This window comes from Eucalyptus grandis, chromosome 11, assembly GCF_016545825.1.
Source record: "Eucalyptus grandis isolate ANBG69807.140 chromosome 11, ASM1654582v1, whole genome shotgun sequence".
Taxonomy (NCBI): Eukaryota; Viridiplantae; Streptophyta; class Magnoliopsida; order Myrtales; family Myrtaceae; genus Eucalyptus; species Eucalyptus grandis.
In genome coordinates, this window is record NC_052622.1 from 37,941,954 (window position 1) to 38,014,042 (window position 72,089).

Sequence of the window (72,089 nt, forward strand, 5' to 3'; positions counted from 1 at the left end):
TCCTTGACATGATTGCCGACACCACAAGGGCTCGTGCTGCTGCTCCATCACCCCTCCAGACGCCGCATCGCTGCTCCACTTGACAACCCGCGACCTGCACCCGGAATCCTCTGCCCGCGACGCCAATCGCTGGTGGTACGAGCTACTGCGCGCCCGACGCCCGCAGCGCACCTCATCGCTCCACTCGCCGTCCGCCGACGCTCGCCGCGCCACCGCCTACCTTCATCGGAGTCCCGACGCCGACCTGAAGCTCCGCTGAGTCGCAACCCGCTTCGCTCACGCCACAACCCTGCGCCCGACGTTGCTGCTCCTCTGCACCTCCGCTTGACGCCGCGCCACCACCTAAACACCTGCAAGCTGCAGCACCCGTCGCTGCACCCTACTCGTCGCCGCACCTCCGCTCGCCCGTTGCTTGCTGTACCTCCGTGATCGAGAAGCCCAAAGCCGCTGCTATCCCGCTTCTGTCCGTGCGTTGTTGCTTCTTCCCTGCAGGTGCACCAGCGACGACGAGCCGTGCGAAGCGCCTGAGCTGCCCCCACAAAGCCCGCGACGAGCTTGACCAGAAGCTACTGTTCCGTTGCAACCGCCACAGCCCGATCCCGACGCGAACCACTGTTCGTGAATCTTTGGCGCGATCCAAATAAGGTAGTTTTCTTTAACCAAATTTCTTCTCAATATTATTATATAAACTGAAATGTTTGATGTTAATCGAGGCTTTAGGCATTACCTAATAAGATATTATTGGTAAAAATCACGATAATTACTAATTTGGTCCGTAAGATTTCGGACCATTTTTTTTAATTATGTTGATTTTGATGATATCTTGACTTTAAAATAATTATAATTATTAAGTTGATCCGAGAGTCTTCAGATTAATTTTTTAATTATTTTGATTTTTTTTTATTGTTGTGATGTTTATGGATAAAATAATCGTTAATTTAATCCGTGAGACAACGGATTATTTTTCAATTATTTTAATCCTTCATTTGATAAATATCTTGAGTTGTTGAATATAATGTTTATATTTGATAAATGCTTGTTTTGGAAAACATAAAAATATAAATATTGCATTAGAGCATTTAGGTTTAGTAAATTAGGACTGTATTTTTAGGGTTAGTAAATTAGAATTGCATTTATAGGATTATAATTTTTAGATTATACTTTTAGATGGGTGATTTTTGTTAGGGCTAATTTTAAATAATGTTGGCATGTCTTGATTTTTATATAGATTTTAAGATAAGATATAGTTTAAGTTAAATTGATTCCTAAAATAAATTAGAATATCATTCACTTTAGTTTGTCTAATTAGTTTTTTTAATTCCGAATTTCAATAAAAAGAATCCAAAAATATTAGGTACATATTAATTAATTTGCATAATAGGTTTAATTAGAATTTATTTATCAGTAAAATATTATCATATCTATAACTTAGGTACTTAGGTCCATACACATTTCATATTAAAGCAACACGCCTAGATATTTTTAGATTAAGTCAATTTTCATTTAGTAAAACAAAATAGGAACAAAAAATGCTATGCATGCCATATGAGTTATAGTTTAATTGTTTTTTTTTATAAAAAGGAAAATGCTAAAAGATAATTAGTGCACCATTAAGTTACTTTTTTTTTTTTTAATAAAAATTATTAAGTCATTTAAAAAAAATTAAAAAAAAAAAACTAAAGATCATTTCCTTGGTTAGTTAATATGTTAATTCATAATCAATCTCATTTCATATCATCATTATTTAGCGTAGGTTGTATATATGCATTAAAAATGAATCATCATAAAAAAAAAAATTATAAAAGAGCATGCATGTAGAAATATCATGTCATTCATCCCATATCACATAGCACATGCATATTTAGGATTATATAAATTAGATTGCATACATATAGTGATAAGTTTAAGTCATACCATATAAATTGCATCTCGCATGTCATTAAAATAAATCCATGCATATTAAATTTAGATTAAGATTGCATATAATTAACATTTAAAAAAAAAAATTAGGTGTCTTGTCATTTAGAAATCATGTTTAAGACATGCATTTTTATTAACATTTTTTTATTTGAATGTTATTTTATTAATTGTGCACTCGCATGACCACCATTTGCATGTTAGTAGCTTAAATTTAAATTAATTAACATTGCTTGCAAAATATTTTTAAAATTAAAATAAAAGGTACCAAAATGGCGTTAGACTAATCTAGCGTAACCATGTCCCTGAACCTACTGAATTTCTGGTTCGCAATAGTAAAGTATTCTCCCATATTTTACTTGGATTTCTAACCAGCCCTAATTGGTTAGTGGCGGCTCCAAATTGAGTACAATTGCATGTTTGAATAAATTAATTTTTTAACATCAAGTCGTGATTAGTAGGACTTGGGAGGGTCCGTGCCAAGTCTTCGGACTTAGTAATCCATTAGTCTTCTTCAGGTAATTCACCTTCAAAAGAATTCGGGAAGGTCGCGACAGCTTGGCGATTCCACTGGGGATAGAGTTAAAACTCATAGTGGACATAGAACTGTTTCTTTTTTAAAAATATTTTGTTTGGCAGCATTGAAACAAGGTACGCTCCTAACATAAAGTGTTAAATGTTTTTGCAGATGGGAGGTATAAGGGGAGTAGTCTTTGCTAACCCTTGTTTTGCAGGTTGGAGTTAAGGATGAATGGTTGAATTTAAACTATAGAAGTGTTGTTTGCAATTAAACTGTTGTGCATGTTTTATTGTTTTTAGCACTACACTATTGCACACACAACCCGCTGCCGGACACAGGCTGCGATAAGATTTTTAGGATGGTGTTGAGAAGGATACTCCCTCTAAAGCGAGATTGCTATATAGAGGTTGACATTCTCTTCCCCGAAAGTTCTTCATGGTGTCGAATGTGTTTGTCCATATCCGCGAGACTGCGTGATTATTAGGCATTCCATTCGACTGAGCCGGGGTTAGGAGGACCTAACACGTTAATGCGAGACTGCAACGGTCAGATCATTCTTTTAGCTCCATTTTGTTAAGCCATTTAGATAGAAATTGAGCCTCACATTTCATGCGTGTGTCTATGTGATTGTCATCCATTACCAGTGAAAGTAAGTTGTTTAAATTCTCACTACTGCAATTTACTTACTTGCAATTTCATTGGTCCGTGACATTAGGTTTCGTCGTTGGTCTTATTTTATATGCAATGGGGAAAACCGACGTGCAATTCATTTCCACTCCAAAAAAAGAGCTCAAGAGGTGGTTGGACCAATTAGATCAAGATGGTCAGAGATATGTGAAAGCCAGGATCGCCCGACTTCTCCCGTTGTTAGAGATCAACATCCATTATGGTGTTATACAGGCATTGCCTCACTTCGGTGTCCACAAACTTTCACCTTTGTGTTTGGTGAGTTCGAATTGACTCCAACACTTGAAGAATATAGTGTTGCCATTGCAATGCCCCTGGAAAAGGAACTTGTTAGGCTGCCTATCGGTATAGATTCTATCTCTGAATTATCTCAATTTTTAAAAATTGAAGCCGAAAGCGTAAGGAAAGTTGTCAAAACCAATTGTTTTGCATGTCCATTTTCATTCTTAGAAAAGTGTTTTACAAATCAACCGATGATTTCAAAAGTCAGGATTTTCATGTTAATATTTTTTGGGCTAATCGTTTTTCTTTATCGAAGAAATGCCATTAATCCTGCAATTTCATGAGTGGTTAATCGGGTTTGCGACGAGTTGAATTATATGAATATGATTTTAGCTGAAACATTTTTGTCATTAACCCATTTCAAACAAAATGAGGAAAGGACAATGCGTGTCCTCCCTGAACTTTTGCAAATATGGTTTTTCTCCCAAATAAGAGGGTTTGGGCATCTTATAAAACAATTCAGGATAGACGATTCTCGGCATCCCATACAAAAATTTGCGGTTCTAGAACGTTTTTCCCCACATAGATAGTATGCCCGTTGGATTAATTTTTTGAAAAACCCTAATCCTAAGGCATTCTTATGACATACTAAATGGCTCCACATTGAGGAGGCTCGTTTTTCTCATAAACATGATGGACCAATCCCGTTGCTGGGCATTTCCGGTACTACTTCCTATTATCCACTTAGAGTGGCCCATCAGTACAAAGCTCTTCAAGAAATTCCCCCACCTCTCAAGACAAATTTGTTCCAAGTTCGTTTCATTCGAAAGGATTACGACTACTTCAACAAGATCTAGATGATCATTACTACGTGGAACGAATGTTATCCAGAGAAGATTTTGGTGCCCATGAGACTGAAGAGCGAGGAGGAGATTCACCATGCATCGGCGTTCTACATCCAACAACACCGGATTCATGCCGCCTTGCATCCAGTAGTCCCTGATGTGACCGAGAAGCCCACCCAACGAGCACAAATTGAGCATCTTAAGTGAAAAGTGGAAATGCTCGAAGCTGAAAATGAAAAGCTTCGCAAGGCGTTGGGTTCCCGAAAGCATATAAAATGAGATATTTTGTTTTCTTAGTTCAATGTCTAGGGACTTTTATTTCAATTCAGTGTTTTCAGTTTTTAGTTTGATGTTTAGGGACTTGAATTTCAATTCTTCATTCAATGTTAGGAAGTATGGTTCAATATTTAAAATAAATTTTGAATGAAATCAGGCGATTAGATCATTGTCATGGACCAATCTCATTTGTTAAAATACTTACTGTATTTTTTTCCTAAGGTAACAACACGGCTAATCCAAGATCACCAATCCGTACTCGTTCCAGAGTAACAATGGCTGATAACACCGAACAAACACATGTTGTTGAACAAACTCGCATCGCTGCCCTCGAATCGGAAATGAAGTAAGTCCTAAATGTTCTTGAGTAGCTCTCTAAGCAAATCGATTCTCTTCAGGCAAACACTGCCCCACCAACTCCGCAAGTTGAAGTGGTGTTACCACAGCATGCTCCTATAGCCAATTCAAGAGATAAAGACAAGAATACGTTCACAATTGGGACATCAACCTCTAATGATGTTTCCAGGGAGAAAATTACTGACGTGCCTCAAATTGTTGTTGATGAGGAGGTACAAGTGATACACTCGGCTATACCGAAGACGGAACAAGAAAAACGCATTGCAAAAATCGAGGAGAAACTCAAGCAGCTGCAGGGTTCGTTTATCCAAAGCCCAACTGATTTGTCCCACTATGCAAAGGTCAAGATGCCGAAGAAGTTCAAAATGCCAGACTTTGAAAAGTATGATGGCACCTCTTGCCCGAAGATCCATTGGCAGACGTATGTGGTCAGGATGACCCAATATGTTGATAACATCCCCTTGATGATTCAACAATTTCAAGCAAGCCTGACAGGACCGGCACTACAATGGTACATTATGAAGAAAATTAATCTGTTGGAGACTTGCGAGGATTTGACTGATCCCTTCTTCAAGCAATATAAGTATAATATTGATGTCACCCCATCTCGAGAGGATTTACTTCGCACTGAGAAAAATAGGACGGAATCTTTCAAGGCATATGTCACGAGATGGAGGACCGTAGCTGCTCAGATTACTCCGGGCCGATTTAAAAGAGTTGATGGATTTGTTCATGAAGACACTCCTGCCTGAATATCGAAATCGGATGTTAGGATCGACTGCCGAGTCATTCAATCAGCTAATCCCTGTTGGTGAGTGAATTGAAGTATCATTACGTGATGGATGGACGTCTGATCAAACCAACTCGTATAGGAGAGTCTCAGTCAAGAAGGATAAGGAACCTGTAGCGGAAGTTAATGCAGCTTATGTTCAACCTCCTCGCCCCGTCTCAAAGACTCAACAGGGAGGAGCACGACCATTCTTCAGCCAGTAGAAGAACTCTTCCAGGCGTCAATTTACACCTCTTCCTAAGCCATTATCCAAGATCTTGCCAACCCTTCAGAAGAAATGATTACTTGCTAAGGAACCTAAGCGACCTAATCTCGAGCGTTTCCCCAACTATGATCTTTCCAAGACATGTGCTTACCATATGGGGGAGGTGGGTCATTCTGTTGACGATTGTTATACGCTGCGACACAAAATCCAAAATCTGTTGGATGCTAAGGTAGTCTCATTCCGTGATGCACAGCCAAACATCCAGAATAGAAGAGCCTACCATGTCTCAAAAGGTGCAAATAGTCAAGGCAATGTCCAAGAAGGGAATGATTGTCTATGCAGATCCTGCCGACACCGTTTTGACCATCACTCCAATCATTATTGATCTGGAAGAGGAGGTTTCTGATTTTGAAGATGAGTTTACTGGTTTAAACATTGGAGCTAACGATCCCCTAGCTCTTGACGTGCCACCATTGGAAGATGCGTCGGATGAAGACGGATTAATCATCAACGATGTGCCGCCATCAGATGATGAAGAATTAATTCTTGATGTTATGCAACTCTATGCTTACGAGAATAATAAGGCAGTACCATGGTGTTATGATGCAGAGATAGATGTGGTCACTCGATCGGGACGCACTTACGCTCAGGCCAACTCACAACCTGTCAAGCCAGTCACTGATGAGGAGGCTAAAGAATTCTTAGCTGTAATTAAGGCAAGTGAATATAGCGTAGTGGACCAACTTCGTAAAATGCTAGCACAAGTCTGCATATTAGAGTTGCTTTTGACATCGGAGAAACATCAAAAGGCCTTGATGAAAGTCCTTAACGAAATACATGTCCCAAAGTCCATTGAACCTGAGAAGTTGGGGGAATTCGTGGGGGCCATTTTGTTAAACGACCAGATTACTTTCTCAGATTATGAAATCCCAGATGAAGGAAGAGGATACGGCAAAGCCCTTTATATCTCAGCCAAGTGTCGAAATACCTTGGTGTCCCATGTACTCATTGATAATGGATCAGCTTTAAACATATGCCCTCTTGCTACTCTAAAACGTTTTGGGTATGAATTGGGGAAAATTCGTGCGGCTAAAACTTCTGTTCGAGCATTTGACGGAACCAAAAAAGAAGTAGTTGGGGAAGTTGATTTAGACTTGCAAATAGGGTAAGTGTTATTTAATGCAGTTTTCAAGTGCTAGACATACCCACAGCCTTCAACTTTTTGTTAGGTCATCCATGGCTTCATGCAACAGGGGTAGTTTCTTCAAGTCTTCACCAGAAAGTGAAGTTTGTGACGAAAGGGAAGCTTATTACAGTTCAAGGAGAGGATGAGTTCAAGATTTATCACGAGAAAGCTACCCCTTATATTGAACCAGATTGTAAAGAAGAATCCAGTTTTCAAGCATTTGAGTTGGTTTCAACCATTCATGTCTCTCAAGGCACTACCTTACCCACTCCAAAGTTATCAAAGTCGACAATCATGGTAGGCAAGATTATGGTCGGGAGTGGCTTTGTTACGGGTAATGGTTTAGGACGACATGGTTAGGGCACTCGCCAACCAATTGAGGCTGGGCGGAATTCATATACTACTAGATTGGGCTATCGTGGTAGAGGTGGACGATCTTGTAGAGGAAAAGGACAAGGACGAATTGGCTTCATTATACCCCATATTAGGACCACATTCCCTGGGCCTGCGAAGATGATGCATGAGGAAGAAGGGGCGATCAATACCTATGTTCAGTACTCCAAGCCTCCAGGTGCTGACATTGATGTTATTCCTATCAAACGAGGAGAGGCAGACAAGCCAGTTGCAAACACCATTTGATCCGCTGGAAAAGATGACGCACTTAGAGGAATGGTTGAATTGTTCGAAGAGAATTTAGTGTTTGCCATCGACAAAGTTCGAGAGGACAATCATATAGCATGCAAAGGTGTGGGAATGGTCCAATCCAATGCAACAAATGCTAATAATGGTAATCCCGAAGACTCGATCAAGGATTCCATTGAGGTGCAACTAGCTGGGAACAACATGAAAAAGCCAAGCCTCTCACGTCCGAGCAGACCATCACTATTAATTTATGTGACACTGAAGAAGCCAGAGAGGTGAAAATTGGGGCAAGTCTCCCCAAAGATGAGGCCGAGCACCTAACTCAGCTACTGAAGGAATATCAGGATATCTTTGCATGGACATATGCTGATATGCCTGGTTTAGACCCATCAATTGTGGAGCATTGCCTACCTACTAATCCGGACGTGCCACCTAAGAAGAAAAGGTTGCGGAGAACTAAGCCCGAGCTCTCAAAGAAGATAGAGGAGGAAGTGATGAAGCTATTGAAGGTGGGATTCATTGTAGTCTCACAATACCCTGAATGGGTGGCTAACATTGTTCCGGTAATAAAGAAAGACGGTCGGGTTCGAGTTTGTGTTGATTATCGAGATATGAATAGGCTAGTCCGAAAGATGATTTTTCGTTACCACACATAGACGTCCTTGTAGATAGCACCGCTGGTTTTGAACTATTTTAATTTATGGATGGTTTTTCCGGATACAATCAGATAAGGATGAAGAAGGAAGACAAGGAAAATACTGCCTTTATCACCCCATGGGGAACCTTTCATTATAAGGTTATGCCATTCGGACTAAAAAATGCCGGGGCAACTCACCAACGAGCCATGATAGCACTGTTTCATGACATGATGCATCAAGAAATTAAGGTCTTTGTTGATGATATGATTGCAAAAACTCAAACTGGAAAAAGTCACGTCGAGACCTTAAAGAAGCTGTTTGATCGCTCCGTGAGTTCAAGTTTCAACTAAATCCCGCTAAGTGTGTATTCGAAGCAACATCCGGTGAATTACTCGGATTCATTGTGAGTAGTAAAGGGATTAAAATCGACCCAGCTAAAGCTAAGGCCATTTGTGAGCTACGACCTCCGTCAACGATGAAAGAAGTCCGGAGCCTTTTGGGGAGGTTGAATTACATTGCTTGATTCATTTCCCAACTTTCTGAAACCGCCAAGCCGTTCTTCAAGCTCCTAAAGAAGAATGCACGAGTCAACCGGGATGATGAATGTCTAGAAGCGTTCAACAAGTTGAAGTGTTGATGAATCCACCAATGCTTGTCCCGCCATCACCGGGGCATCCTTTAATTCTCTACCTCACCATTCATAATGAGTCACTAGGTGCAATGTTGGCTCAAGAAAGTCCCATTGACAGAAAAGAACAAGCCATTTATTACTTGAGCAAGAAGTTCACTGTATTAGAGCTGAAGTATCCTGATGTCGAAAAGACTTGTGCGGCTTTGGTGTGGGTAGCGCATAGATTGCGACAATACACACTGCATTACCAGACTTTCCTCGTGATTGAGAACGACCCCATCAAGTACTTACTTAATCGACTAGCTTTGGTGGGTAAGTTGGCCAAATGACAAATTCTAATTTTCGAATTTGATGTGCAATTCATGCCATAAAAGTCGGTTAAGGGACGAGTGATCGCTGACCTATTGGCCGATGTCGCGACCTCTTTTTTTTCGACGCCCGCAATCGGGTACGAGCGCCTAAAGAGGCTAATGGCTCGGCTGAATTTATTAAGCCCGAACTCTCCCAAGTTCACCAATTCACGACTTAATGGTCTGAGTTTTTAACCTGTAAATTAAATTTTAAATTGGAGTCACCACTAATCGATTTGGGGTGGGTTGATTAGGAACCCAAGTGAAGTATCGGGAGAAATACTCACTCCTGCGCAACTAGAGAAATTAGGATCGGGGACTTGATTACACTAGTTAATCAATAATGCCATTTCGGTACCTAATCTTGTTTAAACCCTGAGGTTTTTGGATGTTCGAGGGATTTTCCATGCATTTTTGGAGGAAAAACATTTTTGAGTATTTTCTCATTTTTGGACATAAAAGGGATTTTTTGGTATTTTTTGGAAAAGTACAAGTCTTTTTGGCTTTTTCTGAATTTTTGGCTTTTTCATGAATTTTTGGCTTTTTTTGGATTTTTGGCATTTTTGGAAAATATGAAATATTTTTTATTTTTTTTATTTTTCGGAAAATAAAATATATTTTTTAATATTTTTTAATATTTTTGGAAAATAAATTATTTTTTTGATTTTTCTCGCTTTTTTAGAAAATAAAACATTTTTCAACAATTTTTTAATATTTTTCGATTTTACGGAAATTAAAACATTTTTGATTTTTTTAATATTAAAATAATATAAAACCGGCCGGGTCGGATTCGCGGGTTGGGTCCGACCAGGTCGGCGACCCGCACGCAGGCCCGACTCAGATTTTTCTCCCTTTTTTCTTTTTTTTTAAGCCCATGAACTAACCAAGGCCTATTTATGCACAAAAACAACCCACACAACCGGGCCCGGAAGACTGAATGGGGAAAAACCCTACCCGGATGGGGGTTTCTCGGACCGGTTCGACCCGGCAGGCGCCTCTCTCCCTTCTTTTGTCTTCGCGGCGCCGATGAAGGATGACCGGAACGTCACAGGGCGGTGACACGGCGACGGTGGCGACACGGCAAGCGACGGTGGCGTCGCGGCAGGCGACGACACGGTGACAGTGTGAGGTGCGACGGCGGCCGAACACCACAGGGGTCTCGGCGAATCGTCGGGGTCGGGGGTGGAGAGCGTCACAGCGACGATGCAGCAGGGTCGTTGCTAGTTTAGGGACAACGTCGGGGGAGGACTGCAGCACGGCTCGGCAGCAGTCCGGTGCAGCGACGGCAACGGAACCCCTACCTTCCGGAACCCATTCACTCAGATCTAAACGGCGTCGAGGCACAGCTCGGGGTGGCGGTGGTGGCTTGGAGTGCCTCCTTTCTCCTCGTATCCGGCCCTCGCTCCTCCTCAGATCTGGGCTTCCTCTTCGCTCATACTCTCTCCCCTCCGGCCAGATCCGGCCAGATCCGAGCCTCCACCGGCCGGATCTGACCGCCTCGGACTCGCTCGCCGGCAACCTCCCCCGATGTCTCTCAGTGGGAGGTCAGCCGAACTAGCGACCCGAGTTCTCTCTCACTTGCCTTCCTCTCGCTCACTCTTCAACCTCCTCCGAAGTCTCTCAGGAGGAAGCTTCCAAGCTCGCGATTTTCTGGCGTGTCCCCTCGACAACGGAAACGGGGGCCTATTTATAGGCGAGGGAGCAGCCGATCGACGGAGCTTCGACCGCCGGTCCCTGTGCGCCAAGCGGCCTCCACCGACCGAACCGACGTCCCATCCGACGCCAGCTGCCCCTCCCACGTTCTTATCCGATGCCAGCCGCCCCCTACTCCACGTGCGCCATTGTTGCTCCTCCCCTCCGCTCCGGCGTCGTGCCCTCTGCGCGTGCGCTGCAACTGCGCGAGGAAGAAGAAGAAGTGGGGGGGCTAGGCTGAGACGAAATGGGCCGAGGGCCCATACAAAGGCTGCTCTCTTTTTTTGTTTTTCTTTTGCTTTGCTTTGCTGTTTTTATTTCGAAAAAAAGACAAGATAAATAAAATAAAAACTTAATTAATAAGATAAAATAAACTTAATTAAAATTTGAGGCGTCAACAGCCGAGAATTCAGGAGTCCCTAATGACGATGATAGTTTCCTTGATGACCGTGTCTTGAATGTAAATGAAGACTTGTGGAAGATGTTCTTTGATGGAGCTGTAAACTTGTGCGGTTCAGTGCTGGGGCGGTTACGATATCCCTAGATGGACAACACCTTCCGGTGGTTGCAAAATTGATATTCCCATGCACTAACAATGTGGCTGAGTATGAAGCTTGCATCCTCGGGCTTCAGGCCGCAATTGAGATAGGTGTGGCCAAGTTAAAAGTGTTCGGAGACTCCATACTAATCATAATGTAGACCGTAGGTGAATGGAAGACCAAGGAGGCTAAGTTGCTCCCTTACCACAAGTATTTAGAGGATCTGGTGGAAAAGTTCGAGGAAGTTTCGTTTGAGTACTTGCCGAGGTCTCATAACCAATTTGCAAACGCACTTGCGACGTTGTCTTCTATGCTGCAAGTCACTAATGGGTTAGAGGTTGAGCCTCTGAAAATAGAGGTATTGCCGAAGCCAACTTATTGCATGGTAGTGATAGAGGAACTGGATGGAAAACCATGGTACCATGACATCATGACCTATATTCAAAAGCAAGAGTTCCCAGAAGGTAGCAATCCAGTTGACTGAAAGCATCTCAAATTCTTTATTAGTGGGGATACATTATACAAACGGTCCTTCGACTCCGTCCTACTTAGATGTGTCAATGCTAAGAAAACCACTCAATTGATGGAAGAAATACATGAAGGAGTGTGTGGTTCTCACATGAGTAGCCACATGTTAGCAAAGAAGATTATGAGACTAGGTTACTTCTGGCTGACCTTGGAGACTGATTGCATTTAACATGTCCGAAGTTGTCACCGTTGTCAGATTTATGGAGACAAGATAAATGTTCCTCCAAATGAGCTGCATCAACTGTCAAAATCATGGCATTTTTCGATGTGGGGCATCAATGTAATCGGCCCGATTAATCCGAAAGCCTCGAATGGTCATCATTTCATCCTTGTCGCTATCGATTATTTCACAAAATGGATAGAGGCAGCATCCTATGCAGTTGTCACCGCAAAGAATGTTGTGAAATTTTTGCGACGGGATATTATTGCCCGTTATGGCATGCCTGAAGCCATCATCACAGATAACAAGACAAACCTAAACAACAAACTTGTTAATGATTTGTTCAAGGAGTTCAAAATTCGTCATTTGAATTCATCGCCCTATCGCCCTCAAATGAATGGTGTGGTTGAAGCAGCAAATAAGAACATCAAGAAAATTCTAGCAAAGACAGTTAATAATTATCGTGACTGGCATGAGAGGCTTCCTTACGCTATGATGGCATATAGGACTTCAGTTTGTACCTCTATTGGGGCAACTCCTTTTTCTCTGGTGTATGGCATGGAAGCAATCCTGCCAGTTGAAGTAGAAATCCCTTCTCTAAGAGTTTTGTCTCAGTCTAAGTCGACGGAAGCTGAATGGGCACAACAGAGGTATGACCAACTCAATTTGATTGATGAAAAGTGATTGAAGGCCATATGTCATGGTCAATGTTATCAACAGCGGGTGGCCAAGTCCTTTAATCGAAATGTTCGCCCAAGGCGTTTCAAGGTCCATGATTTGGTGCTACGCAAGATGCTACCAATTAACCTTGATCCTCATGGCAAGTTCACTCCAAATTACAGCAGGCCATACATCGTGAAGAAAGTACTTCCTGGAGGTGCTCTAATCTTGGCAGAAATGGATGGGCGTGAATTCACTAATCCTGTAAATTCTGATGCTGTAAAGAAATACTATCCATGAATAAAAGGGCTCGTAAAAACCTTTTCCTCATTCAAAGTTGGTCGAATCTCTAGTATATAATATTGCATGTTTTATTTTTGCAAGGGAAAAGAATGGATATGAGCAACGGTGTCTTTTATCTTTGTAAGGAACCTCTATGAGCTTCCATACAAAGAGGGGCTAGACATGGACACTTAATAACTTTGACTTTATGATCCCAGGTGCAAGAATAGAGCACGGCATTTTTTTGTCATTATAGAATGCTTTCACATGATGTTATGCAATTTGTCAATTCCACTTGAAATTTATCAAAATGGACAATTCAGTGAAAGATGTTGAGTTACTTGAACATGCTAAATAAGGTGTGAAAGGCAAGCCTAATCCCATACACAGTCCCCTATCTATACATTGTGAGGTGAGTATGGAAATATTTTGTGTTTCAAGATGAAGAGTTTTCTTGCAAGAAGTACGACAACTAAAATGACGAGGGGCAGTTCATTTCTCTACTGGTGAACCTTTGTTTAACCCTTCTTTGAGCCAAAATACTCGAAGAATTTCTTTCATACTACCCCTGTCAAGAACCACCCCACATCGGGGCAAATTGAGGTAAGTCGACATTGAAGGAAAGTGAAATGAATTGAAATTTTCTTGCTCTCACTTACATCAATCTTCAAGTCATGCTATTACATTGAATTCATGTAGTAATTTAAGTACCTTAGGATGACGAAGAGCGTTTTTTTCACTATCCTACACACTTATATCCTTTGCATAGCTCACTTGAGCCTGTAATTTCATTTCTTTAAACCCAATTGGTGATCATCCCCCACACTGGGGCAAGGCAAGAGATAGATGAAGACCCTTGAAGGTTCGAGTGTCATTTAAAGTATACTTGACACACGCATTGTGCGCAAGAACTGAAATCAAAATAGAACTTAGGGGCATGAAAAAGCAGTGTGCCTGATAAAAGCAAGGCCAATGCCTGTGAAATGAAGAGAGAAATGACTGAAGAATTGGGGGGCATAAAAATAAAAATAAAAAGCGGTGTGCCTGATCGATGCCCATCATCAAAGAAAATGATTTTAAAAGAAAAAATGTTGAGAAAAGATCTCCAGTTGAATAATCATTGGCATCAGTGATAAACTCTTGAGCCAATAAAGAAATCTGTCAAGAAGACAATTCGTGGCGAAGAAAACTGGTGACAATGTCAAGATGATCACCAACTTTGACCCTTATACACATCTTTGAGCTTAACGATCATTTTGTTTCTCAACCTATAAGCCCAGCCTATGTTACGTCCCTTACAAAGTCTCTTCAGATTATGGCACTTGAATTAACATAGGAATTCACATGTTTTGAGCATTACTCGAAGAAGTGTGAGCAAGATTATTTCTTTCTCATTTTGCAGGGTTCTTGACTTGTAAACTCGGAGATGATTACAAAATTGTTTTTTCAATTGCTTTGACTCAAAAAATCCCTTTGTTAAGCCATTGACCAAGCCCATATTACAGTACCTGTTAAAGACCTCTCAGATTGGTAAGGTCGTACTGATTGCAAGAAAATTCGAACTCTTGTCGACAAGATGATGATAAGATTGAGTGATATTGTCACGCCCCGAGCCCCGAGACCCGTGAACAACCCGCCATGGTCATGAAAATGCGACATTCCCAGGTAGTGTCGCCGACCCCCATTTACTTTTTAATGCGCAAGCGGAACATACTAAGAAACCCCTTACAAAAGCATATGGGATAGGACAGCAGGAACATCAACTCAAAATCAAACAACATACTTTCATATATCGTCAACAATCCAAGGCTTACATACATCAACCGGATCCAGGGCCTATGCACCAAAAATGGGTCAGAGTCTATGTGCATCAAAAGAGGGTTAGCCTACACAACAAGGATCAGCCCACCAAAAAGAAGAACGGTTCAGAACTACTAATTGGACTCATTCGACGATCCCACATCCTCCACGTCGACGGTGCAGGTCCGGAGATGATGGGTTGTCCACCCTACCATCGGGAAGGTCAGCCACACCCTCTCCTAGAAGAACATCCATCACAACCAGGGGAATGTCAAAACTGTCAAGCGGACTAATCCTAAAACCGTTGGCCCCAAAACGGAACCAAGCCCTATACCTATGGGGCGCCCTAACATCTTCAGTCTCCTGGATCCACACGGTAGCCCTGATCAGCTCATAGACCCAATGGCTCCCAGGATCAGGGGCGCTGCGCACCTACTCAATGATCTGCACTGGGAGGCCATTCTTCTCTGGGGGTCCCACCATCTACGGTCCTGTAATGTTTTTCCCCAAACCGGGATGAGACTTTGTCTCAGCAAGTTCACCCCTCCTAAACCCCTATTAGAAAGTAAATACGCCCCGAAGTAGCTTAGCCACAACATCAAGAAGACTTACCTCGGCTTAGCCCTTATCTGCAGGTTAGCACAATTTATATAATTCAACCACGTACAATTATGATAACCAACCAACCATAGCACAATCACATCATCAAAACAATTCAACCACTTGGATCGTCTCAGCGATTAATCGACTCGGCCGATTACATGTCATTCTAGCAAATCAATCATTGCTCTCAATCCTGGCCCTATTAGAAAGGTTTAACAAACAGTGGCAATCACGGCCCCACTCGGCACGACCTTTAATTAGGTGGTCCATCACGGCCTCACTAGGCACGACCTCTAATAGGTGGTCAATCACGGCCTCACTAGGCACGACCTCTCATAAGTGGTTCATCATAGCCCTATTAGGCACGACCTCTCATAGGTGGTCCATCACGGTCTCGCTAGGCACGACCTCTCATAGGTGGTTCATCACAGCCCTATTAGGCACGACCTCTCATAGGTGGTCCATCACGGTCTCGCTAGGCACGACCTCTCATAGGTGGTCCATCACGGTCTCGCTAGGCACGACCTCTCATAGGTGGTTCACCACGGCCCTATTAGGCACGACCTCTCATAGGTGGTCCATCACGGCCTCACTGGGCACGACCTTTCCTAGGTGGTTCATCACGGCCTCACTGGGCACGACCTTTCCTAGGTGGTTCATCACGGCTAATCTCCCATCAATTTCCACACTTAGGGTTTTCTAAAGAATCCTCATAAATCGCAATCACACTCAATTCATCACGACCAATCATCAATTTCAAATTCTACTAGCACAGCAACGATCGGCACGAAATTCTGAGCAACTAGGGTCAAAATAAATTTTTCGAGTTTTTTTTTTTATAAATAATATTTTAATGAATTTCGGAATAAGATATATTATTAAATAATCCAACAATTTCGAAGCATTTATTTAAATCATAAATAAACTCCTTTAAGTCACATCAATGTTTATTTTAAAATAAACATACTTAACCATTAAACTAAACACACTTTACCTTAATTAATCACCTTAATATAATCCACAACTAATTAAGCCAATCTATCCACCTAATCTCAATCAACTTAAGCTAAACATACTTAGGGCATCATTATCTCGCTAATCGCGAATTAGTGAGGTAAACTCACCGGAATCACTTTCCGACGAGTCTCCGGCGAAGAGCACGACGACGCCGACGACAAACCTACACGGATCAAGACCAAATGAGCACTAGAAGGGGACCAAAACGAGCTCGGAAGGAACTAGATCTTGCTGGTTTTTCCAACACTAACCGAGCTTGAGAGATGGTGGAACGGCGGTTGAACGGTCGGGGAAAAGGCGGAGAATGACCGGCGGAGGAAGCTAGGGTTTGGGGCGGTAGCTTATGGCGACGGACGGCGGCGACGGAGCTTTGGCGACGACGAGCAGCAGGCGGCTTGGAGCTGTGACAGTCGGGACTTGCGGCGGAGACGGAGGCAAGGCGGCTCGGCGTGAAACGGAACGGCGAGCGGTCGCGCACGGGCGAGCGGCGACGGCGAACTCCGGCGGCGAGTGACGAACGGCGACAACGTGCGGGCGACGGGGCGGACGAAGCTTGGCGGTTTCCGCTGGTCTCTCCTTCGGTTTTCCCTCCCAATCTCTCTCCTCTCAAGCTTGAAGATGATGGAGACAAAGGGGGAAGTGACATCCCCACTTTTGGTGAGCCAATTGGCTTGTGACACTTGTCAAGCTCTCCTTGAATTTGGCCTCCACCATGACATCACCTGCTGATGTCATTCTCCACTAATTCAAATCCTCCATAACATCTTCCAATAGGTTCAATTTCCTTTTCCGCCGAGGTCCAAGTCCTTGTACATTCCATTACTTCAATTTCCATCAATTCTCTTCTAATTGAGTCCAAATTAAAGTCCACAAAAATTATCCCATGATCCTAATAAGATGTGTGACATGACCGAACTTCCGACTTCTAAATTCAATCCCAATTTTTACGGTTGAATTCAATCCGGTGCGATTTCAGCGCGCCTAATCCACCGAGTAGCTTTTGGGGAATTTTCTTGCATCCGACCCGAGGGTGATCAGTCCCCAAGTCTGACGCGGCAAAATTCCTTAATTACTTCAATCAATAGACTAGTCCCCTTGTGAGTGGCCAACTCTGAGAGGCGAATTACATGCACAGATGAATTGCCCGTCTCAATTGACTGAAAATAAAAATTGAGAAAATCAGGATGTCACAGATATATTCCCGCATCAATGGTCGGGACAAATAACCCCTTCTAAATGAGAGCAAGTGAAAAAGCCTTTTTCACACAAAAAGTGTCTCGTTTAGCATGTTCAAGAGATTCACAGCTTAGTGAAAATTGTCTTGATAATTTTTCCAGGTGGAAGTTTGAAAAAAGCCATCATGTATGGACCTTCATTGAATTTAAAAAAATCATTGAATTTTTCCTCAAAGACCAAAAATTGTCTTTAAAACCCTAAGTTTGTTTAGTCATCTTGGTGCTTGATGGGAATTCCAAGTACCCATTTATAAAATGTTTTCAAATGTCTAGTTTGAGTTCCAGATATTTGAACTTTTAAACGCTTGATGTGACTTTCAAGTGTTTGTCTTTTCAAACATCTGATGTGACTTCCAGATGTTTAGTAAAATATTTTCAAATGTTTAATGTGAACTCCAGATATTTAAACCATTAAATGCTTGATGTAACTTCCAAGTGTTTGTCCTTCCAAACGTTTGATGTGATTTTCAGATGTTTAGTAAATATTTTCAAATGTCTAGCATGAATTCAAGATATTTGAATATTTAAATGCTTGATATGACTTCCAAGTATTTGTCTTTTCAAACATCTGATGTGATTTCCAAGTGCTTGGGATCTGATGAGAGTTCTAGATCTCTAAAGACTTTGAGCCTTTCAATTATCTGAAAAGATTTCCAGATGTCGGTCAGGTCTCATAGGAATCATTTCACACCTAATAATACTTTTCCGAATATCCAGGTAAGTATGATAGGTACGTGTTCTTCTTTGCATTTGCATTTCATTGGCGTGGACACATTGAGATCTACGTTCTTGACCAAATCATTGCATTTACATGGCATTCTTTATCGCATGACCTTGCTTTTATTTGAGTTCATTTCTTAAAAAAAGAAGAAAAGAAGTCATTACAATTAACATTTGCATATGCATTTCATATTCATTTTGCATTCATTCCGCATGGTCTAAATTTAGGTGTCATTTATCTTTGAAGGAAACCTCTAAGAGCTTCCCTTCAAAGACGGGCAGCTGTTGACACCTAATATTTTAGAAAATAATAATTAAAATAAAACATTTGGGTTTGTGGAGGGAGATTTCAAAAAAAAAATTGAATAATGAAGCGTTTTTCTTATTGAACACATATCTTCATTTCAAAATTTAAAAAAATTCAATTGCGTGTTTTTGGAGCCTTTTTACTGTTGGATGGTTGAGCGAATATATGTAAATCTTCAACAACTTTGAGCGCTTTCACTATAAAATGCGAGGCTTCAGAACCGAGCAAGGGGGGCTTCTCTTTGTCTTCGTTGAAGGAGAAAAGAATACACGAGTGAGAAGGAAAAAGAAAAGTGAGGAGAGTTTCTCTTGGTAAAAAAGAAAGGAAAAAGTCTTCGAGAGGAGAAAAGTGAGAGGACAGCAAATGGGGTTGCGAGAGAAGAGTCAGAGAGAAAGTGACTTGAGAGAGAGATGTGAGAGCAAGGAGAAAAAAAAAAAAAGAAGGGCTATAGTCCGTCTTCTCTGAAGCCGCCGGTGCCCGCTGTTGCCCACCACGCCTGCGCCACCCGCGCCGCCACGATTGCACCACCGCGCCCCAGCCAGCGCTGCACCCACCGTCTACCTCGCTCGCAGCTTCGCTGGTATCCATCCACGCTTCCCTGTCCTTGCCGCACCTCGCCAGCCCTGCGCCTAAGCACCAGCAACGCCTCAGCTTCGTTTCCGCCCGACCCACGAGCGTTGACGCCGTACCTGCTCACCGCGCCAACACCGCCTGCAGCCAAAGCCCGTGACGCCTCACCCCCTGTTGCTCACTACTGCCTTGCTGTGCCGCCGTCCGTCAACGCACACCGCACCTCTACTTCGCCTGACGAAGTTGCTGTTGTGCTGATTTGAGTTCCTCCCAAGCAACTCCCCTATTTTGTTGTCTCTGCTATCCATGTACTCTCTGTTGTTGAGTTTCCTTGCCACGATTGCCGACACCACAAGGGCTCCTGCTGCTGCTCCATCACCCCTCCAGATGCCGCATCGCTGCTCCACTTGACGACCCGTGACCCGCACCTGGAATCCTCTGCCCGCGACGCCAATCGCCGGTGGTACGAGCTACTGCGCACTCGACGCCCGCAGCGCACCTCACCGCTCCACTCGATGTTCGCCGACGCTCGCCGTGCCACCGCCTACCTTCACCAAAGTCCCGACGCCAACCTGAAGCTCCGCTGAGTCGCAAACCGCTTCGCTCACGCCACAACCCTGTGCCCAACGTTGCTGCTCCTTTGCACCTCCGCTTGACGCCACGCCACCGTCTAGACACCTGCAAGTTGCAGCACTCATCGCTGTGCCCTACTCGTCACCGCACCTCCGCTCGCCCGTTGCTTGCTATACTTCCATGATCGAGAAGCCCAAAGCCGCTGTTATCCCGCTTTTGTCCGTGTGTTGTTGCTTCTTCCCTGCAGGTGCACCAGCGACGACGAGCCGTGTGACGCGCTTGAGCTGCCCCCACAAAGCCCTCGACGAGCTTGACCAGAAGCTACTGTTCCGTTGCAACCGCCACAGCCCGATCCCAACGCGAACCACCGTTCGTGAATCTTTGTCGCCGATCCAAATAAGGTAGTTTTCTTTAACCAAATTTCTTCTCAATATTATTATATAAACTGACATGTTTGATGTTAATCGAGGCTTTAGGCATTACCTAATAAGATATTATTGGTAAAAATCACTATAATTACTAATTTGGTCCGTAAGATTTCGGACCATTTTTTTTAATTATGTTGATTTTGATGATATCTTGGCTTTAAAATCATTATAGTTATTAAGTTGATCCGAGAGACTTCGGATTAATTTTTTAATTATTTTGATTTTTTTATTGTTGTGATGTTTTTAGATAAAATAATCGTTAATTTAATCCGTGAGACAACGGATTATTTTTCAATTATTTTAATCCTTCATTTGATAAATATCTTGAGTTGTTAGATATAATGTTTATATTTGATAAATGCTTGTTTTGGAAAACATAAAAATCTAAATATTACATTAGAGCAAGGTTTAGTAAATTAGGACCGTATTTTTAGGGTTAGTAAATTAGAATTGCATTTATAGGATTAAAATTTTTAGATTATACTTTTAGATGGGTGATTTTTGTTAGGGCTAATTTTTAATAATGTTGGCATGTCTTGATTTTTTATATAGCTTTTAAGATAAGATATAGTTTAAGTTAAATTGATTCCTAAAATAAATTAGAATATCATTCACTTTAGTTAGTATAATTAGTTTTTTTAAATTCCAAATTTCAATAAAAAGAATCCAAAAATATTAGGTACATATTAATTAATTTTCATAAGAGGTTTAATTAGAATTTGTTTATTAGTAAAATTTTATCATATCTAGAACTTAGGTACTTAGGTCCATACACATTTCATATTAAAGCAACACGCCTAGATATTTTTAGATTAAGTCAATTTTCATTTAGTAAAACAAAGAGGAACAAAAAATGTTATGCATGCCATATGAGTTATAGTTTAATTTTTTTTTTTTTATAAAAAGGAAAATTCTAAAAGATAATTAGTGCACCATTAAGTTACTTTCTTTTTAATAAAAATTATTTGGTCATTTAAAAAAAATTAAAAATTAAAAAAAAAACTAAAGATCATTTCCTTGATTAGTTAATAGGTTAATTCATAATCAATCTCATTTCATATCATCATTATTTAGCGTATGTTATATATATACATTAAAAATGAATCATCATAAATAAATAAATAAAATCATAAAAGAACATGCATGTAGAAATACCATGTCATTCATCCCATATCACATATCACATGCATATTTAGGATTATATAAATTAGATTGCATACATATAGTGATAAGTTTAAGTCTTACCATATGAATTGCATCTCGCATGTCATTAAAATAAATCCATGCATATTAAATTTAGATTAATATTGCATATAATTAACATTTTTTTAAAAAGAAAAAAGAAAAATTAGGTGTCTTGTCATTTAGAAATCATGTTTTGGACATACATTTTTGTTAACATTTTTTTTATTTGAATGTTATTTTATTAATTGTGCACCTGCATGACCACCATTTGCATGTTTTTTTTTTTTTTTGGTAAGGTAAATGGTATTATAGCTTAGAACAAATATACAAAAAACTCGACCGGCTCCTAATCTTGCACTCTCGATACAATGTAGGGAGAGTGGAAGGGAGCACAATCAAGAAACTAGAAAAGAACAACACGGACTAAACAGAGCAAGGACCGAAGGTCTAGGAGAGACAACAAAGAGCTAAGATTAGCAAAGACCCTCCGCTGCCAGAAGAGAAGCCAACGCTCGGATGCAAGAGGCGGGGTGTTGAAGGACACCGATCTAAGCTTGTTCGTCGATCGCTAAAGATAGCCGGGTGAAAGCCCCAACTCCGCTGGAGACGTCTATTCCTCGAGATATCGGGGATATTAGAAAAACTTGCAGCTTTGTCCTTCACACTTTTGATAAGGTGATTTTTATTAAAGTAAGGACGACCGACTCTCCACGAAAGATAATGGCATTCCTTTTCTTCCAAATGATATAGCACATAGCAGCAAAAGAATGCCGTGCTATAATGTGAAAAAAATCTTTGCCTTTGAGGAACCGTATAGCCCAAAGGAGGTTATCCTTCCAAGGCCTAGGACGCCAGGGAAGATTGCGGCGAGTGGCCCAAAAATAAGCGACAGAAGCTGTTAGATGGCAATCAAAAAATAAGTGGTCAGTGGAATCAGGGACTTCATTACAAAAAGCACAGGTGGTGTAGTCAATTCTACCATATGATAGAAGGAGTTGTTGCGTGGGTAGACGATTTTTAGCAATCAACCAGAGAATGAATTGGAACCAGGAGTAATGTCGCTCGCCCAAATGAGAGAAGCCCAAGGAGCGGGGTTCTCTTCCTTCTGAGGCGGTCCCATGCGGACCCAATGGTGAAGCGACCCGAAGGGTGCCATCTCCAGGAAAAGCAATCCGGAGAGGAGTTAGGCACCGGAGAAGAGAGACCCAGCTCAATAGAATGAGGCGCGTGGAACAACCTAGGGGCGAAAGAAGATCCGCCACCACTACATTTCCTGAAAGCTCGGATCTCCGGATGATTGGTTCCGGTAATAGGATGTGGAGAGGCCCTTTTGGATGCCAGTGGTCATACCACAGGGAAACTGAGAGGCCATTCCCAATTTTCCAAAGGAAGGATAGGCGAGACTCGCTTCTTAATTGCAAAATCTTCTTCCAAGCCCAAGAACAAACTGTGGGAGTGGTGGCAATCCAAAAGTTTTGCCACTTTAAGAAGTTGGAATGAATCCAACGACACCACAGAGATACCTTGTCCGTGAAAAGGATCCAGATATACTTCATCATGGCTGCTTTGTTACAGTCTCTTAATTTTCGGATGCCGAGACCTCCTTCATTTTTTGGCAGACAAATGTCTTCCCAAGAGACCTTTGCCCCTCCCTTACCAAGATCAGCACCTTTCCATAAGAATTGGCGCAACACTTGTTCAATGTCATTTAGGACCGAGATTGGTAAGGTGAAAACACTCGACCAGAAAGCCTGAATTGAATGTAGGACTGATCTGATTAGTTCAAGTCTTCCAGCATAGGAGAGAAGGCGATGGGCCCAGGACTTGGCTTTAGAAGTAATCCGCTCAATCAAGGCAATACAATCAGTCTTCCGAAGCCTGGAGGAAATAATAGGTACTCCAAGGTAACGCACCGGGAGTGAACCTTCCTGAAAACCAAAAGCTAGCAATATGTAGTTGTGGATAGACAGAGAGCCTCCTGAAATGAAGACTTCGCTCTTGTTCTTGTTTGGAAGTAATCCACTCCAAGAGGAGAATAAGTCGAGTCCTTTCTTCAGTAATGTGATCGAACCCCAATCTGCCTAGCTAAACAGGAAAACATCATCTGTGAAGAATAAGTGAGAAATCCTAACTGGTTTGCATCGCCAGAAATACTTGAAATTTGCATGGGATGTGTGAGCACTCAATATTCCCGAAAATACCTCCATTACTAGGGTAAAGAGGTAAGGGGACATGGGGTCGCCTTGGCGAAGGCCCCTCTCGCTTGAGAAGAATCCGTGCAGCTCACCATTAATCGAGATTGAGTACTTGGGGGTCCGAACGCACACCATAATCAGCTTGATCATAAACTGAGGGAATCCAAAGGCTAAGAGTGTCAGCTGAAGGAAGTCCCAGTCGACAGTGTCGTAGGCCTTTTGGAAATCCACCTTAACAGCACATTTGGGGAGATAGGGTTGCAGGTGGAAGCCAGCAAAAGTTCTTGGGCAATCATAATATTATCTCTAATCCTCCTACCTTTTACAAAGGCATTCTACGCCGGATCTACCACATCTCCCAATACCGAGGCTAGGCGATTTGATAAGATTTTCGTGATAACCTTATAGATGGTATTGCAGCATGCAATTGGTCTGTAGTCCGTGACCGCACACGCATTTGGCACTTTTGGAACTAAGGTGAGAATAGTATTATTGACCTCCTTAAGGAGTCGCCTGGAGGAAAAAAATTCCTTGACCGCGTCGAGGACAGATGGGCCAACTATGTCCCAATTACTCTTGAAGAATTCCACTGTGAACCCATCAGGACCTGGGGCTTCACCTCTCGGGAGAGAGAAAAGTGTATCACGAATTTCCATATCAAGAACCGGCCTAGAAAGAGTACTGACCTGGTCCATAGTCAAAGGCCTCCGGATGTAATCTGTAACCTCCTGTAAGGAGGGCTTAGACAGCTGAGTGAGGAGCAAGTAAGTTAGTGAAGAAGGAAACAAAGACCCGCAGAACCATAAGAGGTTCGGTGATCAATTCCCTGCCACATTTGTAAGCGATAAAATCCTATTACGGAGCTCTCTTCTTGACCGAGAGGTGGAAAAATCTTGTATTACTATCGCCTTCTTTAAGCCACCGAATTCTGGACTTTTGCCCGTAGAAGGATTCTTCATCACGGCGCAAGTCCACGGTTACTGCCCGTCGTGTCTGCTCGAGCTCAGCCAACTGTGGGTTTTGCGGATCAAGGACCAGTTCAGTTTGTACCAACTGAAGGCTCTCCCTAGCTTCCTCCGCTCTAGCTGAGATATTAGAGAAAGTGTCCATGTTGAGTTGCTTAAGTTTTCCCTTGAGCAATTTCAGCTTGGAAACTAGTATGTACATATAAATGCCCTGTATGTGTGAATCCCAAATCTGTTGCACAATAGAGGTAAAGTTTGGATGCTCCGACCAAAATTCAAAGTATTTGAAGGGTCTTCGCTTAATCACAGGGTCAAGAATTCTGACCACCATGGGAGAGTGATCAAAATGCCTAGATTGAGGAAGGATGCTTCAGAGAAAGAGAACTCAAAGTTCCATTTGGAATTTACCAAAACTCTATCGATTTTCCTCATTTTTCTAGCTTGACCAGAAGACGTCGACCAAGTGAACCGAAGGCCTACAAATCGAGATCCTCTAATTCTGACTGGGCCAGGCAATTGGCGAATTCATCAAAGTACGGGATCCAGGCATTAGAGCCCCCCATTCTGTCAGATGGATCCTTTATGGCATTAAAGTCTCCAGCAACAAGCCAGGGTGAATCCTGCAGAAGATTACTCATATGTAGGAGGTTTGCCCAAAGAGGGCGACGTCATAAGAATGAGTGTTCACCATACACAACTGAAATACAACAACACTTTCCAGAGAGATTGATAGTTACCCACCCGTGGATAGCCTGGTCGGTGATGTCCATCGATTCAAATCTTATAAAGTCCGAGTTCCACCCAACCCATATTCGACCCTTAGGAGAGTACTCATAATTTGCGACCCATTTCCAGCCAGTAAGCAAAGACGAGGACAAAGAATCGAAATTCGCTTTAGAGACTTTCGTCTCGTTTAGAGGCCTTTTTCTTCGCCGGCACGGATTTGAGATCCAAGGATGGACCACCATTTGCATGTTAGTAGCTTAAGTTTAAGTTAATCAACATTGCCTGCAAAATATTTTTAAAATTAAAATAAAAGGTACCGAAAGAGTGTTAGACTAATCTAGCGTAACCATGTCCCCGGACCTACTGAATCTCTGGTTCACAATAGTAAAGTATTCTCACATACTTTACTTGGGTTTCTAATCAACCATAATTGGTTAGTGGCGGCTCCAAATTGAGTATAATTGCATATTTGAATAGATTAATTTCTTAACATCAAGTCGCGATTGGTAAGACTTGGGAGGGTCCGTGCCAAGTCTTCGGACTTAGTAATCCATTAGTCTTCTTTATGTAATTCACCTTCAAAAGAATTCGGGAAGGTCGCGACACCCCTGTTGCTGCCGTCGCCGCACCACCGCAGCTCCACTTCTGCCCTCTCGCCATCGCGCCTCAGCGCACCCATCACCGGCGCCTGTCCCCTCCGCCCAACGCTCAACACTCGTGCCTCTGCTCGCCCACCACCAATAGCACCTCCGCCCGAGCACCACCCTGCCGTCGCCACCCGTCACCTCTATCTGCTCGCCACCGCTGCCTCTGCAACCTGCGATCTGCAGTGCCCGTCACTGCGCGCCGCTACTCTCTGCCCGCCTGTCGTCACTAAGCCTCCGTCTTCACTCGGCCTAAGTTGTGTGCTACCATTCCTTCCCTGTAGGTGCCAGCAACGACGAGCCGAGCCAAATACCACCAACTGCAACCCTCCCTCCATCTTGAGTTCATCAACTCGACACCGGCCCGCTGCTAGTCCGCCTCCTACAACCTGACCCTGGCGCAAATGGTCGTTCGCGAATCCCATGCGTCGGTCCCGTTTAGAGGATAAAAACCCAGTCAAGGTAGTTTTTTTTTAAAAAAAAAAAAAATCAAGTTTTGTTATTATTGCTTAAATTGGAACATTGGGTGTGGATGTTGATTTTATGAATATTTTAGGCATGATCCATAGAGTATTGTTGCCCAAAAATCACTATAATTATTAATTTGATCCGTAAGACGTCAGATCATTTTTGTTTAATTATATTGATTTTTTTGGCATTTTGATAGTATTTTGAAATTATTAATTTGATACATAAAATTTTGGATCAAATTTTTAACTATTTTATATGTTGTGATGTTTATGGATAAAATAATCATTAATTTAATCCGTGAAACAACGGATTATATTTTCAATTATTTTAATCATTCATTTGATGAATATCTTGAGTGGCTTGAATATAATGTCTATTTGATAATTACTGGTGTTGGAAAACACTAGAAAATCAAATCTTGCATCGGAATATGATGGCTTCATAAAATAGGATTGCATGTTTAGATAAGTTTTAGAATAGATTAGGATTGGATCTAAATAACATTTTTTTTTATTATAGAAAATGTCTTAGATAATTTTCGCATATTTTAATAATCTTATTTTTTTTTTAAATACAGTTTTCTATGATAGGATAGTGTTTAAGTCAAATTAATCCATAAGCAAGATAAAAATAGACAAATAAGGTATATACAATCTACGGGAATAGGAAAAAAGATTATGATATTTCGATTTTAGGGAATTGTAAAAAAAAAAAAAAAAGAAAAAGGAAAGAGATCTAAAAAATCTTTTTCCTAAAATTCTTGCTTGGCCCATTTAATAATACCTAACCCCAATAAATATTTTCTATTACTATTTTATTTAATAAAAAAATAATTAAATAATAAAAAGAAATATATAAAATATATTATATATAGAAAAAAAGAAAAAGAAAATAATTCTAAAAATATATATAAATAAAAAATGGCTTGAACTTTTCCTTTTAAATCAATGAAATACCGATATTTCTACCTATGCTATTCAATTATTCGACCTAACCAATTCGGCCATGTAGGTTGTATACATGTAGAATAATTCCTGAAATAGATTAGATAATTATTTATTTTAGATAGTTTAATTAGTTTTTTTATTACGAATTTCAATAAAAATACAAAAATATTAGGTGCATGTCAAATAGTTTGCACGTTAGGTTCATTTAATTAGAAATTGCTTGTTAATAGAGTTAGATCATGTAGTTAAAGTGCACGTTATATAGTAAAGTTCTAATTTTAAGATAAAAAAAAAACCCAAAAAATAATTGCTTTCTTTGTGCGTTTATTTCTTTTGGTGCAATTTATTCGATTGTTTAATAATGAATGATCATCAGTATGATCACCCCATTACATGATAGTTATTTATGTTAAAATCAATCCAAACTGCCTGCAAAAATATTTTTAAAAATAAAAAGAATAGTATCAAAATGGCATTAGAAAAATCTAGTGCAACCAAGTCCCCGTACCCAAAGTCTTTAATTCGTAGGAGTAAAATAATTCTCAAATTATTTTACTTAGATGTCTAATCAATCTACCATAAATTGATTAATGGCGACTCCTAACTAATAATCTTTTGCATGCTAAATACTTGAACCTAAGTCACGAATTAGTATGAGCTTGAAAGAGCCCAAGCTAAATTTAAGACTTAGTAGTCCATTAGCCAAACCTTATGTGATGCACCCGAGGTTAGGTCGTGACAACAATGAACAAAATTATCACAACTTGAAGAATCGAAAGCTTGAAGTAATTGACAAAAAGTGGAGCCGATAATCTCTGATCAACCATCGAAGAAGTAACCATCAATATAGTGGATTTGAGGAAACTGTCAAAGTAGTAGAGTTAATATAATCGTCTATGTAACCGTTTGTTTGTACATCCCTTTGTAACCTCTATTTGTGATCTCCCTTTAAAATCTCTATTGATAATATCAATTGTATGATTTAAAGGACCACATCATAATATTTGGAGGCCCCTCACACACAAACAATCAAATCTACGACCTTTCAATTATCTTTGATTTCCTCAATTGTAATTTCAATTTCCAGGCTTTTGCCGTTGATTGAATTCCAGCGTGTTTTTTAGTTATAGTTTCCAGATCTACCTCATCAATTAAAGTCTAGCATGTATCTTTATCATGAGTATCATGTCATTGATTAAATTTCGCTATTACATAGTTACGTTCTCAAACTTGTTTTTTTTTTTTTTGATAAAGGTAAAAGGTATTATAGCTTTGGACAAATATACAAGACTGGCTCCAAAGCTTACACTCTCAAGGCATTACACATAGAGAGTGTTAGGGAGCCGAAACAAAAAGATTACAAAGAAGAGAAAGAGACAAGCACAAGCAAGAAGCAAAGACCAACCAGTCACAAGCGAAAAGAGAACGCTAAACAAAACATCAGCCACCTAAGGAGAAGGCCGAGGGTCGGACACTTAAGGAGGGAAGGAGAAAAGATCACACAGCTTGGTCTTCATCCAGATCTATGCATTCTCCTCATGATCAACGAATATGGAAGCGTCGAAGCCCCAGTTTCTCTCAAGCCTTCTATTTCTTGGGGTATTCGGGACATCAGAGAAGGTGAGAGCTTTGTCATTGACCATCTTGATAATGTGATTTTTCATTGCAGCAAGAACCACCGCTTCGTCGCGGAATATGATAGCATTCCTCTTCTTCCAAATTAAGTAGCACATGGCAGCAAAAGAGTAACGAGCTAAGTTGTGAAAGAAATCATTGCCCTTTAGGAAGGAGGTAGCCCATTGGAGATTCTCCTTCCACGGCCTAGGGCGCCAAGGAAGGTTGCAACGAGTAGCCCAAAAATAAGTAATGGAAGCCGATATGTGGCAATCAAAAAGCAGGTGATCTATAGAGTCGAGAACTTCATTGTAGAAGGCACAAGTGGCATAATCAATTCTACCATAGGAAATGAGAAGTTCTTGGGTAGGCAAACAGTTTCTAGCAATCAACCAGAGATTGAATTGGAACCTGGGGGTGATGACGTTGTTCTCAAACTTTGTTGTTGATTAAATGTCGGCATAGCTTTTTTATGTTCTATTCCATCGGAATTGCTATATTTTTCAAGTTTTGTCGTAGATTAAATTTTGGCACGATTTGTGTGCCTAAAGTTCTATTTGAAGTATGCACGTGAGTGCTGAAGGATTCACAATTCCGAAAGTAGAACAATTAGGAGGGACTATGCTCTACCTCCGTACTCTCATTTTCTTTGGATATGCCAAAGGGAAGAGGAAGCAATTTCAACCTATTTTCATTAAATGCGAGTTTCTCAATATTTGAAAGCTGGAGGATCTTTTTAAGATGCATGGAAATTTACTAAATTAGTGGTAGACCTAGTCCATTTAAGATACTTAAATTTAGCAGGAACTTAGGTCTGTTCATTTCGTGAAAAATATCACGTTTTCGGAAAATATTTTCCAGAAAGTTATTTTCTTGAAAAATAACTATATTTTCCAGTGTTCGACCGAAACCTGAATTTTGAGTAGAAAATATTTTCCACCGTTCATTAGCTAATTTAATTGTTTGAAAAATTATCAAAGAATTGAATTTTAATATTTTTAATTGACCAAAAATAGTTTTATTTTTATATTTTTAAAATGAATTTTTAATTATTTGTATTTTTAAAAAATCGAAATTTTTATTTATTATTTATTTTCTTTTTCCTTTTTCTTTTCCTTCCTCCTTCCTCCGCCGCCGCAGGCTTGACGATGGCCAGCTGCCCGACGGCCAACCAAGACGCGGTCGCGAGCCCGCAAGCTCGAGGCTTGGCCGATCTCACCCAAGCTCCCGGAGGTTCGCCCAGCTCTAGCTAGCCGCGAGCTCGTCGGATTTGGCTGGTGGAGCTCAAGCTCACCGGGATTGGGAGCCGAGTTCCGCCGCCGATCCGGCGAGCTCGGGCAAGGCCAAAGCCCTGCCCAACTCGCCGAATCCGGCGAGGCCCAAGCTCTGCCCCAGGCTGACGGGGCTCTGCCTTGCCTGATCTAGCGAAGCCCGAGCTCACCAGGCTCGGGCGAGCTCGGCTTCGCCAGATCGAGCTAGGCGAAGCCTTGCCGGCCTAAGGCAAGGCTCGAGCTGGCTTGTGGCCGGTTGCCGGCCGCTATTGTGGCTGGCGACCGACCATCAAGGAAGAAGATGAAATGGAAAAAAAGAAAAGGAAAGGAAAAAAAAATTAAAAAAACAATTAAAAAAAGAAAAAAGAAAAAGAAAGCATAAATATGTTGGTGAAAAGAAACAAGATGGAAGAAGTTATGGAAAATGTTTTCCACTTTTGAAAAATGGAAAATATTTTCTTCATATTTAAAGGTTGTTTTTTCCAATTATGGAAAATATTTTTCTTGATTAGTTCATTTTCCATGAAACGAACATTGGAAAATTCGGAAAATATTTTTCTAGAAGTCATTTTTTGTGAAACGAATAGAGCCTTAGTTCAAGGGCTTTTCGCAATCGATGGGGAACCTTGTATGCATGGAATTCTTTGACTTGAATGTATCTCTACTTTCTAAGGTAATCGTGCCCAATGTGTTGTGGAAGATGAGAAGGTTGAGGTATCTCTATATTCCCTTGCTATTTGTCATCAAGGAGAAATTCGATAGGGATTGAACGAAGTTGTGGTTGGATACTTTAAAGAATCTATAGACATTGTGAAACTTTTCTATGAAGAACTATGATGTAAATGATATAGGCAAATTGACCAATCTACGAGAACCGGCTATCCCCTATTGTTGTGCTTATGACAAGATGGAGATAATTCCACAACTTGCTAAATTCACTTCGAAACATTTCTAATCCTTGTATTTTAAATTTGGAAGCCAATTTCATTCGTTCATGGAAGGTGAATTAAGTAAAATGTCAAGCTATCGACATTCTCTTGAATTGTCCATACATGGAAAAATAGAGAAGTAAGTGGAACATAAGAATCCACCCCAGCAACTGAGGAAGCTGGTGTTATTTTACTCCCAACTTGAAGGAGATCCGATGCCAATATTGGAGATATTGCAAAACGTTGGTTGTTCTCCAACTGCGGGTTGCTGTTGAGGGAAAGGAAATGGTTTGCTCAGTGGAAGGCTTGCCTCAACTTTAAGTTTTTAGTTTTTTAGGGGCTGGAAAATTTGTAGGAGTGGAGAGTCATTGAAGGAGCTGTGCCTCATCTTTCTCGTTTAGGGATTAACTAATGTCCCAATTTGAAGCCGTTACCTTGAGAGTGCATACATAGGACTGTTCTCACGATATGTTAGGCGAGCTTGTGGAGTTCTCATTGTGAGAGAGAGTATTGATGTGGTGATCAGCAGTGGCCCCACCAGATTATAGCAGATGTGGAAAACGGAAAATTGATTATACGGAAATACTTTATAAAATTGATAAGAGTAAATGTCAAATCTGATATACTATAGTGATGATAGACTATTATGGCATTCCTTGACAAATTTCCATGTCTTCTTTTTATCATAAGACATTATTCGTTTCATTTTTACTCTCATCCTTGTGGACTTTAATCAGTGGGAGAATCTGTTGTTTCGCTCGCTGTCGAGACAAGTCACAACTTGCTCATGGAAGATTGCTAAGTTCAAGCGAGCGTCGTGAGGAGGTGGAGCGAATTCAATGCTTCTCCAAGGACGCTGATGGGAGGCATATGAAGAAATATGATCCATCGTTTATGGTGTTGAAGACGTCATCGTGAAAGCTGCGCTGGAGAGGAGAGATGATCCGATCATTTCCATAGTACTGATCAGACGTTTGACGAGATGCGCAGGTGAGTACAAACTGAGGTACAAAAATCTGGCATCGACGTGTTGCTTTCGGCTTGTGCAATTGATTTCTTTGTAAGGCTACAGGATATACATAAAGATTGTTAAATGTGTGCTCACTTTATTCTTTCCCCCTGTACAACAGAGATGAAATTGCTAGAGGTAATGAGAAAGCATGTGATCATTTGTTAATTGGTGAGGCCGGGCAAATGTTGTTGTTCTCCTCCAGCCAACAACTTGCGGATTATATCAAGGAGGTAGATATTATGACAAGCCTTCACCTTTTCTTTACCTAGAATTCTATTCTAAACTGACTAATTAAGTCAGAAGGATAATATACTCTCCAGCACCAGTTCAGACCTTCGGAGGGTCTCATAAAACCTCTTTCTATAGAGTTGTTAATTTATACCCTTTTCAATGGCTATGATAGTTTATCCCATTCTGGGATTGCAAACAGATATAAAACACATACCTAAAACATCTACATGTCATTTGGCCTGCGAGGTGGGCTCAGTACAGAAATCTCGTGCTTGAAAATTTGCTGATTTAGATAGTAAATAGTAGATTCATAGTGTTATGAAGAATTTATCCGAGCAAAAAGCTGTATAGTGGAGCCTGAACATTTCTATATCTTTTGGAATGCAGGAACATCCGGAGTGAGAGATTAAGAGTGGGTTTCTATATTTCCAGAAGGTGAGGGAACCTGCACCTTCAAAGGGAATTCCTTCCCTATGGCTCGTCAATCAGACGATGAGTTACGCAAGAGAGTAGAGTGGATTGTTTAGTACGTGCCACGCGTGGTGGTTTGCACCAGTGTTTGCAGACTCCAAAGATTGGTTATTTTGTGCTAATGGTATCTCATCCCTTTTGCCAACTTCGAGAAATTTGATGTCCTTTTTAAAGTTTGAAACTTTATTGGAAGAATTATTTAAAAAGTCATAAACATATTACAATTATGTTAATTCATTTCTAAATTTTTTTGACTAATTTAGTCATATATCTTTTGCAATTATACAAATTTAATATATTCGGCCAATTTTGATCGATGACGCTAACATTATAATTTTTTTATAAAATTTTATTTTATTTTGAATTTTTTTTCTTTTTTTCCTCCTTCCTCCTTCTTTCTTTGGGCAGTAGCCAAACTCAGCGAGATTGCCCTCACCTTCGCTTAGCAACAGTAGGGTGAGCGTCACCAATGGCTAGCAAGGTCACCTCAATCCAGCAACCAACCCTCACCTCTAGTAGGTCACCTCATTCTGGCAATCAGCCAAAGGAAGGAGGAGGGAAAAAAAAAAAGAGAAAGAAAAAAAAAAGAATGATAAAGCAACTAAAAATTTTGAAAAATATTATGATATTATTAAAATTGTCTATGCCAGCACCAACTGTGTTACGTTAGCATCGATTGTACCACATCAGTGCTGGCTGGCCAAATTTGGCTAAATGGACTTAATTGTCACAATTGTCAAAGATTTAGGATTCAATTAGGCAAAAAAATAAATTTATGACTGAATTTGCACAATTCTATTAAGCATAAAACTTTTTAGGTAATTTTCCCAAACTTTATTTGATCTTTGCGATGGAATTTATCTTAGCAATCAGGTTACCATTCATATCCATGTCACTTAGTTAAACACGATTTTGCTCCTATCAGTAGGATATTTTTCCTTATCTCACCTACTTGGAAGAAGCAGATATCGAAATCAGTGTTGTCACATGGAGATGGACAACTTGGAGAATGCATTCGTTGCTCTTAATCAATCTAACCTCATGAGTGGACTCTATGCAGACTTGGTGACATCAACTGTCTTCATTGGTCAAAGAATTACTAGGCATTGACGTAGGAATAGGCCAACTTGGGTTGCTCATATCCAATTCAATTAAGTTTTAGTTTAAAGGGGTTGAGATAGTCGCAGCACCATCTTTGTGCTTACTCTTGATTGTTGGTACTCGGAAGCCACCTTGCAGATCCACCTGAGCCAGACGGCACAGGAAAATCAAGTCAGAAGAAGATTATTTCAGTGATTGTTTTTGTTGTGAATGTTTTGTGAGGAAAGTGTCCCTTGTCCATTACCTTGCGCCCCATACCGGATGTACAAAGAATGAATTTTTATGCCTTGTCATATTGCAACATGGATATACAATGTTTTAATAAATGTTAAGGGATCGCGACACAGAAGTCATCTTTTGATGAGTGATATGCCCTTAACAGATCGAGAGAGGGGAGTTGGATTAGTACAAATAATAGTCGAAAAATATGGGGAAAAAACCGGGGAAAGCTTCATGTTCCAAAGTGAGTGCATCAGGGAAGTTGTGGTGATGATTAAAGACTTAATCGATCTCGAAACACAAGATCTCACGCCTTCATAACAATGTTCAGATAGAAAATCGTCATGACTCTTTGAATGGCATAAAAGTCGCGCCCTGTTTCTCCTGTTGGATGTTCAAGAAGAACATCGTCGATCAGGAGCCAACAAACTAATCCTCGCCATTAGATCAAAGTCTTCTCCTACCTACAATCGGATTTTGCCCGATAATTTCGTCGTGCAAAATTCCACAGCACGCCAAGAAGGTCTTGCTTTACATGTGTGAAAATATAGTAAATCCAAAGCCAAGACTATAGTCCCTCATCGTTTCACAGGCACTTGGGCTTTCCCAATGTGAAGCTGGCCATTATAAATGAGGTAATATGAGCGGAATTTTGGGTGAAAAGGCATTTAGTATGAATGGGATGCTCGACGGGTCAAAAGAGTTGGATGTGAATGAAGAGAAAATTCAAAAGGAAGAAAGCACGTGAGTGATACTATAGTCCCTCTCCGTTTCACAGGCACTTGGGCTTTCCCAATGTGAAGCTGGCCATTATAAATGAGGTAATATGAGCAGAATTTTGGGAGAAAAGACATTTAGTATGGATGGGACGCTTGATGGGTCAAAATAGTTGGATGTGGAAGAAGAGAAAATTCAAAAAGGAAGAAAGCATATGAGTGATAAAGTGACCAATGGTTAATGCAGGGATTAAATATTTACTTTTAATTGGATCTTTTGACCAAGTGAACTAGTATTTTCTGGAAAAAAAAAAATGGCCCTGATCTAATACCGCACCTTAAATCAAAGGGTACAAAGACCAATTCGATCGAAATTAAATTGCAAAGACCAAATTGAACATTTAGTAAAAATTTAGGGACCAACTTTGATAACCTCCCTCCTATGTAAATCTGGAGTCCATTGACCGAATGAGCTCTATGAAGTAGAAGCTCAACACATGCATATCCAACTTCCTTTCGCGCCAATAACTCTAACAAGAGATTGAAGTCTCGTGAAAGCTGCATTATCACAACCCATTGGCATTCTGTAATTTGCCCGTTTTGTTCGTTTTATCTTCCCTCATCCTTATGGGCTTCAATGGCGGATGGGAGGGGCTTGCATATCCTCCGATTTACCATGTGTAGGGTCTCACAAAATTGCGAATTAACGAGAAGTCTAAAGTTATTGAAATTATAAAATTACTCCAGATGAACTCCATGATGTGCTGGATTATATCACCTTGTGACAAACGAATTAGCAAAGCAGAGGAGATTCTATACAGCAGTATACATCTTGCTTTGACAATGGCATGGAAAATGGCGGGGAGAATAGCTATCTTTCATAATATCGAATGATTTATCACAAATAACAAATATAACTTTCAACACTGTCTTTGTTTTTTAAAAACTATGAATGTGAGATGTTCATAGACCACAAAAACCTTTTCCAGTGTGACATTTTATAAAACCATTGTGAATTGTTCTAAAAGCTTAAGTTGTTCGATGAATATATCGTTTATTATTTAAATATTCTAACACTCCTCATTTTCTTTTCTCTTTTGCTTCTTCTTAAAATCCATACAAACATTTTTTAGAGTAGATGAGCGTTGGGTGACAATGAGGGAACAAAAATATGAAGCAAGTTTACCTGGATTTAAAGGCAAGTTCATATTTGATGGATTTATAGGTCGGTAAGTGATGTATACCTAAGTGGTGAAATCTTAGAAAATATTTTCCTTACCAAATACTGAAAAATATTTTCCGAAACATTTTCAGATTTTAGTCGAACACCATAAAATATTGTCGTTTTCCTGGAAAATGACTTCTGAGAAAATATTTTTTAGAAATTGCCTATTTTCCGCGAAACGAACGGACCCCAATTCTCTACTGAATTGCAATTGAGTATCCAATACCCATCGGAACCTGAAGATTTACTTCAATGTCTACTCATGTTTAGAGGAATAGGAGAACTGATCCCGAGCTATATTCCAGCAAAAACAAATGTCTCTACAAGACCTTGCTTAGCATGCGGAAGTCACAAGACAACTAGTCAGTAAGTTGCTTTGGAAGGAACCAAGAAAATAGTTTATACTTCTAACTTTCCTGCACAATCCTAAACTTTGTAGTCCCAGCTTGGGAATGCAAAGATACAGCTAAAACAACAGCTTCTTGATATAGATTTACAGCTAGGGACACAGGCTGCTTTACCATTGATTCAGTTTGATCGCTGAGAGGCTGCTGTTTCTTGATCTGCATGCTAAAACACAGCAAAAACTGGGTGACCTTCAATGGCCGAAAATATGTTATCTAACAAAGTATCTAAACTGAGCATCTGTCTCGATAGGAATCAAACGAGCGTCGTCTTCTGATGAACTGTCTATGATGCAACTTGACACCACCGTTAATTATTTGAGGCATGAGAACATACACATATATTTCTGCTTCCTCAGGTGAATTCCTCCACCATGCGTATATCTCAGATCAACATGAGCGGCCTCTTTCCGTTTCCATACGTAAACATAACGTACCTCAATATGTTGAATATTGCTGCAAGTACATTGATTATGTCATATAACTAAAAGTGTTTCAGATCAGACAGCTGCAAATGAACTTGGCACAAAAAACACTCCCCATAAAAACAAGAGCTCAACTGTGCAAATTTCATGTGCGATAGGCTCGAGATTCTTGAGCGCTCCATTGAGATTCTTGACAGTAGCAATATAGTTCATTGAGCAATGACCATTGTTCAAAATCCAAGATCAAAACTGGGACATGCCTTCACATTCAACGGATCCGTATCTCCTTCAGGGGTCTTCAATTCATTATTAGCATCCCCACAAGAACTGCATGAAAGGGAAGCTTCAGATGCAAGCTTGTTGCCATAGCATTTGCGCTTAGCTTGCCCGTGAGAAGGCTGGAAGCGACAATTGGACCAGATGTATATGTTTGTCATACAAAGCTCAGTGCAATTGAGAACGTCCACTAGGTAAATAGAGAACTAGATTTTGGACTGGAATGTATTAGAGAATTCAAGCAGGTCCCAGTGCGTCTAGTGAGAACATTCCCTCCCTACAAGCAGTTGCTAGATGCAGCTAATTTGGTTAAGCTTGTATTGTAGTTTGCACCAAAGAGTTCAACAAACATAAAAAATCATGAAGTTCAAATGGAGTTTGAAAATGTTTATATTCATAGTCATGCCACCAACGATTCAAAAATGGAGCTGAAAGAATGGATTACCGTAAAATTAACCAGACAGGTAGCTGTGAAATATGAGGGAGTTGCCAATTTTAAAGCCCCCGTAGAGTGAAATTCATTGAAGTCTGAGGCTGTCTGATGAAATTTTACAATGTAGATTAGGAAACAGAAGTTACGAGAAAGCTAACATTAAAATTCAAAACAACGCCGAATTGAATGAAATCACGCTTAATCCATCCTTTTAGACTTCATGAGACCTGGTAAGTTTTCATTGCCAAAGTTATCAGTTAGATTTCCAGTGTCCCATACAAAACTGAAGCTAGATTAGCAGCTGTCGCTCCGTCTTTGGGCAACATCAGAAGAATTATCAGAATGCTGAAGCTCCCCTAAAACTTGCCTTCCTCTCGTATGATTTTTCCGCAATGGCAACTTGATCTAGTGGTTTTTGGAGGACAGATTATATTTGATACGCAACATCGATTGGATTACAAGAGATCATTTGCAAGCTGGAGTAAGTAACACAACAAAGGTTCCTCCAGTAAATATGAGAGTTTACTTTGGAAATGCAAAGTTAAGGAGGACAGCGATGCATCAAGATCAATACGACCAATCCCAAGCTTAATTGCATGACATTCAATTTTCCAGACCAGATTCATGAATTCATTCCGTGGGCTGTACAAATCTTATCATAAAGTATACGATGCACCTGAATAAGATAAATTTATTTGCGTTGTGCCGAAATCTAATTACACATGGGAAAGGTAGTAAATAAGATCAGTCCTTTGTTGCGGTCCAACTTGTCTCAGCAACCACCAAAACTCTACTAGCACACGCAATGCATAACCCTGGAAACCTTTTTTCAGTGAAACCTATCTTCAACCTACAAGCTTCAAGAGAATCTCATTTTACCTTGTCACACACCTTTGCATATCCAATTTACGCACCCCTGAAATTTTCACTTCCTTTTTCTGATTCTGAGTTGATGCAAAACTTTTGAACAATAAAAATATTATCTTGAATTCGCCTATCACTAACAAAAGCACTTTGTTCATTTGCGATCATATCATTTGTCCAAGGTTTAAGGCGGTTTGCAAGAACTTTTGATATAATTTTGTAATCAAATTACAAAGGTTTATGGGTCTAAATTGGGTTGGGCTTTTTGGATTTGGTACCTTCAGTATTGGGGATATATAGGCCCCGTTAAGACTAGGATCAAAAGTACTTTGATCAAAAAAGCTTTTCACCATTTTGAACACATCTTGAATTTCTTCCCAATGATGTTGGTAGATTTTCTCATTGCGCCCTTCGCCGCCTCAAGCTTTTAATGCTTCCAAGTTAAAAACAGCCCATAGCATCCTGGAGCTTTTATGAATTCTCGAAATGCAACTAACATGTAATGCTCTACCGGGCGTCTTCCCACCTTCTTCCAATGGTAGAGAATTTTATTAAAATCTCCAATGTATATCCATGGAACATGACTACCAGATTTTAACCTCTTCAAGTCCTCCCATAAAACTCTCATCTCATGTAGCTTTCTTCTTCAACTTCCATGGAGGGGATGGTTTGAGCTAGATCTCTTCCTCCCCTCCCTTTTGTCCTTTTTCTTTGACTGTTTTGGTAATCTATTTTCTTTTCTTGCTAACCTTCTGTTCTGACGAGCATTTCTCTTCAAGCTAGTCTAGATCTAGAAGTTTTTTCTATCATTTCGGGGTGATTTCTATCTCGATCTAGTTTAGATTTGGGGGTTTTTTGCATGTATGATTTCAAGGTTTCACTTCCCTCGGATTTTGTTGGTGCACAAGTACAATTTCAAATGAGATCAAAGGGGCTTCATGAAGATTTCACTTCCACAGATATCAGATATGTGTGCATTCAATCTTGCTATTCTGAACGGCAATGATATTGGGAAGAACCTAGGCACAAACCGTGGAAAGACAAAGCCGTATTAATAGATTTGCCTTGGTCTATAGTTGAACTGCATTTTTTAATTGTACATCCGTGGAAAAGATTGGAATTTTTTTTGACAAAAAGAAATTGCTTCCATAAAAGGAGTCTTGCTTGATAGATTGTCGACGGCGTACAAAAGTGACTCACGTTTTAGTTTCTTTACACGTCAGATTAACATACTCCTTTTGATAAGATTCCACATCCAACTATACCAAGTCTATCCACATCTCCGTTTACTCCCCTCCACCCACTGCTTCCACCACTAAACAGTTTTGAAACTTGAGACGACATTTGATGCGCTAAATCACTATACGATTGGGGACGCGACAACAGTTAGGCAATGGTACGGCAATGGGAGGCGATGTCAATGGTGGCCCTGCCGGTTCTTAACAATAAAAAAAAAAAAAAAGTAAAGAAAAAAAATGGAAAGTAAAAAATTAGTAAAATAATTCAAAAAAAATTAAAAAAATTAAAATTTTCAAAATTTTTCCATGTCAAGTCGGTTATGCCACATAAGAGAGTTGAGGTCCATGTCGTCAATTCTCAACTAAAATTTGCTAAATGAATTATATTGATAAATTATCAAACAATGTATAATTAAATTGATCAAATTAAAATGTTTATAACTGATTTTATATAAATTCAACAAGTTTAATGCTTTTTGGTCATTTTCTCAAAGAAAAGAATAGGATCATATTGATTACTTTTTATAATAAGCACAAAAGGAATCATATGCTTTTTTGGTGTGGGTTTCTCTCATCGACAACCGTCCATCTTACAAATGGCCTGAAAAGATAATGTTGCGTGCATCATAGACCACATAAATATATACATACATGTCCTCACCTATCATTTCATGTTGGATGATGTACTATGACAATGTGATAAGATTAATAGTACATTTTTTTAATGAAAGGATAGGGCGAGTGTCGATCTTGGATTCAAATCAATCGATGAAGATGGCCAACTAAAGCACGAAATATTCGCAAATTTAATAGGAGGCGCAAAGTCAAAACCTAGGTTACTAGGGCAAATCTCAACTTTGTGGATAGTATCAAAGGAAGTCACGTCTTTCAAATTTCTATAATCGGAGGTCTATTGTTTCCTCCAGTCGTACGGATCATATTAGACTTTTTGTTTTCCATCTCTACACTCAATCACAAACGCAAAATGAATCAACTCGTGATTATTAGAATGATTGGAGAGTTATAAGGTGCATCTTCTTAGAATGACAGATTTACTTTTAATGATTTGAAGTGTTTTCTTTCACTCGAATTTGTAATAGTTGGATTTTTTAAACTCCCAATTGTTGTAACATTATGGATCTTCTAGGAAATACTAATCATTCACGTTAATTGCAAAAAAAAAAAAAAAAAAAAAAAATCTAAAACTTATTATATAGATACTATTCTAGCCTTAAATTTTTCAATTTAATCAATTTACTCCTAAATCTTTTAATGATTTTTCAATATAGTCCTCCCAACCAATTTAGCTAGAAATCATTAATGCGAATGTTGAACATCCCACTTAACACAGTCGATACTAATGTAAATAATTTTTGTAATTTAAAAAAATTATAATCTTTTAATTTTTTACTTTCTTTTCCTTTTATTTTCTTCTAAGGTCCAACGAGGGTCATCGGCTCATAATGGAAAAAATAATAATAAAAGAAAATAAAAAATCTAAAAACTTATTAAAAAATACTAAATTATCTATATCAACACCGATCATGGTATGACATTCACGTCAATGATTACTTGCTAAAACTAGCCAAAAGAATTATATTAACAAATCATCAAAATTTCTAGGACTAAATCTAATAGTTTATAACTGAATTAGTATTAGTAGAATAGGCGTATGACTTTTTTGAAAATTTTCCCCATCTTGATATTGTATTCAATTAAAACATAAGCAATATTCTCATAATTGCATACTATTTTGCACAAGAACATATGCAATAGATAAAGAGTAATGTGGGCCTAATATACATGGGAACTCTCACCACCTAAAGCTTAAGGGGATTATTACACTAATGATTCTTGAACTTTGGCTTAATCTATAATGATGTCCATGAATTTTAACTCGATGTGTACTATGGTTCTCAAACTTTAAATTTGTTCGACATGATCAATAAATTTTTTTATAAATATTCAATATAGTCCATAAACTATATAAAAAAATCCAATGTCATTCTCCATTAATTCAAGTTTAGGGACAACATTGAATATTTACATATAGCTTAAAAACTAAATTGAACATGTACCAAAATCCGGGAATCATATTAAACAAATTAAAAGTTCAAAGACTACATTACACGTTCGACTAAAATTCGGGGACTACATTATATATTAAGAGAAAGTTTGAAGACCATTTGTGTTATTTTCCCATGTTTAACAAACTATTGGTGAAATTCTTTAAACGTATAAGATGAAATGTGAATAGAGATACTACTTTGACATCAAAGACTAGAAATGAAAAATAGCTAATAAGATTATAAACCAATATAATGAGCTTCAACCGATATTTCACAATTTTTTTGGTTAATATTCTACTTATGTAGCAGAGGGAATATTCTTATGCCGGGAAAAATTATTCAATCAGTCCTAAATTTACTGCACAAATGCCAATTTAGTTCTAAAATTTTTAATTTTGTCAATTTAGTAATAAATCTTTACACAAAATTCCAGTTCAATTTTTCTGACCAATTTTTATAAGAAATCACTAACATGGCAATGCACCAAGTAGCATGGCCAACGATAATTGAACTGCCATGTCTACAACTTCTAGCAAAAAATGACTGGAAAGACTGCTTTAAAATTTTGTGTAAAAGTTTGCGACTAAATTGGTAAATCAAAAAATTTACAATTGAATTGACATCTGTATGATATATTTAAGCTGTTTAGGTAATTTTTCCCTACACCTGGACCATAAAATCAAACCTACGTTGCAAGTGAACAAGGCTTTCTTGAAATTGAGGAGCAATTTGGGGATTTGAACATGTGACCAAGAGGGCTCACACCACTTGAATGCTAGTCTTCATCAATTAGGCCAATCATCACGGTGTTCAAAGATAGCATAAATTAACTCGTGTAACTCAGACGGTAAAACTAAGTTCTGAAAGGAAACATAATGTGAGAAATTAACAGAACTTGCGTAGGGTTGTGTGTTGGAAAAATTTGGAGAAGATTAAAATAAGATCAGCTGCCTCTAGTACTATTTTTTAGGATAATTTTGCCCCTCTAATTATGAAACTCGATGCAATAGGCTCTGGTGGGTATTTTTCTAAAATATAATCAACATTCCTCTATATTCTGTATTGAATAACATGGGAAAGGGGAACAAGAAAATTATATATAAAACTCAACTAAAAAAGGAAAAAGAAGAGAGAATTTCTTGTTTTGGTATATATCTATTGAATTGTCTTGGAGGTTCTATTTATAGGTAAATGAAAGAAAGAGCCGTTTTTCCTTAAAATGACAGTCAAAATCGTTACCAAATAATTGATAGTCATCTATCATTACAAAATAACATTTTTCATGACTGTTTTATCTTTTATTTAAACCGCTACAAAAAAAAAATGTCCCACTAGAACAATTAGGTAGTGTTTGGTGATGTTTTTGTTTCCAGAACATCTCTTTTTAGAAATATATTTTTTTCTATTTCTATTCTTGGGAATAGTTTCTGAATATTTTAAGGCATTTGGTAATAATATAACATTTTTATTCCTGAAACAGAAATACATTTGGTATAACCCTAAATATTTTTGTAACTTAGAAATTATTTTAATTTATTAATAATTTTATTACTTTTTTTATTTTGTTTATTTTTTCTTTTTATTCTCCTTCCTCTAGCCGATCACCAACCTTGGTTATGGCCAACTAGCAACTTGTTAGACAAGGGCGACAAGGTCGTTAGCCTTGGGGGAGCCTCACCATCCACCGACGAGGCCCCCCTGAGCCTCCCCACGACTCGACAATGCGACCTCGCCCAAATTTAGTGAGGCTAAGCCTCGTCGTGACCAAGCGAGACTCGGTGGCTGATAAGCTCAAGACGACCTCGTTGGGCTTTGTCTGGCCAATCATCGGCCACCACCGAAGTTGGCAACTAGTTGGGGGAAGAAGAAAGGAAGAAAAAAAAAAAAAACTTGTTTCTTAAGTTGTTCATGAGAAGAAAATACATTTTTTATTTTTTATTTTTATTTTTGTTCTTGAAAATAATTTATTCCCAAAAATAAAAATAAAATTATCAAAAGCGTTTTTATTTCATTTCTGTCTGAGGGAATAAAAGAACGAAAGCACTTGTTCTTGAGAAAGTTACCAAATGTCCCTTATTTGCCCTAAAGGGTAATATCCAGCCACAAATGTCACTCTCAATCGCACATCCGGCAAAGGGACTTTGTCGGTCTGGTCTAGCCTAGTGACAGAGCATTAGGCCAGCGTGATCTACCCGCTGTCCCCATAACCTATTAACTGCATTGAGCACATCAATTGTGATTAAATCAACGACGTCGCTGCTTTTGTACAACGTCAACTCAATTTTCAGGTCGAGTCTATCAACTTTTCGTGGAAGAAATTGAAACCCGAAAAGTTTATTGGATTAAGGAAAAATCATCCGAAGAGAATAATACAGGAGAGGACTCAAATTCTTCAAGGGATTGGTGGGGATGCGGTCAAATGCATGATGCGAAACAAGCATAGGCGATGCATCGGGATTCAGGGTGAGTGAGATAGGTACACTTTCACATGTTCATATCATTGTGGTTATAATTACAATAGAGTTCGGGCTAACCAAAAGAGAACAAAAGCTCATCCTAAAGATCTTGCCTCAATAATTATAAGGAGTTGGTTTCAGAAGCATCTACGTTAGCTGCACTCACGTCGCCTGCGAACTGTCAAAAACAGATTTGTATGAACATCGTCAACATTACATTCGAACATGACTCCTCGAAGTGAATCGTTTGTCGTCTTTTAATTAGTAATCGCATGCGAAAATGATGGGAGGGGATTGTGTTTAATCGCTTCTCAAAAAATCCTAGACCATCTATGTCGCGACCTAATTTTTCGAGTGTAAACCACCTAGGATTAGGTTAATGGACTACTAAATCTTTAAGCTTAGCTCGGGCTCTTCCAATCCCATACCAATTCGCAACTTAAAGTTTTAACATGCAAAAGATTGTTATCTAGGAGTCGCCACTAATCGGTTCAGGGTAGGTCGATTAGACACCTAAGTAAAATAAATTGAGCATTATTTTACCCCTGCGAACCAGAGACTAAAGGGTACGGGGACTTGGTTACACCAGACTATTCTAGTGTCCTTTCGATACCTTTCTATTTTATTTTCAAAAAAATATTTGGTAATTGAATTGATTTTAATTTAACTTCCTAGCATGTAAGGTGATCATACATATGCGCATACCACCAATTTAACACTCAAGAAAGTAATTAAATAATGCAAAACATACCTCGAAACAACGAAAGCATCTATATTGTTAAATCAGAATTCACATCAGCAATCCTAGATATGATTTCTAATTAACACGCAATTTTAATTTTTTTGTTTTAATTTATTTAATGAAAATCATGACTTATGCAATGCATGTCACTATTCTAACATGAAATGATTATGGGCTTTGTTTGAATTTATCCTTGAGGAAATTCTTTTAAAAAAGCCTTTGACCGGTGGATTATAAGATATACCCACTCGTAGTCTTACCTAATCATAAATGTAGATAATATCCATATTCAGAATGCACTGCTCCTAACCCTAGTTTGGAGGATCCTGCAGTTAGGAGTGGAGAAAGACATAACCCTTTTAACTAGAGCTGGCATAACTGCATACATAAACATTCGTGTAATCGTGTGTACATATGGTGACAAAAAAGATCAAATGCATTAGTTTCGTATTTGAATGACATGACGAATCTCGCTCTCTCTCTTCCCCGCCGCCCAATCCCCCCGAAAAACAAAAGAGTAAGGCTTGCAGCTATAAGCATGCTCTCGTCCCAAAAGATCAATTCTAACACAGTCTCAAAAAACAATTGGCAGTCGATCACCAGGATCATCAATGATAGGTAGACATCAAGATCTTCCCCTTCAGAAGCTATGGCTTATGGTGTGAGCCTATGTTCAGCATTCTCAACACCATCACCGTACGGAGATGACGACAACATGTTAAGCTACTATAGGTTGAACACCGCTGACAAACTCCAAAATCTAAATTTAGATCAAGAAAGAAATGCTCATAGATTTAGATCTACACCTAAATTGGGAGAGAAGAGTTTCTATCGAATATCATAAAGGTCATAGATTCACGTCCCGGACATCCTACTGGCTGAATTGATGACCACGTTCTCACAAAATTATCAGTTGCAATCGGATTAGTTCACCATGACGAGCGAAGAAAAGCAAAAACAAAGGTTAAAAGAAGATGCCAAAGGAGGCGAAAAAGACTCCCACGTTAGATTGAGAGAGAGAGAGAGAGAGAGAAAAAACATGCAATGAAGGCCTAGAAAAGAAAAGCAGAACAAAGCAGGTTCTTGGATTCAAGTACTAAAGCGAGATCCTGTAAATGAGTTTCTTTGAGGGAGGGTTTTTTGTGGAGAGAGAGAGGGGGTTGCCGATAGAGAGATTGGAGTTTTCCTCGCCCTTTACTCTCTGAAAAAACTTAAGATTGCTTATGTGGTCTTGTAAATCGTACTATAAAATTAATTATTGTCCAAAACTTTCTTACAACAATGATCATTATTCAAGTTAGTCTAGTTTCTCATTTTTGTTGTTGTTGGATTTTAGACACTTAGGATCATGTGTTTTCCACTTCGGAGATTTTCTAATTAAAAGATACAAATTTGAGTCGACAATTGTGATTGCGCATTTTGTATCATCAGTGTGAATAACCCCTTCCACAACTAATGTGAGACAACCTCAACAATCTCCCTCTCACACATCGAGCCCTAGATTAGAGCCGCAACACATCGGGCCCTAGATTAGAGCCGCACTAACCCATAATTCTCTCATGTGACTCTTGGACCTAGACTTGTTAGCAAACTTGAGCTCTGACACTAGTGTTGAGTGATCTTGAGCCTCTCTCACCCCAAAAACTAACTTAAAAAAGAATAGACTTTTTCTCACACTTATAAACTGACCACCAGCCCATTCCGCAACCAATATGGGACAACCTCAACAACTAGGTTTGTAAATAGGTTGTAGGAGCTAGCTACCTATCTAAAGCTCGATGAAAGTAAATGATTATGGGCTTTGTTTGAATTTATCTTTGAGGAAATTCTTTTAAAAAAGCCTTTGACCGGTGGATTATAAGATATACCCACTCGTAGTCTTACCTAATCATAAATGTAGATAATATCCATATTCAGAATGCACTGCTCCTAACCCTAGTTTGGAGGATCCTGCAGTTAGGAGTGGAGAAAGACATAACCCTTTTAACTAGAGCTGGCATAACTGCATACATAAACATTCGTGTAATCGTGTGTACATATGGTGACAAAAAAGATCAAATGCATTAGTTTCGTATTTGAATGACATGACGAATCTCGCTCTCTCTCTTCCCCGCCGCCCAATCCCCCCCCCAAACATAAGCAACGTCAGTCAAAGAAGCACACGAAGAAAACAAACATAATAAACACACAAAAGGAAATAACACATACACAAACTGAAGAAAAGGCACCTATTGAAATGAAATGCACACACTTTTTGGGCTGATTGTTTCAGTTCAGTATAAATTGAGCGGCTTAATTCCATTTAACTATGTATCTTCCGGTAGTCAGGTTTGAGTTCCCTTGGAAAACACGGTTCAAAATCTTGTTGATTTTCAAAATAGACCTTTATATTTAGCATATATGAATAGAAAGAGCCATAAAATAAATTAAAAGGTCTTTCTTATAATAAAGGTAGGATGTTCAGAAAACTTGAGTACCCAAGTAAGTTTCGTGGTCATGTGACATGTTTCCATGATGAAGAAATTGAAACATGCATTCTTGTTGAAAGATGCATATGCGTTAATGAATTCATTCTTTTCATACTAGTGGATCTTATGTAAATTAATAGAATGAACAGCATATGCAGCGTATTTTCATGATTCAATCATAGAGATCAATTATCAAGACAAGATATACAGCTTAACCCACTAAGGATTGATCAAAGTTGGGAAAAGTACCAAAGAAGTCCTAAATCTATTACACTTGTGTCAATTCGGTCCTAAATATTTAGACAATTAGCCAATATAGTCCATCCAGCCAATTTTTTGCCAGAAATTGCTAACATGGATGCTCGCCGTCCTACACAATATTGATGCTGACATGGATAAATTTAACAAATTTTTTGGAATTTTTTTCTTTGATTTTTTAACAACTCTAGTTGGCAAGACTGCAAGCCAACCATAGTTAGCCATAGGTGAGGGCATCGAGCCCTCGCCCAGATCTAAGCAAGAGCTCGACACCCACACTTGTGGCTAGTGAGGGTTGGCCTATGCCCTTGCTAGTCCATAGTTGAGAAAAAAAATTAAAAAAAAAAAATTGTTCACTTTGATGCTAATTATGTCATGTATGGTTACGTTGACAAATTGTCAAAAAATTTAAAATTAAATTGACACAATTGAGAAGTTGATGGCTGAATTGGTACAACAATAGTAAATATATGGCTTTTTTTGACTTTTCCTAATCAAAGTTCTAGTCCCCATCACACTCAAAGTCTTACCATATTTAACATTTCGACCTCGTATGGTTCATTGGGGAGTTGGACTTCTCGAGGAATGAACTCCAATTCCTAATTTTCTTTCATGTTTGGACTAATTCCTCAAAAAACATGAAAATGCATGGTATGCCCGAAAAAACCTATTAGTCGGATTCCAGAAGCATCTTTTGACGTAAAATTCGAAATTTTGATAAATTAAAAATATAAATCTGAGAAAACTTTGGCAAATGAAAAAAATAAATTAAAAAGAAAAAAGAAATAGATCCAGTGTTCATCGTCGTTGTTGTCACCGTCTATCAGCAATGCTTTGCCTTTTCGCACAACTGATCTAATTGGGGCAAAAGTCTCTCCCCCCTCCTGAACTCAACCGTATAAATGAAACCGAGACCCACCATCGCAGCCATGGAAAAGGTCCGCCTAGCGTGACCACAAACCTAGGATCGCGTGAGGCAAGCGACCGCGATCAAAGGAAACAATAGAAGTTGCCATGTCCATGGCGGTCGCTCCTGTCTTCCGTGGCTCTGCAATGGAACAAGGAAAAGGCACCAAGGCCACTGTCATGGCCATGGAAGCTGCTCGCCTTGAGTGACCAAAGAGTTGGGGTCCCGCGAGGCAAACAATCTCACATCTAGAGGTTGTGACCTCCACACCTGCAAGTTGCAAACTTGGCGCAAAGATAGATAGATAGATAGATAGAAAGTCATAAGGTGAATCATATTAAAATATGTCTCGAGTTTAAGCCCAATGCGAAATTTCAAATATTTTGAATTGGATATGTTGCAGATGTTTGAAATCAAGCAAAGAAGATCCAAAGATCAACTTCCCAAAATTCAAATCTGTATTGGAGAATTTAACCGCTAAAATAGGAAAGTCCAACTTTAACTAGAACTTGGATTTTCTGTAAAATATACAGAGATATGTTTTGGCTCAAAATAGGAAACAAAATCCTATGAGAAGTCGGCAAAAGAATAAGGGTCTTATTTATATATGTATAGACTTGTGGCCGTGGGTGGTAGGAGGTTGATCATAAATAATTGGTCTTGAAGCGTTGTCTCGTCGTCGAGTGCTTGGAAGGGATTTTTCTTTATCGTTCTTATTCATAAATTACATCCAAGAAAGATTTAGTGTTCAAGCCAATTAAATCTTGTTGTAAGATTTGCGTGTAATTCATTCATGAGATTAAGAGATTATTTCTTGAGAAATTTTGGGGCTAAACATTATATGCATTATTGAGTGTAATTGGGATTTGAAAAATACCGAGAGATTATTTAAGTGACTCGAGTGTGTAATTTCCTTATATCGCTTGATTTATAATGAAATTCGTCGCTACTCTTCTCGTGAATATAGATCTTTACGACTGAATCACGTAAATTTAATATCCGATTTATTTTCATTTTTTATTTATATTATTATTCGATGGTTTGTCTTAACGCAACAAATCAAGCAACCAGGGAAGCTGGTGTCGTCCATAAATGGGGGCGACAGCGGGGGCTGTTGGCATTAATGGTCGACTGCCTCATGGCAACTGATTTGACGGTCTTTTAGTGTCAGCATCCATGGTCATTCTCCCACTTCCTCAACCCTTTTGTGGGGAAGAGGAAGACCAGAGATGGAAATAGAGAAAAACAAAATATAGATTAAATAATAACGATAGTACAACACATGTTCTCTTTTTGGACAAATAGTACAATACATGTTCACATCCAAATAATTCAAAGGAAATCGTGTCATTACCTGGAACGGTTGTCGATGTACCCAAACAAGGCCTCCAAGTTGAGGAGGAGCTCGAAACCCTACCAAGGAAGATTACGGACCTCACAAAGAACTCTTACCATTGACATGTCTTTTGTCTCTCTAGACTCTACATGCATGATTCCGAGTCACCTCGAGATCACAACGTCACGAACAGGCCTTTTCGGGCATGTCTTTGTCCAAACTATTGGCGTCCCTTTATCAGCATTAACTTTTGTCGTTGAATTTTCTAGTATTGGTTTGTCTTTGTCCATGGACGTATGTCTCCTTTTCTTACTCACTCACACACGTGTAAAACGCTAAAACTTTAAAAACTTCTAAGTATATTGAAAATCGATTTTCTCATTTTCTGTCACTTTTCCGCCATATGTATTGCTTAGTAAATGAGTAACCGAGAAAGAGGCAATCATCAATGAAAAACTATGGCTAAACATTTTTTCTTGATGATAATAACACTTTCCATTGATGCACTTTCCCATGAAAAAAAAGAAGTGAATAAGATAGACAGATACTTTATCAATCGGAGCTTATCCACGTACAGAGTTTGTATACTATCCTGCAGTATACTGTTTTCAAGTCTTGAGTCTAACCTACTTGATTAAACATCAACTTGTGGTCTGTCACGCCATTTTATAGAGATTTTTTTGGATCAACTTTAGTATACCTAACATTATTTGGAACTTTATAGGATAATGCAAAGCACATTAAAGCTCCGTTCATTCATGGAAAATAATTTTCGGAAAAATATTTTCCGGATTTTCCGGCTTCATTTCACAGAAAATGAATTCTTTAGGAAAAACATTTTCTATGAAAGAAAAAAAGTCTTCTAAATTTTAATCTCTCTTATTTCACATCTTTACAAATCCTCACTTTCTCCTCCCCTTTCTTCTTCTTCTTTTCTTTTTTTATTCAAATTATTTTAATTTTCTTTTCTTTTCTATTTCCTTTCTTTTTCTTTTATTTGTTTCGCATCTTCTTCTTTCTTGGCTAGTCGTTAACCGTCGCCAAGCAAACCTCAAGCTCGTCAATCTCAAGCTTGCACTCGTCAATTTGGCAAGCCTTGTGCTCTTTGGCGAGCTCGAGGCTCGCCGATAGCCGGTCGTGGGCCATCGCCGTGGCCGATGACAAACCAAGAAAGAAGGAGATGGAAAACAAAGAAAAACGAAAAAAAAAATAAATTAATTAATAAATTAATAATAGATTTTAAAAATTAAAAATAATTAAAAATCGATTTTAAAAAAATGAAAAAATACATTTTTAAAAATAAATTAATGAAAAAGAGTATATGGAGGAAAATATTTTCTTCACCAAATAGCAAAAATATTTTTCACTTCATTTTTAGATTTTATCCGAATACCGGAAAATAATTACATTTTCCTAGAAAATGATATCCTATAAATTATTTTCCAAAAACATCACATTTTTCGTGAAACAAACGGAGTCTAGTAAGAACACACTTACTTAGAAGGAAGAGTCCACGTCTCCTGGTAAGCCAATAATGTGGACCAGTCTTAATAAACTTCGCTTTGCCTTTACTTCTTATAAAAGGGAGAAATCCTGGCTCTAGCTCAACAACTTGCTACACATGGAAGAACTCACATCTTGTGCTTCCTCCTCCTTAGCTGTCCCTCTTTATCATGAAACCTCACCCACTCTCCAGCAACTCGTCCACTTGATCCTCCAAGCCCGACCTGAGCACTGGGTTTACTCCATCTTTTGGCGGCCCTCAAGAGATGACCACGGCCGTCTCTTCCTCACCTGGGGCCACGGCCATTTCCGAGGAACTACAAGGGATCCATTTCCATCCAAGCCCACCACCAATAGGGTGCTCAAAGAAGCCCAATATCCGGATGGTCAGTTCGCTGATGGCAGCGACATCGGCGACCCTGAATGGTACTACATCTTCTCCGTCGCGAGGTCTTACTCCTCGGAAGACGGCATTCTAGGAAGAGCATTCCGCTCAGGAGGTCACATCTGGTTGAGTGGCGATGACCACCCTGAGCTGGAGATGTGTGAGAGTGATGATAGGGTCAAAGAAGCAAGAATGCACGGAATCCAGAGCATAGTGTGCATATCAATCCCTAATGGTTCGGGGGTCCTTGAATTGGGCTCCACAGAGATCATCCATGAAGATTGGAGCTTTGTCCTTTCAGCCAAGTCCCTCTTCCCTTTTCATTTCTCGAACCCCCTAATCAATTCTCGTGGAGAAAACCCATCCGACGATGCCAGACAAGAACCGGCACTCGTCGGTGCCAGTAAGCGCCCATATGCTAAACCTGTCCGCGGGGTGCACCATGACATATCTGGCCCCTTCGCTGTTGACCAAGGCGATAAAGACTCATCATTATCCCCATCGCCGTCTAGCCGATTGAGCCCTGGGCAGGTAGAGCGACAGCGGAGAGAGAAGATGAACCAGCGGTTCTACGCGCTCCGCTCCGTCGTCCCCAATATATCGGGAATGGACAGGGCGTCCCTCCTCGCTGATGCTGTCGACTACGTCAAGGAACTCCGGTCCCAGATTGCCGCATTGGAGTCCAAGGTCGTCAAGTCCAAGCAGTCATCTCCGAAGCGCCTCAAGAGTTGTAGGGCTGTCGATTCCTTCAGCGACCTGAGTAAGACAACGTCCCTGTCGAGCAAGAACAGCTCGATCATGGCCGCAATGACGTTGGCTGTCCCGGGGTGGAGAGAGATGGAGGTGGATGTGAAGGTGGTGGGGCAGGAGGCGGTGGTTCGGGTGTGGAGCCCGAGCCTAGAGCATCCATGCGCGAGGTTGATGGAGGTGCTCAAGGAATTGGAATTGGTGGTCCAGCACGCGAGCATGTCGTGCGTGAAGGGGATGATGCTGCAGGAAGTGGCGATAAGGACTCCGGTCGCCTGCAGGGTCAGCGACGAGTCCATCAGAGATGCCATTCGGAGGAAGCTAGGCAAGGTGTGAATGTTCTGTTTCTATTTGTATTGAAGGCAAGTACCGACTATTAGTAGTGTGAATTGTTTTTCCTTCTTTTTCATAGACTAAAATTATGTATCTATTTGCACAAAAAAAAAAAAAAGACCAACCTTTGGTTATTATCAATATGCGATAGATTAAATCAATTAGAGCAGAGTTGGTAATTTATGAACAAAATTATCCACAACTTGAAGAACCAACATAAAAAATGGAGTCGATAATCTCATATGCAACCATTAAAAAAGTAATCATCAAGTCAAGATAACGGAGTCAAAAAAACTGTCAAGATAGTGGAGTCAATATAACCATCGATGTAGTTTTATAACCTCTATCTGTAACCTCCATTTGTAACATCTGTTTGCAATCTCCCTTTGTAGCCTCCTTTGATAGCCATCAACTGATAGGATTCAAAAAGCCACATCGTATTCTTTGGTTGGACGCGGGCGCGCAATTAAACTCCTATGTATTTCTTAGTTGTAGTTTCCAATTTGCGTCATCAATTAAATTTCGGCATGTATCTTTATCCTAGGTGTCGTATCATTGATTAAATCCCGGTGTTGTATGTTCACATTCCCAAGCTGCGTCATCAATTAAATTATGACATAATTTGTTTACATTCGGTCCCATTTTTTTTTTTTTTAATAGAACATTCGGTCCCATTGAAGTGGCTATGTTTTCCAAGTTTTCTTGTTGATCAAATTTTAGCACAGTTGTACACATACAGTTTTGTTCTTGTCTATAAGTGATATTTCCTATCTAAAGTCACCACAAAATTTGTCTCTTTTTATAAAAACTGAAAAACAACTTTGGTGAAAGATATTTCGTTGTCGCAGCCAACTCGCATAAAACATCTTTTTGACACGCCCAATGAGACTAATATGATCGATTTGAGGAAGTGCAATGCCAAGAACAAAGAATCATTTAGAGCCTAATCATGCTGCGAGCAACAATAGCGGTGATCCAGCTACCTAGTTTGAGACTCGACCGCTCCAGCAACAGAACCAAGCCAAGAGAGCAATGTCAAAATCCTGCAGCGCTAAACGGAGGAGCACTAATCTTACTTCAATGGTTACCATGAAGAGGTTGTTCGGGGGACAATAGAATAAGATGATAAATCATATAACAAGACACATTTCTAATGTGTTCAAGTCGATGGTCATCAATATGATCAAAGATGTCATCTCCAAGCCTAGAACATTCAACCAATCCATGCCAATCCAACCGAACATAGTGGCTTCTAAGTATATTCCTCCAACTCTTAACCAATTGAATGGAAAAAATAACATAAGCCAAATGATCCCACAACCAGTGAGGATTTTATAAAGGTTTGAAAATCCTATCTACCCTAAACTTAGGGGACAAGAAGGTCAGTCTATAAACCTAACTATCCTAACTTATGAGGCAAAAAGGATGTTAACTTGAGAATCCTGATCAAGTTGCTAAACTCGTATTATAACAATTAGGTGTGGACAGAGGAATGATCAAGCCAATATATAAGAAGCGGGCAAAGTACAGCCCAAGCGCCAAAACTTGGCACGGAGGGACACTTAAGTGCCAAAAGTTAGGAAAGTGACACTTAAATATCACTTTTCAAAAAAAATGGGACACTTAAGTACCATCTCCGGTGAACCCTACCGGAAATCCTACGTGGCAATTTTTATTTTTATTTTTTTCGTCTATGTGGCTCAACGGAATGCGACTCAACAAACAAAGCCAAAAACGACGTCGTTTTTAAGTGGATTCAAATGTTAATATAAAAATTAATTTAATTAAATTATAAAAATAAATTATTATTTAAATAAATAAATAAAAAGTAGGGAGAGGAGGCAGTAGTTGAGGGCTGAGCCCTCACTGCCGCCACCGGGAAGGGCTAACGACGGTGGGGAGAGGGTCGGCTAGGGTCATCGACCCCCGGCCAACCGGCTGGGGCGAGGGTCGCGCCCGGCCTAGATCCAATGAGGGCTCGCAGGCCCTTGCCTTCTCCCCATCGTCGCCGGGAAGGGCCAACGACGAAGGGGGAGGGTCGGCCAAGGTCGTCGGCCCCCGCCAACCGGCGGCGAGGGCTCGCGAGCCCTCGCCCGCATCCGACAAGGGCTTGCGGGCCCTCGTCGCCTCCTTGCTGCCACCAAGAAGGGCTAGCGATAGAGGGGGAGGGTCGACCCAAGTCGCTAGCCCCGGCCAACCGACGGCGAGGGCCCACGAGCCCTCGCCCGATCCGGCAAGGGCTCACGGGCCCTCGCCGCCGATAGACCGGGGGCCGGCAACCCCGCCAACCCTCCCCCTCCATCACCGGCCCTTCGGCAGCGGCGAGGGCTCAACCATTTCCCTCCCTCCTTTTTATTTATTTATTTATTTAAATTATTATTATCATCATCATTATTATTTATTAAATATTTGAATTTTTATTTTTAAATGTTTTAAATAAATTTAGTTTTAAATTTAATTTAATCAATTTTTATATTAAATTTTTACCACGTCAAAACGACGTCATTTTGCACTTACCTTGCCGAAAAATCGTCATGTTAGCATTTTGACTGGATTTTGGTCGAATTGGCACTAAGTGATCAATTTTGCTTCGATTTTGGCACTTAAATGTCCCTCTGTGCCAAATTTTGGCACTTCATGTGTCCGTATCTCATAAGAAGCCACATTCTAATAGGTTTGACACTATATCTTATCCAAGAAAGTTCAAATCTCCCAACTTTGTTGCTTTCACTAAGTGATCTTCTTTGCCCTCTGTTTTTTTGTGTTTTTTTTTCTCAAAGTGCTCTTCCGTTCCAATCAAACTACCTTGATTGTAAAGACCTAAGAATGTCTATATAGTGTTTAAACTTGGTCTAATTCACTTTTAGGGAATTGATTTGGGTCTTATTAAGATAATGGGCTCTAATAACCTAAGGCCTCTTACTAATCGAACTCTAATAGGCTAAATTTGATTGAATTAAGCTCAAAAAGCCCCAACATGGTGTCAAAAAAACTCCCAGGTGCTCTGGGCTCTCCCTTAACGATTAACCTACCCCAAATCTTCGCATTGACCCTAACCCTTCATGATGAGAAGATGCTCCCCCCTTCGATCCCTAGTTTACCTTCCCCGGACGCATCCCCCAAACCCATAAGCACCGCAATTTTTGTTCAGTCTCTCGCCCCAATATACCCACACCAAACCTCCATCAAAACCCTAATTTAGTTATTAGACATCGATCCCATCTTCTTCGCCCATGTTTTTGTTTCACTGGAGCGCCTGACCCAAAACCCTAAGGATTGAGGCCGATTTCCCTGCTCAACACAACAGGCCGAAACCCACCATACACCCCTGCACGTTTACAATATTTTGCTTTCTCCTAGCAAAAGCCCAACCCCATGTGCTCTTCACTAATAAATTTCGCTCATCTCTTCTTGGACCGGATTGCCCTATCGACCAACAACACTTCATACACAAAGAAAGGTATGTAAAAACTCAGGCTTTTGCCCACATTCACTATAGAGGAGTCTACTCAACACCTTCAATCGTCATACTAGACTCTTTGCTCTGCAAATTATACGGAGGCTATCCGTGTACCTTTAGTGCTATAGTAAACTTCAGTTATATCATTGTGCCCTATAGTAGTATGCAATATGACTAATCAGAACTTTGAAGCTAGCAAATTAGAGGCATTGTGCAAAAGCTTGGGGAATTTATGGTCAAATGATGACGTCATAGATGTTAAGGAAGGAATATCTAAAAAAAAATTAACAGAATGCTGGTTAACTTTGTTTGGAAAACTTTATTCTCGACCAAACGTGAATTTTTAGGCTTTTCTCAACACTATGAAAAGGGCATGGAAGACGGAGAATGTATCTTGTACCTTGTTAGAACCAGGCTTCTTCTCATTCTCTTTCAAATCAGAAGCTGAAAAGTAGAGTCTTAGATTTCGGGCTGTGATCTTTCTCCAGCAACCTCCTAGTGCTCCAGCAATGTGACCCTGACATTCTAGAAATTAGTTATGATTTCTCTCATTGTCCCTTTTGAGTACACCTGTTTGGCCTACCATTTAGCAGAGTAACAACGGACGTTGTAAAAGAGGTAGCTTATAAGATTGGTGAAGTCATAGATGTGAAGCTAGAAGCTAAAGGAAACAGCAACTATTGGGTCGATAAAGCCAAAATCAATCTGAATTTGGCTACCCCTCGAAAAACAGGGGTCGTCATCAACTTGGGAAGAAAAAAATTGTGGATTGAATTCAAATACGAATGCCTGCCGCATTATTGCTATTCTTGTAGTAGAATTGGTCATTATGCTACCGCATGCAAAGAGATACCATATGGAACCACAAGGCTGGAAGAGGACTAACCAGGTAACTTTGGGAACTGGTTACGAGCTGAGGTTCGGGAACTCAGCCGATATGGAAAATTTTTTTATGGTAAACAGGTCCAACTCCTTGAAGACCAAGAAATGGTATAAGAATCTCCTCATGTTGCAAAAACTCATGAAGCTCAACCAGCAAAGAACTCAACACCGCAATTCCTGCTGTCAATCCCTGGTCAGCATTTCTCAGAGGAGGTACCACAACAAAAGGCTGACCATCTCCATTCTTCTTTAGCCCTAACCATCATCGAAAGGAAAGGACCATAGAAGAGAGGTAGCAGTTGCTTAGATGCAGAATCCACGATGACGATGTATAATGAACAGCTAAAAGAAGTGGAAAAAGAGAGGTAGCTTCATTGAGTGACCGAAAGAGTCCAAGCTAGGAGCAAAGCCAAAACTACCAAGCTCCCTACATTAAAGAAAGGGAAGATGTTTTGCCCATAGGGGGCACAATCTTCCAAGACATCATCCACTAACAACCTACAACTAGTGGAGATCCCTATTACAGAGGAGGATAAAACAATACAATGGGCTTTGGTGACTAGCCCTAATAAGCCACCGGGTCATCCATGAAGCTACTAAGTTAGAATTGTCAGGGGTTGGGCTCTCCCCTGATAATTCGAGCTCTAAGAGCCCTAGTGACTCAGGAAAAGCCCAATATTTTTCTTTCTAATGGAAACAAAAAACCAAGAGCAAACAATGCAAAGACTACAGAGACGGCTGAAGTTTTCGAATAGTTTTTTGGTGAATCTAGTAGGGAGATCAGGAGGCTTGGCTATTTTTTGGGATGAACAAGTCACCATTTCAGTGGAATCGCATTCTAAATATCTTATAAACGTCCAATGCCTACTCCATGACAATAGACAGCTTATGCAGATTACTTTCCTACACGCTCCCAATGATTTTCATGACGGAGTTTTACTATGGGACGAAATACAAATAGCAAGTGCCCTAAATCATCTTCCTTGGCTTTGTATCGAGGATTTTAATGAAATTTTGTACCATTGGGAAAAAGTGGGAAAAAGGATGGCAAAACACTTTTGTTTTACAGCATTCAAAGAATTCTTACATGCTTGCTCGTTGATGGATCTAGAAAGTAAGGGGTGCGATTTTACCTGGACGATTAGAAGGGATAGAGACTATAATGTTAAAGAAAGGTTGGACAAAGTTCTTTGTACTATGGAGTGGAGAATAACCTATCTAAATGCAGAAGTTACAGCCCTACCAGCTATCAGGTCCGACCATAGCTCGCTTATTCTATCACTTCTACCTAAATCGGTACGCAAACGAAGAGGGTTTAAATATGAAGCTTATTGGGCAAAAGATGATGAGTGTAGGCAAATTGTCAAGCGAACATAGGAAAATTCCCAAAGGAAGAATATGGCCGAGAAACTGCATATAGTGGCAACACAACTAGCTGCGTGGAGTAAAAAAGATTCCCCAATGCATATAAGAAGATCGAAGAGCTAAAAAATGAATTTCAGACTCTGATGAATAGCCCCATATTGCATTATGATCATCACAGAATTCAGCACATCCATAAAGAGATTGAATCTCTATGGTGCCAGGAGGAGATGTTTTGGGGTATGAGATTTAGAATTAAGTGGCTAAAATGGGGAGACAGAAATACAAAGTTTTTTCATGTAACAACCATACAATGGAAAAATAGAAATCGAATTTCTATGTTGCTGAATGCATAAGAAGAATGGGTAAGGAATGACGAAACTTTCAAGAACATGATGGTGGATTTCTTCAAAAAAACTCTATACATCAGGGGGTCCCAAGAACTTTCAGCCCATTCGAAACCAAATTCCAATTTCAGTTGATGCGGCTATGAAACTTAAACTCACTGAACTAGTTACTATGGAAGAAGTTTCTGCAGCAACTCACCAGTTGGGAGCTATCAAAGCTCCTGGGCTAGATGGACTGAATGGTCTCTTTTTTCAGCAGCATTGGCAAGACATCAGAGGAGACCTTCTTAGGGAGGTGCATCTTTTCTTCGAGACCAGAATCCTAAATCCAGCCCTGGACAAAACCCAAATCACTCTCATCCCCAAAACCAAAAACCCAGCAAAGCTAGAACAATTTCGGCCCATAAGCCTTTGCAATTTTGCCTACAAGATCATCTCTAAAATCCTTTAAACAGACTGAAACCTCTATTCCCAAACATAATAGCAGCAGAGCAAAGTGCCTTCATAGGCAGTAGGCAAATTCAAGACAATATTTCTGATTGTACATGAAGTTCTTCACAGATTAAGAACTCGTGACATGAGGAACAAATTTCAAGCCATTCTTAAACTAAACATGCATAAGGCTTATAATCGAATAGAGTGGAACTTCCTTCAGGAGTGTCTAAGAAAGATGGGCTTTTGTGAAGAATGGGTGTAGTGGATCATACAGTATGTCACTACGGTTTCCTATAGCATTAAGTTTAATGAGGAGTCATCACTCTATTTCAAGCCATCTCAGGGTATTCGCCAGGGAGATCATCTATCCCCTTCTTTATTCATAATAGTGGCAAACGTTCTTTCTCATATGATGAAGCAAGCACTCGCAGCAAGTACACTTCACGATATTAAACTGAACAGCAATTGTCCAACTCTCTCCCACTTATTATTTGCAGACGACTCTATCTTTTTCCTAGATGGTCCAACTTTGGAATATCAAAATTTGGCGACCATCCTCCACCAATATTATTAGACTTCAGGTCAAGCTATAAATCTGAATAAATCAGGGATGTTTTTCGGCAAAGGATGTCCAGAAAGCCTACAAAGAAACATGGTGTTAGAGTTGAGAGTTCCCGAAATTGCGAAAACATGAAAGTATTTAGGAATCCCTTCGGACTGGGGGGCCTTGAAAAAAGAACTGTCCGTCTGGATTGTGACATCCTGAAAATTCAATTCTGATTTCGATTGAATAAGTTTGGCCTTTCATCGACGCAACTATAGTGCTTTTCTTTGAGATGGCCACTCACGAGATAACTAGTCTATCAGGGAAAGCCATTACGGAATTTTAATATAATAGACTTGAGAATTCGACTAGGAATTGGCTACTCGACCGTATTCATCTTTAGAGGTCATTATGGCACAGATATAAGTTGATTAGAAATCAAAGATAGATCGGTTCAACTGAGATATGTGGCTCAATGTGGGTGACTCCACTAAATTGGAAAATTATCGTCGACCGATACTAAACTGATTTTTCTGTTGTTTCGGTACCCTGTGTCCGTATTTAAATCCTTGAGATTTTCACGACAAACAAGAATCGCCAATATGTCGAGTATGTTCATTGTGGCTCGAAGAAAATCGACCACGGGTCATTTACACTAAAAATTTCTGAAAGCTACCCAGTAGGTTAGATCACACTAAAACCGTGTCTGATTGAAATTAAATGCAAATTTGAATTCAATTTCAAAAATTGAAAGTTCTGTCGTGACATGAGTCATTTTAGGAATGTCGACTCGTCTTCCAAGAAATTTTCGGTGAGTTCGAGATTTTTATGGAAAATCGAATCGAACGATTTGGAAAACGAACGGAAATTCATATTGGCCAATTTGAAGGGATTTTCGGTCTCTGGTGTGAACTACTTAATGAAAGAGAATTGTGCGGGATTTTTTCCACGACAAAATTGGACCCAAATCGGAGAGATTTGTTCAGAAATCAGATTGCGAGAAAAAGGAAATAAACGTCGAAATTGAAAGAAGTTCGCAAGTTTGAGGGGCCATCGCATTTCGATCTTTATTTGAACTTCAATTGGGACAAGTTGGTATGGAAATTGGTCTTGGATGACCAATTGATATTGTTGTGGAAGTTGAGCTAAAGATAATCGTATTTTGATTTCATCTTCTTTTCTTCCACGGGTCTCTCTCTCTCTCTCTCGCAAGTCCCTCTCATCTCTCTCGAAGACTCACGTATGAAAGCCCCACCACCAGCCGATTTTTCCCCAGCAAATTTGGTCTTCCATTTTTTTATTTGACTTTGGTTCAACCTTATCTCTCCCATCTCACATGTTTTCTTCCCTTCCTTATCCATTTATGCAACTCACTTTGTCTCTCTCTCTTTTCTTTCCTCATGTTTCCCCCACCTGGATGACAGCCTCTCCCTGCTCTCTTATGTTTTAATTTCTTTTTATTCCCTTTTTCGGTCTTTCGCTAGAAGAAGCCAGCGACGTCGACACCTCCCCTTCTATCTTCATTGTCATTTTCCTCACATATCTCTCTCTCCCTCACGCCTGCTCCTCCACCAGTCGTTGTCTCCGCTGCCACTTGTTCGTGAACCACCGCAACTGAGTCAACTAAACCAGCGAGCTTCCCCATCATTGACCGAAGCTGTCCCGTGCTCCTCTCTCCTCTTCGTTCGCAGCCCAATCCAACGGCAACTTCTGCAAGCCCATGTTCTCAACTGTCCACTTCTTTCGTGTCTTCTTTTCACTACCCCTGACCTTCAACTAAACAGCCCAGCAACTCCACCGAAGCTTTCTGCCTCCACCGAGCTGTCTTTTTGCTACCACACATGAGTCAACAAACCGGCAAAAACCTCCCCAAGTGTTGACTCTAGCCACACGGACGAAGCCAGCAACTAGATTCTGCCGCTTCATCATCGAGCGCCAGCAACTGCTTCCTCCTTTGCACTTCTCCACCGAGCAGCTCCCTCGGCGTCCATCTTTTCCAGCTCGTGTCTTGTTCAACCTCCACCAGCTCGCTAGTAGCCAGCTTCAACCGTCGACGCTGCTTCTCCCTCTTTGCTGCTTCTTCGAACCCATCTTCAGTTGCATCAACGGCCTAGTAGTTGGGCCATTTGAAGCCCACGAAAATTTTAGCAGTCCAGCCCGCAACCCAACTTCCTTAGCCCAATTCAGCTCAAGCCCAATCCAAGAAGTAGCCCATCAATTGAGTCCTTGAGGCCCGCGACTTCAGCCCGTCTTCATTTTCAGTAGCCCAAGCGTGCAAGGCGAGCCCAACCCAAATCAAAAACAAATCTCATATTAGTGGGCCAATTTTAGGCCCAGTCCAAGCCCATTGACACCGCCGCAAACCCGAGTTTCGACCGTTGTCGTGCCACCGTCATGGTGATCCGGTCTTTGTTTTGCACCAATGAGTTTTACTCACTAATCATCGCTTAGTAGATTAATGATGCTTATGGGTTGATTAGATTAAATTAAGCATGTTTAGGTGGATAGATTTAAATTAGTTAATTTAATTATCTACCGATGCATGTTAGGTGGTTAGTTATTGCAATTAGCAAGTAAATAGGTTTTAGTATTAATTTAACAAACCTTGGAATTTTTTCGGGTCCGTTTCGGCGTCCAATTAAGCATTACAGGCCTAAATTGGATTTATTGCATTTATTTAATATTTTTTGTAAATATTTAATTATTTTCTAGAAATTATGTTGGGATAGCCGATGACCGGAATTTTATGATGATTACAGTGGTACTTTCTGTCTATTTAATTGAGCATTGGTTTGTGAAAATTTAGTGAATTGATGATTATGTGCAGAATTTTCCCAAAACTGAGATATGTCGATGTTTAATGGAAAAATGAACCTAAGAGGTTATGAGTGGACCTAGAAAACCGCTGAAGTACGACTATGCTCTGTTGGGCCGTGATTTACCACCGAATTTGGAATTGATCGTGCCCACTGGGGCCGTGATCCACCATCTGTTAAAGGTCATGCCCAATAGGGCCGTAATTCACCACCTGATAAAGGTCGTGCCTAATATGGCCGTGATCCACCATCTGTTAAAGGTCGTGGCCAATGGGGCCATGATTTACCACCTGATAGAGGTCATGTCTAATATGGTTGTGATCTGCCACCTATTAAAGGTCGTGCCCATTGGGCCATGATTACCACCTAAAGATGGGTTGTGTCCTTTGGACCGAGATTTATAGCCAAGAATTTGGTAGGCTATACTCGCTGAGCCGTGAGTAAGAATTGAGATTGAATAGTTGAAATGACCGGAGAGTAGTCCCATTGACATGTAATCGACTGAGTCAAATGATCGTTAAGTCAATCTGATTGATTGGATGATATGATTATCAGTATTTGTGATTTGAACTGACTTGCAAAAAGGAACTGAGGCTAAGATAAGTCCTCTGACGTCTAATTGTGCTTAAGCAGCCCTTATGGCGTATTTTCTTCCTAATCGGGGCTTAAGGAGTTGAAATTGTTGAGACGTCGTCTCACTGGTTATTGTATAACCATTTTCAGGTCCTTAGATGATGTTAGTGAAGGACCGGAAGCCTCGGAGTTTGGAAAGGTAGATAGACCAGAATCGGCGAATGAGTTTGACTAGTAGGTCATACGACAGTTCCCTTTTTCTTGAGCCGATATTTTGTAAACAACTTGATGTTGCAAATAAACATGTTTGTTTATAAGAGGTTTGTTTTGGTTTGAAAATTTAGAACCCTGCTTTTCTATCCCATATTGTTGTTGTCTGGGGATCTTTTAATTGCTTCCACATGTGCATTTAAAAAAAAAGGGTCGGCAATGCGTTCTAGAACATCGCTATTTAATCGACTAGAGAGGGATAGGCGCACGCTCGAGAATCGGGGCGTGACATGAATACTAGCTAGGGTAAATATGAAGCTGGAGAGTTGGAAGGAAAATTTGCTATCGCAAGCTAGTAAGGAGGTACTTCTCAAGTCAGTAGTGCGAGCAATACCCCAATATGTGATGTCAATTTTCAAAATCCCAATATCCATTATTAAAACCATTGAGAAGAATGCTAACTTCTGATGGAGAAATAGCAACAAAACGACTGGTCTGCATTGGAGGAAATGGGAACTCCTCATTTGTGAAAAGAGGAAGGAGATCTTGATTTTAAGGACCTACTTGCTTTTAACATTGCTATGCTAGGAAAACAAGCCCGACGAATCTCTCAACACCCAGACACACTTTGGAGTCAAATTATGAAAGGCATCTATTTCCCTAACTGCGACTTTTGGCAGGTAGGGAAAGGATCACGTCCATCTTGGGGTTAGCAAAGTTTAATACCAAGAAGAGACGCGACTGCTCCTCAAGTTATGTGGGTAGTGGGAAATGGACAAAAAATTTCAATTAAACAGGATAAATGGCTAAAAAGTGGACCAATTGGAGGATCCGCAACGAGGAATGAACTAGGCAAAGTGGTGGACTTGATCGATTTTGAAGTTGTAGAATGGAAGGAAGATCTCATGTGGTCCTTGTTTGATGACTCCCTAGTGACGGAAATTAGAGCTATCCCTATCGACCTTCCAACTACAGAAGATAAACTGGTTTGGACAAACAATAAATTGGGATCTTATATGGTGCATAGTGGATACTTTCTAAACGGCAGAAGTACACCTCAAGTGCCAAAACTTGGTACGGAGAGACATTCAAATGCCAAAACTTTGGAAAGGTACATTTAAGTGCTAAAATCGGAGTAAAATGAATCATTTAAGTGCCATTCCGGCCAAAAGCTGGTCAAATTGCTGACGTGGCAATTTTTCGACAAGGTGAGTGCAAAATGGTGTTGTTTTGCACGCTGACGTGGCGAGAAAATGCAAAAACAACGTTGTTTTATCTCTGATGTGTAAATAATTAATATAAAAATTAATTAAATTTAATTTAAAACTAAATTTATTAAAAATATTCTTAAAAAATTAAAATTCAAAAACTTAAAAAAAAAAAAAGGGGGCCAAAGGAGGGCTGAGCCCCCGCCGCCGCCGCCTCCCCGCCACTGTTGGGAAGGGCTAGTGACAGAGGGGGAAGGGTCGCCGGGGTCGCCGTCCCCTGGCGAGCCCTCCCCGCCGTCGCCGAGAAAGGCTAGCGACGGTGGGGGAGCATCGGTTGGGGTCGTCGGGCCCCGGCCAAGAGCTGGCAACGCCGACCAACCGACAGTGAGGGCCCGTGAGCCCTCACGGATCTCGGCGAGGGCTCGTGGGCCCTCACCGCCGATCAATCGGTATTGCTGGCCCCGGCCAAGGTTCGTGACCCCGGCCGATGCCCCCCCCCCACCGTCACCGGTCCTTCCCGGCGATGGTGGGAGGCGGTGAGGGCCCACGAGCCCTCACCCAAATCCAACAAGGGCTCGTGGCCCTCGCCGCTGGTCGGCTAGGGGCCAACGACCCCGGCCGACCCTCCCCCTCCGTCACCGACCCTTCCAAGCGGCAAAGCAAGAAGGCGGCGGCGATGAGAGCTCAACCCTCAACCGCCTCCCTTCAACCCCCTTTTTTAATTTTATTTTTTTAGAATATTTTAAATAAATTAAGTTTTAAATTTAATTTAATTAATTTTTATATTAATTATTTACACATCAAAGACAAAACTACGTCGTTTTTATATTTTCTCATCACGTTAACGTACAAAACGACACCATTTTGCACTCACCTCGCCGGAAAATTACCACATCAACAATTTGGTCGGATTTTGGCCAAAGTGGCACTTAAGTGATCTATTTTACTTCGATTTTGGTACTTAAGTGTATCTTTCCAAAGTTTTGGCACTCCAGGTGTTCGTACCTCCTTTCTAAACATAAAACCCACGTTGATTCATCAACAATCAACGTCATCAACATCCCACCAGTCTAATCCAGACCTATGGAAGCATATTTGGAACTCCGCCATGCAACCTAAAATAAAGTTTTTCCTATGGACTGTCTGTCAAAATGCATTGCCTACTTTGAATAATCTTTATAGGAGGAAGATAGTACTTGAACCATTGTGCCCAATATGCCATCTTGAATCGGAGATGATCAAGCACACTTTGCTGCTCTACCCCTGGACATCACACCTATGGAACAAGCCACTCCTGCAAGTCCAAATAAATCGAGTGGGTCTGACCCGTTTTGATGATTGGTTGTGCAAATTTAATGTAAGAATAGGGGACTCATGCAGATTTGAACTGATTGCGATAGTCTTATGGTGCATATGAAAAGATAGAAACCATTTCATCTTCAGAAAAAGTACCCTCAACCCACACCAAACCCTGTTCAGAGCAACCATGTTATGGGAAAGCTTCACAACATGGAATCAAAAGTCAAAGAGTGGGAAGCAAGGCCATGTCCTACCTAGCAAATGGCAACCCCCAAGACCTGGATTACTCAAAATAAACATTGATGCGTCATTCAACAATGCTAGTACAACCAACACTTCGCTTGATTTAAGCTAAGATAATTCGATGCATAGTAATGTAAATCTTTCAGACTTTGACCTAGGTCTAACCCGTCTTGCAAAGATGCGCCGGCCAAGCAATGTGCTCCCATAACCCCCATTCTAGGTATCAAATTGGTTCACTGCAGCCCAACAAGTCTGATACCTTTTTATCCTAACCAAGAAGCTAGATGCCGAGGCTTCGAACACTCCCCAAGCCCTAAATCATCCTCGATAGAAGCTCGTACCAATTCCGACCCTCTGCCTTGTACAGTGTGGAATGTAGAAGGGGCTAAGAGCGCCTCCGACAGAGAAGTGACCCCCCCGAACTGAAATTAGAGGTAGAGTTTGGGCCCGATCAAAGCAGAACAATGGGTAGGTCCACAGCACATCTGCTCTAAATAGAGAGGAAAGAAGAGGTGGCTAGAGATCCCAACCCGGAACACCCATAACTGAATCGAACAGCACAGCCGACGCCCAAACCAGATCTGGCCACCAGTGTGAACGCCTTCGCCTAAACAGCATTGAAATACCCACTTTGCACCAAAGGCGCAATACCACGGCCCCACCCAAGATTCACAGCAGATGGGCAGCACGAGATCAAGGAAAGCTTCCCTTGGGTAGTGGCATCAATGAAGAAGGTTATGCACCACCTACAGATCCCAACCACAACACCAGAACAGCCGATCTTAACTACCAAACACAGCATCAGGAACAAAGGCGCATCAACACGGCCCACCCTGCAATGAATTGTAGATCGAATGCGAGGAATAGGGGAAGAACTTACCCGAGCAGTAGCGAGAGCGATGATGGCTATGACTCACCTCTTAGACCCAATCTCACCGGAAGACAGGCCGAATGCAGGCTTGAACCAGCATTCAGTTGTGCTATGACCAGAGGGGAAGACGGACATCACTTCGGCTCTCAACAGCAATGCCCCCCCCCCCTCGTGCAGCTGTTGCGTGCATCTGTAGGGACTCCTTTGGCAGGTTAATGGATGGGTTTGCTAAAAACATTGAGGTGAGTTCTGCTAAATAAGCAGAGGCTGTAGCTTTGGTTGAAACCCTAGACTTTATGTCCTTAAAGCTTGCCCCAAACATAATAGGAAAAGAAATACAGGTTCAGTCTGATTGCAGTATGCTAATGGAGAGTGTTCTCTCTTCAGATTCACTTAGTTGGGCAGTGCAGCCTCTAGTGGACTGGGCCAAGAATAAAATGGAAAATATTTCGGGACTTACATTAGCCCACTATATTCGTGCTACCAACAAGGTGGCCGATTGGTTAGCCAAAGCCCAACATATGGGTTGTCTCCTTAGAAACTGGGTATCTAAACCCCCGTCTGCTTTTTTGGATTTACTATGTATTGATGCTCATGCTGTATTTGCTCAGAACTTATCCTAGTTATGAAATCCTGCTTCTTAGTTAAAAAAAAAAAAAAAAAAAGAAGCTCAAAACCCTCCCTCCCCCCCAAAAAGAATTTTTGGCCACCATGATCTCTATGGGCAAGCCGAATGTTATTCTTCCATGCACTCAATCCAATTAACTCAATTTAAATTCAAAGCTTTCTATTTGCCACCAGTCCGATTTTAATACAATTTATGAACACTAAATTATGCAACTTAATAAAATATGCTCCTAATAAATTATGCAACTTAATGAATATTATTTTTACTAGGGGTCAAGATAAATCCCTAATTTTTTATGCAATAAATTCTTAATTGTTATGAAAGCAAGCGACCAAACAATAAAATAAATCGAACATTAGATTTACGTGGTTCAATCATAGTAACTTATGTCCACGAGAGAGTAGCAACGAATTCCTTTATAGATCAGGTGATACAATGAAGATACAACCACACTCAAGTCACTCAAATACTCTCAATGTTTCCCAAGCTCCAATTCCACTCTATAACTCATGCAATATTTAGCCTCAAATTTCCTCATGAAATAATCTTTCAATCTCAAAGAAGGAATTAACATAAATCTTAACATAGGATTATAATTCACTTCAAAATTCTTTTGGATATCATCATTGATGTAATTCACAAGCAGAAGCTCCTTATGATATTCTTCACGAAAAACATCCACTTCTTATGTATAGGCAAAAATTGGATCCAAAATAGGAAATATCTTCATGGAAAACCTTCTTAAATTAGGAAACTATTCAATTAGGAAACTTAATCAAAATAGGAAATCCACTTGAATTAGAAAACTTTCATTTTTCAAACTCAAACTAGGGACATATTTTAAGAGAGGGGACATGTAGTCTTATGATCATACACAAGATTACATTATCTATATAGCTTAATATGGTTTGAACCGTCGATTATGACATTACCATCATTATCAGGGTGTATAGCGACATATTTATCATCACTAATGTAAAGAACATCCATGATAGATGGACTAAGCCGTGGTTAGATATGTCTATGATTTCGTCCCCCATTAGTTGGTGGCAATGATGCCATGTTACTCAAGATGTGTCCTAGTCAGAAACGAGTAGAGTGCATACTCTCACATGCATATCGATAAGCTATAATGTGGTAATCGAGTATCATAAAATAATATGTCAAATGCTTGTATTTGGTTAAAAAGAAAATTATGCCACATTATCCTATTATTTTCATTACTTATCATCATAGAAAATTATGCCTTCACTCACCTTCATTTTGTATAAACAAATACATTATATTCATGCTACTGTATTTGATAATGAGTCGAGTTGTTAGATGATCCCATAGCTTAAACTTGAAATTTAACTACTGAGTTTTGGCAAACCCCTTCATTTTATAGATTTATAGAATAGATGTTCTACCAGCATGACGTTTTGGAGCACTTGCATATTTTGAATGTGATTATCAAAATGTATATGTACCGAGTTTTGGATTAGTGTAATATTAAATGTAGTTCCAGTGTTTGTGTCGATGTGGGGTTACTAAAACTTCCCTATTGTTTAGTTTTCAATTGCGAGTTGATTCATTTTTGTGTTTGCGATTGCGACTAGAAATGGAAACGAAAAGTATGAAACCATCGTGCACATGGGAAAACTAAAAACTCTAGTTTCTAAAATTTTATATTCCAAAAAGTCAGGATATACCTTAGCAACCTTCGTAGTTTGATACCATACTCCTCCAATCAAATTTGCAAGCTTTTCGTATATGAATAGGTCATCTCCACTTAATGAATATTAAATAGATCGTGCACACTCATTATAACGACCTGATCTAACGCGAGCGAGCAATAGTCATTAGGCTTAGAGTGCTCAAACAAGGACGGCTCCAGGCAAGCTTCTAAAATGGTTAAAGGGGCAAGAATGAATTGAATTGCTCACTGAACAAGGGGAAACCATGCCTTGAATATGTGTGTGTGTAAAAACTGGAATTAACTCATAGATGCATCTTTTTGACATAATGGCAAGCTTTACTTTAAAACTCCAAAGTCAAGCACGTTTAGGCTAAAGCACTACTAGAATAGATGACCTCCTAAGAAAGTGCCTATCTATGTGCCAAAAAACAAAATCATGAGACTCAATATAGGACGGGTCAAAACAAACAATACATCGAGTGAGTTAATCTATGAATGTCACAATATGGTATTAAAGTGGAACCTCCTCTAGTAGGTATATGGTTTAGGGACGAACCACGTGAAAACTAGTAGGCCTATAATGACTCGCTGATGAGGGTGAGGAGTGGTAGTCAAAGCCTGAGGACTCAGATAAGTAACGGCTCCTAGCAGGCTTCCAAGATTGCAAAAGAGATAGGAATGAATTGAATTACACACTGAATAAAAGGAGACCATGCTTGGGTGTGAAAATTGGAATTAACTCACGGAAGCATCTTTTGACGTAACAACAAGCTTTAACTTGTAACTCCAAAGTTAAGAGTGTTCATCCTAGAGCACTACTAAAATGAGTGGCTTCTTGAAAAAATGCTTGCCTATGTGGCAAAGGACAAAACTATGAAACTCGAAGTAAATAATATCTCGAGTGAATTAATCTAGGATTCACACTCTCCCTGTCCTTTCAATAAAATAATCATTATGTACAATAAATCTTGTCATAATGTGATAATATCATAGTACAATCTGAAATAATAAGAGAGCACAAATAATAATCGGACCTATCACGCGTGCAACTTTCTCGTTCCTGTCCAAATTTAGATGGACTGTTGTGAATGTGAAAAACCCACACCTTTGATATAGTTCATTTTGCGCTTATTATAGAAAGAAATTATATATACTCCTTTTCTTTTCCCCTCTTTCTGTTTCTTTTTCCTCCCTTCTTGACAATTCTAAAGTCCTCCATTGATAAGAAACACGTACAAAAATGCATGTGAGACACATGGATGGACATCTTTAAGCCCAAATGGCTTTTTCAATCTAATAATGAACGCAAATATTCAATTTTAGTTAATAATTATGATGAAAGAAAGAGAAATATAATATTTTGCACTTTACAAAATGAATAATATAAGACCCATATAAGTAGGGTGAGAATATAATTAGACTTAAGTACAATTAATGTAAATTACAATTAACTTAATCCTAAATAGTAAATCCCCTCAAACTTATGATGATTTGAAAGAAGTCAACTGTAGTATAGAAGAAGGAATCAAAAAATGCCCGGGTGGATACGTTTTGGTAAAGATATGAACCATCTGTCTAGTCAGCAAATGAAATGGAGATGTGTCTTACAATGCCATTATCCACATGATACTGAATGAAATGACAAGCAATTTCAATGGGTTTAGTATGCCTATGGAAAACATTATTATGTACAATTTGAATAGCACTTCAATTATTGCAATGAATGATTATTTCATTATTATGACACACTTTGCTATTTTCTAGTAGCCATCGCAACCACAATTATTTTAATGTCGTATCAACAAGAGCTCAACATTCAACTTCTATACTAGAGCAAGCAATGGTGGTCTTTTTCTTGCTAAGCCATGAGATTAGTAAGTAGCCCATAAAGAAACAACAACCCAAAGTAGAGTGACGATCTTAAGGGTCAACAGCCTAATCAACACCAGAATAAGCTACCAACTTCAAAGTAAAAAGAGCAGAAAAGTGAAGGAAATGAAATAAGGTACCCTTTGACCTATCAATGAATTCAAAGGATTATAGCAAAATGAATTGTACAGGTCAAGATCATGTACTGACAAATAATTCACAACATCGGTGATACCAAGTTGAGTAACTGGATGTTAATAGAGTGTAGAATTTGAAAGAGGAGTTACATCTTTGACATCAAATTTAGCATGGGTCTCAATAAGAGTTGTAGTCACCTTGTTGTCAATGAGTCTTGCTTGAAAATAAAATCGGTGACATGTTTGGCTTGAGTGAGATAATAACAAAAGAAATCTGAAGTAAGCTCCAAGCCTGAAAAATAGCTAAGTTGTCAAAGATCTTTCATTTCAAATAGTTGACTGAAATGTTACTAGAGTTTTGAAATGCTAGTATGGTTATCT

General features: G+C 39.9%; 2 protein-coding genes across 2 annotated transcripts; one reads left to right on the forward strand and one right to left on the reverse strand.

The window, feature by feature from the left end:
* Positions 1–23,428: 23,428 nt before the first annotated feature.
* On the reverse strand, positions 23,429–26,111 carry LOC120289927. Its single transcript, XM_039305331.1, has 6 exons — positions 26,028–26,111; positions 25,206–25,345; positions 24,637–25,075; positions 24,162–24,509; positions 23,767–23,991; positions 23,429–23,650 (listed from the first exon to the last, which is right to left on the reverse strand). Exons 1-6 carry the CDS (start codon positions 26,109–26,111, stop codon positions 23,429–23,431), a joined length of 1,458 nt encoding a protein of 485 aa, XP_039161265.1.
* Positions 26,112–51,799: 25,688 nt separating this feature from the next.
* LOC104446170 (transcription factor MYC2-like) lies at positions 51,800–53,149 on the forward strand. The gene has a single exon (XM_010060067.1). It carries the CDS (start codon positions 51,800–51,802, stop codon positions 53,147–53,149), a length of 1,350 nt encoding a protein of 449 aa, XP_010058369.1.
* The last annotated feature ends 18,940 nt before the right edge of the window (positions 53,150–72,089 follow it).

Excerpts from the sequence above, each read along its gene's own strand:
- LOC120289927 (XM_039305331.1), bottom strand. The coding sequence starts at position 26,111 with ATGGCGAGAGGGCAGAAGTGGAGCTGCGGTGGTGCGGCGACGGCAGCA. Across the intron at positions 25,076-25,205 it reads GAATTAGAGGATCTCGATTT|GCATTTTGATCACTCTCCCA; the intron begins GTAGGCCTTCGG and ends TCCTCAATCTAG. Across the intron at positions 24,510-24,636 it reads CAAGATTTTTCCACCTCTCG|CTGTCTAAGCCCTCCTTACA; the intron begins GTCAAGAAGAGA and ends CTCCTCACTCAG.
- LOC104446170 (XM_010060067.1), top strand. The coding sequence starts at position 51,800 with ATGGAAGAACTCACATCTTGTGCTTCCTCCTCCTTAGCTGTCCCTCTT.